Source organism: Adiantum capillus-veneris, chromosome 18 (assembly GCF_014529385.1).
Source record: "Adiantum capillus-veneris isolate H3 chromosome 18, ASM1452938v2, whole genome shotgun sequence".
NCBI lineage: Eukaryota > Viridiplantae > Streptophyta > Polypodiopsida > Polypodiales > Pteridaceae > Adiantum > Adiantum capillus-veneris.
In genome coordinates this window covers 41,356,884-41,428,972 of record NC_140948.1, presented here as the reverse complement: position 1 = coordinate 41,428,972, position 72,089 = coordinate 41,356,884, and the positions used below count along the sequence as shown (strand labels likewise).

At 41.9% G+C, this 72,089-nt stretch overlaps 1 pseudogene; it reads left to right on the top strand.

Moving 5' to 3' along the window:
• The first annotated feature begins 25,625 nt into the window (after positions 1-25,625).
• On the top strand, positions 25,626-26,503 carry LOC147435543 (uncharacterized; annotated as a pseudogene).
• Positions 26,504-72,089: the final 45,586 nt, after the last annotated feature.

The following is a 72,089-nucleotide window of genomic DNA, read 5'->3' as shown; positions in this document are numbered from 1 at the left end:
GCACCTAGGGACTCTGTCACAACACATCATTAGAAAACAGGAGCCAATGTCAATCCCAGAGACTCATATTCTCCACTGTAGAATATGTCTCAAAAAACAATGTTAGCAAAAGTGACCTCTAGCAAGCACGAGATGTACTTGTGTGTGGAGGTAATTGCAAACACTCAACGACATGAGCGAGCGTGACCCTCATATACTTTGCTCCACATTGACTAAACCGAACTACAGTAGTTCCTGGACCATGTTGCACACCTTGTGACTAACAACATGTGCCAAATAGAACCCTATGATGTAGGTATATAATTGTTTCAATAGGGAACGAACTTGTTATGATATCTTGATGAACAAGCAAGAGAGAAAGTGACACAACTTTTCCAAAATGCTATGCTCTTAAATGACCTTGTCATGTGACTAAAGAGGAAATTGGATGAAAGTATACTTGCAAATACATCCCACATGTAGACTGTAACCAAACCTATTTGGAAATAAAATGGAACCAAATTAGATGCTTATGATGAGGTTGAAAATACCTCACACTTACCCGAATGGCCAGTTTCCACCTGAAAAAGTACATCACCAAAATTCCTTTGACCTATTAAACACTAAAAATAAAAATTAGTGAAGATAAAGAAATTCTCTATCCGCTAAAAAACATAGACTAAAGACGAAGGCTTTATCTTCTCTACCTCATAGTCAAGGACGACTATGATTTCAAGAGAAAGGTAATGTCATAAAATCTAATATCTAACTAACCGAAACGATTTTCTCATATTAAAGTGATCATTTAATGTGGGAGAATCAATGGGAACAAGAGCTAGAATATAGACATGTTCTTATGGAGCTATCTCAACACGGGACCAAAGTTAATGGGTCCAAATGAGAGATGGTATGTCAAAGAGCAATGCTAGCTAATGGAGCTTGAAAGACCTTAGGGTTAGCTTTATTAAATACCTCCAAAGGTTAGTGTTAAAAGTCCTTAGACCTAGGACCTTAGGGTATTTTAGACCTTAGACAAGCTAAGCACGTGCTTGAGGTGCTTGTTGTGCTTGAGCTGACTAAGGTGCTTGAGGTGCTTGTCATGCTTGATGACTAAGGTGCTTGAGGTTCTTGTCATGCTTCATGACTAAGGTGCTTGAGGGGCTTGTGGTGTTCCACAACATGATCCCTACAAAGGAGGGGGCGAGCCCTAAACTTAGCTAGGGGCATCAAAGAGAGCACACACACACATGTATGAAAGTCATGTATGAAAGTCATGTATGAATCCCTCGCTCCTCCCTATGCGGGGCATAGAGGGATTCAACCTACTCTTCGAGGAGTAGAGACGTATTTTTATTGGACCACCATGAAAGTGGACATACAAGAGTATGTTTCAAAATGTGTGGTATGCCAAAAGACCAAGTGTGATAGAGGGAAGCAACCTGGATTACTCTAGCCATTACCAATCCGTAATTCGCCATGGGAGAGTATATTTATGGATTTTATCTTTGGATTACCCAAGTCTATCCATGGGAATACGCGAATATGGACAATAGGCGACATGTTTAGCAAGCAAGCACACTTTATTCATGTCAAAAAAACTATTAAGTCACACCAAATCGCAACCCTCTTCATATCTCAGATTTTCAAGCACCACGGATTGCCAACATCCATCGTGTCACATAGAGATCCTAGAATGACCAGTAATTTTTGGAAAGGTCTCTTTGAAAATCTAGGTACAAGGTTGAATTTCTCTTCGGCCTATCACCCACAAATGGATGGCCAAAGTGAGATAGCTAACCTTACGATTCTCGATCTACTAAAGACTTATGTTACAGAAGTAGATCAACACTCACAATGGGAGAAGTATATATCACTTGTAGAGTATGCGTATGATAACACTGTCCATACTACTACAGGAAAGGCACCTTTTGAAATCATTGAGGGAAGACCTAAAAGTCCCTTGCTGCTTAAGGTACAGGGGAAGATCTTCGCTGCCGATGAGTATAGCTGAGACCTACAAGAATCTTTCCAAAAGATTTAAGAGGGTATGTCCATCTCCCAACAAAGGCAAAAAGCTGCTGCTAACAAGCATAGAAGGGCCTTAACATTCAAAGAAAATGATTGGGTATTCCTTAAGTTTCCCAAGGCTCGAGGCAAATACGAGCAAAAATCCTACGGGCCACCAAAAGTATTATGCTAAATTAGCAAAAAGATACTATGGTCCTTTTCAAATATTAAGACCAATCAATGAGATGGCCTATCAACTCAAGTTACCCAACCATTGACTCATACACAATGCTTCTCATGTGAGCGTACTCAAGCCTTACAAAGGAGAGCCACCGGCAAACCCAATTATTGAAGACCCCCCAGAGATCGAAGATCAAGAAGAGGTGCTGTTATGGAATTGATATTTTACTATTTTTGCAGCTGACAGGTGGAAAAGTCTTGACCGAGTTAGGCTATTGCAAATGGATATTATATTTTATGTACATTTTATTATTCAAGTGATCTTTTATGAGCTTTGGCCATTTATGACCGGCCGGTCAGTTTGTACTCACTTTGACCATTCAAGAAATCTAAATCAAATACGTGCAAGAGGGAATTGGTCACTCTTGCACGGGGGGAGATTGTACCTAGTGCTTGTGTGTTTCTTCTCTCCCCTCCTCTCTACTCTCTTGCCATGCCAGTGTGGAATTCCGCTCTAGGAGGTGCATATGCACGTGCTCTTCCACTCTCTCTCGCTCTATGTCTCTCTATGTTGTGTATAGCGTGGAATATGTGCAAGGATGGTTGTCAGGTATTCAATTTTGTCAATTTATGGCTTGCAATATGCTATTTTCTCTTTTTTGCAGGGCCGCCGCGTTCTTCGTCTGTAGCAGTGGTATCAGAGCATAGGCTACACTCCAAGACTACATATTTTGACAAGCTGCAGCTAAGTATTTTGCTTTCTTATGTTTGTAGATTCTGTTAATCACTTCAATTTGCAGTAATCATTGTTGTTGCATGATATAATTAGTGATTTTTGGAAATAAAGAGAGTCCCTTCTTTGTTTTCATGATATAGCAATTGTTAGTATAATCATGTTGATTAAACATAATAATATAGTGGATTAAACTAAATTATAAGGAGATACTCAAAATGGGAAAAAAACCTTTAGTTGTCTTTGATGATATGGGAACACGCATACTGATCTCTTTCTTGGTAGAGAGCGGAAAAAAAACACCGATTAATTTCTTTATATTAGACAGAGAAGATGACTAAAATTGTTAGAAGAAGGAGAAGAAGAGTCACCCAAGAATTTTGGCATCATAGGAGCCTCAAAGAGATCTTGTAGAATCTCGATCATGTCCTTATGACATAGGGAAAATCAAGGGATTGTATAGGGAGCTTGAATATGAGACTAAACTTGAAAGAAGAGTAGCTCATCGTGGGAACCAACCCTGACAAACTTTCACAAGTTGGAAAACGAGTGTGATTTTTGAATGCTCAGGGGCAACACAGACCAGCTGTTGAGGGTCCTCCTCCACTTGACAAGCGCACTGGAAAACGTCACCAACGACATGCTTCATTGAGGACATGAGCGCAAGGCAAAGCGATAGCTCCCACGATAACCGCTTCAACCTTGGCCTTACAACACTGGTAATGGCGGCTTGTCGTCTGACAACGACAACCATCTGCAGGTGTACCGCATGCAGGGATGACTTCCCACTCTCACTTGCACTGCAGCGCTTGCCAACCCTTTGTCATGCAACACCCACTAGTCCTTTACATGCAGTACTTCCACCCTAGATTTTTGATCGCCAACCTTAGACACACTACGGTCCACATTGCCAAATGGTGGCACTACACACTGCCTGGCTTGCCGTGTTTCTATCTCTCTCGGTTCTCACCTGCCATGCAACCCCACAGCCCAACCCTCCCTCCACCGGTGGCGTCACACTCAACTAGCGCATCCAATAACCTATTAAAAGTGGTGGTCTACCCACCACCTCTGCATGCACATACTGAACCCAAAAGGCATCCGTTTAGATCACCCACTCAACTCTCTCTCTGTATCTCATGCAAGTTCAACTCTTTCTCTCCACAGCCGCCACAAGTTGCCCTCTGCCGCCTTTGACATCCAACCAATCTTGGTGGCACTCCACTGCATGGCGGCTCCTGCTTACAAGGCATGCCAACTGCCCCTCACATTACTCAACCGTGACTCGCCACAAGCTTTGACGTTCATAATCCACCAAGTTCCCTCACCCAACCTATAGGCACTCTCTGCATAGGCAAGCATACCCACTCATATCCTACACAGCTATCAATAACCTGTGCTCAAGAAACCCCGTTCTTTTTAGTTGGTCCTCATCCCCCTTTCAAATATAGTCCCCTACTTTTTACTCTCCTTTAAATCACGCACATCATCTGCAACCTATACCAGTCTTCAAGTTGTATTCACCCTGATTCATCCTCTTGCTCGCGCCTGTTTGATCAGCAAGCTTTCGGGAGTAACACTCTCAGCTCAACAAGGAAGCGCCTGAGAGAGGAGTGGATTGTCCTTATCATGAGTAGCCTTTGACAACACTCTTTAGCAACGACCATTGGCGTATCTCAATAGCGATTGCGTAATACTTTCTTAGAAGATGCCCGCTTTCGGGCATCCTAGGGCATTGACGTATCTTACACTGGTTACTTATCGGAAAGTTCTACCAGCCCCATCAACCACCTCTCCAACGTTCCAAGAATTCTCAATCTTACACCGCCAACTATGGCTTTGTCTTTGCCCAACGAACCACCCAACATCCTTGACACCCTCCAGTCGTTGCAGGATGAGCTCACACAACTTTGACGAGACTACGACCGCTTGGAAAACCGCTTCCAAAAGCTTTGCCTTCGACTTTTGGATGTGCAAGACTTTTTCCACTCCTTAAATAAACTCTATTTTTAATGAGCCTCAAGAACACCTCTTTGGACGCACACCCCTCCATTGACACCAAGACAACCTCGCCTCGACCGTCCTAGCACTACTTTCCCCGACCCTAAACATCAATTATCCCCGGTCTCAGACCCAAGACCTCACACACCTTCGAAGATGGTGAGAGCTAGCAGGGCATGAGAGTAGATTGAGAGGAAGAAGGAGTATCTTACGAGAAAGATGTACATCTCCTCACATAATCACTCATATTAGCATAGCTTAGCTTAGTAATTAGAAGGTTATGCTTGTGAAAACCAACCATAAGGAGAAGCCATGCATTGTGTACAAGAATGAGACACTTGAAGTTTTTGAGAGCTTTAAGTACCTTGCCTTGAGGTTCTATCCAATCACAAGTGTCATAAATGTGCTATGTGTTGAAAGTGGGAAAGAGAGCATATTATGCATTTGAGAACATGTGTAATGTGGGAAACATCAAGTGTTGGATTCTCAAGAAGTACCTTTTTGATGCATTGGTGACATTGGTTCTTCTTTATGGAGTTAAAGTGTGGGGCGGGAACATCTCAAAGTCTACTTGGAAAGAGTTTGAGAATGTCCAAAAGCGTTTTCTTACAAACTTTCTCCAAGTTAGGACACAAACACCATATATTCTCCTACTTCTTGAGTCAAGATCTTTTCCAATTGAGGTTATGGGCATGGAAAGGGTTGTGGAGTACATGATAAAGGTGCGTCAAAACCCCTCAAATCAACTTCCTACAATTGCATGGGAAGCAAGAAAAAAAGTTCAAAAGATGCATAAAAGCAAGATCTTGAGCACAGGATGGATGCAAGACATAAAGAAGTGGTTTGCGAGATGGGATGCATTACACTTGCTACATGATGCTTCATTTGACTCCCAAGTGAATATAGCTTTTCTACAATGCCAATGTATTATGGCTTGGGAGAAATCCGGTGGGTCATGCTTCATACATTACACCACCCATATTGCTCCCAACTACAAAACCACGTTCTTTGTTGAAAGAGAAAAGCGTACACACACTTACATGCTTGAGCCTATCCCCTTGTCCGTGATATGTACTATCACAACCATTCGATGCGAGATAGGGCGTTGGGGCAATGGAGAAGAGTCAAATCAATTGTGCACATTATGCTCATTGCAAGTTCAAGAGTCTGAGTACCACACACTACTAGAGTGCTCAGATTTTAGTCACATCCGAACTTGCTTCTCTCACATTTCCTGCCATGACTTAGACCTACACACTTTCCTCTCTCAGCCACAATGTGGGCTCTCCATTGTGACTCTCATCACCACAATTTTAAAACATTGAGTCACTCATCATCCATACTTATACTGCATCACATATAACTTTGGTCCCATAGGTCATATTTGACCTCCAAGGATGATAATAAAATCTCTCTCTGCCTCTCTCTCTCTCTCTCTCTCTCTCTCTCTCTCTCTCTCTCTCAACAAAGAAGGTGGTCATGGCCTCTACACAAAGGAGGCTACTACAAGAGTTCTCTCTCTCTAAGTGTAAGGACTTGCCACTTGTAAATCCTCCTACATGTGTGCATCTAGGGTAAAGGTGATTTTCATTGAAAGCAATGCGAGCATGTGGAAAAGTGTCTGGTTACTCTCTTTCTCTCTCTCTCTCTCTCTCTCTAGGTGTAAAGCATGATGGAGAAGCAGTTCGTTAAAGTTCAAATTTGTGGTGTACTAGGGTAGAATCCCTATCGAGTGGGGTGCCTTTGCAAGTGCATGTGCTCACCTTGAGAGAGAGAGAGAGAGAGAGAGAGAGAGAGAGAGAGAGAGAGAGAGAGAGAGAGAGAGAGAGAGAGAGAGAGAGAGAGAGAGAGAGAGAGAGAGAGAGAGAGAGAGAGAGAGAGAGAGAGGCTATAGTAGGCCCAACAACGTCGTGAACTCCCTACAATCCCCTCTTGTGTGTGTCTAAGGGTCTAGATAGTGTGAGCACTGAGAATTGTTAGTAATATTCACAACATTAATCACATAGTGTGGATCCCTGCTTCCATTAATTCTTGGGTAGCAGAGTTGTTGAGTCTAGGTGCACAGGAAATCAATAATTTTCAAAATTCCACCTTGGGCACTGTCATGGTGTGTGTGTGTGTGTGTGTGTGTGTGTGTGTGTGTGTGTGAGAGAGAGAGAGAGAGAGAGAGAGAGAGAGAGAGAGAGAGAGAGAGAGAGAGAGAGAGAGAGAGAGAGGCTACAGTAGGCCCAACAGGGCCACAAATTCCCTACAATACCCTCTTGTGTGTGTTTAAGGGTCTAGACAGTGTGAGCAACGAGCATTGTTAGCAATGTTCAACTAGTGCTATCTGGCTACGTCTAGATTGACATTGCCTAAGCTAACGTCTCATCATGCCCAAGTGACGTAACGTATCTGTCAGATTTTGTAGAGAAAAACAATAAGACTTTCTGTAAGTATAAACATATAACGACAAAACAATCTATTTTTTAGCTTATCATTAAAATACAACAAATGTAAGAGAGTAAAGATAAATACTAATCATGTCGAAGCGAGAACTAAGAATGTCCCTAGGAGCGTTTATGCCCTTCTTCCCGCATACTCACGCTCGTATGGTGTGGGGTCACGTCCGGTCATCAACCACTGTTCAAAACATACAATGAATAAGTTATGTTAGTATTGAAAAGTACAATTACCCATAACTACCAAACCTAAAGGGCAATGCAGAAACACTTACAAAGTTGGCCTTAAATGATGCCCACCTGCCGCTCCCCAAGTGGTGCGAGCTCCCTTCCTCTACTCGTGCTTTGGCTGCCTCATTTTTTTGCTTGCACTTCTCAGGATTCTTGTGCATTGCTCACTTTGCATCCTTTCAATATTCTTTGGCCAGCTAATTTAGCAAGTTCCATCCATACTTTATTCCTTTTTGCACATCAGAATGCTTGTGCTTGTAGTATTCGCGCTATTGGGAAACAAGCAAATTGAAACACCTCTATAATGATGTCACCCAAGAGCGTTGAAAGAGCACTAAAAAAACACCAAAAGCTCTAGAAAATCCGTTTGAAACACCACAAGTACAACAAGAGTAGTCCCCTTGGGAATTTACTGGCCGTCACCCACCCAAGAGACTATGTCACATAGGAGCAAAACCCTGCCAAAGCATGGATTTACAGCACACGCCGATCAATGCATATGAAGAAAAGTGCCTCCCCTTTCACCATTGAACACCAGAAACCCACAACTTCAACATCAATTCCACAATTCCTAGATACATGCCCTCCCTATCTGCCTGCACACAATTTGCCACTAGACTGCCATAGCCATAACCCTGCAGAGAACTAGTCGTAACCTAAAGAGGACAACTCCAATTTGGACACTTTAAATCTTGAGAGAAAGATTGAAAATGACTGGTGAGAAAGATGAAGATGACCAAATTTGAATCTACACACCGCTACATGCAAAATTGATGTGAACAGGGAGCTGTCCCAACACAACTACGCGTAGAGTAGGCAAGGCGGGGGCAAAAACTGCAACAGAAACCATCAAGGAGGCACAATGAGCTCAAACCTGAAATATTCTGGAGTTTTTTTGAACTTGTTTCATTTTGTACATGAGTTTAAGTTATATACAAGTCTCAGTTCAAAAAAGTCACTCACGGGCACTTACAACAGCCTGACAGCTGTCATTAGACTAGCGACTTGTAGTGCATGTACACGTGCTTGCTAAAGCAAGCTAAAGACCCCACAAAAAGAAATCTCATACACCCTTTTGACATTGGGCTTCATCTCCGTATGTACAAATTTACAAAAAACGGGGTGTCAGAAATGTGCCCAACATAGTTTGCCACACCCTAGCCTGCTAGCATTCATGATCAGTAGCACAAAAGAGATCCTGTAAACCACATGAGGGATTTTTCACTTTAGCTTCATCATTAGGAACATGATCAGAAAATTTGTCAAAAGAAGGCTCATCCTCAATCACAGTCATCAACCTTGCAATATACTTCTTCAACCTGTAGCCATTCACATGTGCTTTATGTGGGGTACCATCCAAGTTAGCAAGCTGATATGTGCCATTTGGAAACCTGTTTAAGAAAAAGAAAGGACCTTGCCACTTGATTTGAAATTTCTTCTCAGTAAGAAGTAAAGCCTCTTTGCCAAAAACTAGATGGAAGGGAGAGAAACCAATACCTGATTTGATAGCAGTCCTGTAAGCCCATAGAGCACAAGGTAGCTCTAAATCCCAAATCTTCACATTGGTTCTTGTCATCTTTTTAAGCATCCTTATGAGCTCTCCATTAAACCTTTCATTCATGCCAATGCAATGGGGATAATATGGAGTAGTAAACCTGCGATGCACATGAAGCTTCTCACATAGATAATCCACCAACTCTCCCCTCAAACCTGGACCCTTGTCAGAAAGTAACTCCAATGGCATTCCAAATTTGAAGCAAATATCTTTATATATAAACAAGGAAATATCTTTACTCGTGATGTGCTTAACAGCCTTGGCTTTAGCCCACCTGGATAGATAGTCAACAACTGTAAGTATGTAACATTTGCCTCTAGATGTCATAGCTAGAGGACCTATTGCATCAATACCCCACTTCTCAAACACATCATAAGCCACAATGGTGCCTCTAATTTTTGATTTGAGAACCCTATTTTCCATGCTTTGACACTCTTTACAATACTTGCACCAATGATGTACATCACGTTGAACGCTTGGCCACACATAACCTTCCTGCAAGACTTTATGCAAAGTGACCACCACAAGAACCCTCATGATTATCCTCTAAAATTTTGTAAATTTCCTCTTTCCAAGGAACTTTTCTCATCACAAGATCAGCCCCCTTCATATATAAGGCATCACCAAGTAGCACATACATTTTGGCACAACGTAGGACGGCATACTTTTTTGACTTCTCCAACTCTAATGGAAGCATACCTATTTGTAGAAAATATTCCTCCCTCTCTAAAGCTTTCCTTCTCAAATAAATAGGAGTTTTAGCCCTTATCACATACAGTTTCCCAATTGAAGCTTGCACTGCGCCATGTGCTTCTTCATTTTGAGATCTTTCCACATGCCTTAAACTCCAAGCTTCAAAATGCTTAAGCAGATTCTTCACATGAAAACAAATATTTTTCAGCCTTGGATTCTTACTTTGCCACACCCTAAGTACTTGCTTAACTAGCAAAAGAGCATCCCCTCTTACCCTCACACGACGGATGCCAAGCTCAAGGCAAAGGTTGAGACCTTTCTCCGAAGTAGCATACTCACCTTCATTGTTGCTTTGTGCTGTAAGCTTCAAACTCCTTTTAGTTACCAAAGAACCTTGAGGATCATAAATTACCACATCTCCTGAAGCTTCACCATGCACTTTCCTGTAAGAGCCATCAAAAAACAATAGATAGGCATTGTCTATGTCAGGATCTTCCATGTGTTGCTTGTTCACTGCATCCTCCTTAAGAAGAAGAGGGCTTTCCTTATAAGTAAGAAAATTAGCCAATGTAGCCCTTGTACTCTACTCAATAAGAAAAGAGAATTGGAATTCCTGTAGCTCCACAATCCACTTCATTAGCCTCTTTGACAAAGTAGGGCTATTCACCAATTGAGGTAGAAAAGTGTAGCTAGTGAGGAATGTGAATGGTTTAGGGATAAGGTAGTGCCTAAACCTTCTACATGAATAAATCACACTCACCATGATGAGATGCACCTCGGTATAGCCTCTTTCCACCTCTAGCTTCACCCTGCTAGCACAATAGATAGGCTTCATGTAGTGGGACTTGTTACCTCGTTGAAGAAGCATAGTTCCAATAGCATCCTCACCTACTGATGGATTCACATAAAACTCCTTATCTCAATTAGGAGCTTGCACAGCAGGAAGAAAACCAAGAACCTCTTTGATACCTTTAAAAACCTCTTCACATTTATTTGTCCATTGTAGAGGATCCAACCTTGCTACTTGTTGTAGAGGATAAAGAAGTTGAGAGGAAAAAGGAATGAACCTTGCCATATACTTCACCTTTTGAATGAAAGTAGAAAGTTTCTTTGTATCTAGGTGATAGGAGGAGCACCAAATCCTTCACTTTGTTAGGATCCGCTTCAATCCCATTCTCTGAGATCATATGCCCCAAAAACTTCACTCTTGGTTGAGCAAGAAGACATTTCTTTGGGTTGAGTTGACCTCCACTTTCATCATATTGCTCCAATGCCATCCCAAGCTTTACACAATGATCCTTTCTAGAGCTATAAACACAAAGGTTATCAATAAGATCCTTCACAAACTTGCCAAGAAAGGGAGAGAACACCTTATTGACGCGCTTTTGATACCACGCACAACCATTCATAAGACCAAAATGAAGCACACAATAACAAAAGAATCCCCATGGTGTAATAAATGTGGTCTTTTTTTTATCTTCTAAAGCCAAGGTGAGCTGAGATTCCATCACATACACTATACCTCTCATGCCTTGCAATAGAATCAAGTATGTCATCTATGAAAGGAAGGGGGTATGGATCCCTCCTCATGGCTGCGTTTAGAGGCTTAAAATCAACACATATCCTCCACTTTACATGCTTCTTGGGTGTAACAACAACAGGACTCACCCATTCTACAGTACTCACAGGACATATGAAACTTGCTTCAAGAAGCTTGTCTACTTCTTCCTTTAAAGCATTAAGTTGTACCTGTCCCATTCTCCTTAGCTTTTGGCGTACGGGCTGAGCTCCTTCCTTGATTGGAATGTGGATTTTCTCTCCCTTAAAGCCTATAATTTCCTCATAAGAAGTGATGAATAAATGGGGAAATTGTTGTATCATATGTAGGTACTCACCCTTCTCATGACTAGTCAAGTCGGGAGACAACATACCTTGTATTAGCTCCTGTTTGACATTAGGTTGAACTTTGGGTTGCATAAGCTCTTCAATTTGCTCATAAGGACCAGAGATATTCTCATTCTCCATAAGGCCAAGAAATCTTTGTTTCTCATCATACTCTTGGAAACATCTAGATCGCTATCACTACTATCTTCCACTTCACTGCCATTATCCCCATTGTCTTCTTCTTCACTTGAGTACTCTTCTTCATCACTTTTCTCATCAAAATAAGCATCCAAATATTGCTTGCTAGCCATGTCAAACCTCTTCTTATCACCCCTTCTATTGTAGAGAATGATGGCACCATGTCCCCAATCCTGTACAGCTTTGCTTGCCTGTAACCATGGTCTTCCAAGGATGAGACGGAAAGCACCAATACCCGCGGGCATAACATGGCAATTGACCATCACTTTAACATCAAACAAATCCATCTCCAAGTACTTTACAACTCCCAAGCACCTCACCCTTGATTGGTTGGCAAGCTTTATGCGAAAACCTGAATTCTTCACCATGTTGAGTCCAAACTTTGATACACAAGCTTGAGTAATAACACATACCTGTGCACCTCCATCAATATAATCCTCTCCAATGCACTTCCTCTTATGCCATGTATGCATAGTAGGGCATATATCAAGTAGCTCATTGAAAAAAAGGACTCTCATTGACCCCCTTGCAGGCTCCTTCTTCATGGGGTTGACTACATGCTTCCATTGACTCTTTAACTTAGGACACATCTCCATGAGTTTCCCAAAGGTAACATCAGCCTTTCTACTCACCAAATCAGCCCGTAAACTATAATTTGGTTTCCCTTCTCCCAAAGGAAAGAAAGATGCATTGTAATGTTTCCTGGGTTTTCTCTTCTTCTTCTCTTTACCTGTACCTGTTTCCCTCTTTTATGGCTGGGACTTGCATCACCGATGTCATGATATCTTGTAACCCTCTTACCTACATGCATAACTATAGCTCCCAAATCATCCTCTTTCTTCTCCAAACGGATTATTCTTACCACTTTTGTTTTGCCCTTCTCTTCAACTGTTGTCAAACCACTTGGCCCTGCTTCCCCTTTGATCTCAATACCATAATCTTGAGCTCGAGAAGGAATTTTTGGAGGAAGAGGAAACATATCACCACCCATTCTCTTTGGCTTGTCATATTGAGGGATTTTATGACCCCATTCACCACAATTGTAACACTGAAACATATCCCCTCTTCCAGCCATGCCTCTTCCTCTACCACCTGTAAAACCCTCATTGCTTCCATAACCACATCCATATCCATAGCTTTGACCTCTTCCACCTCCCATCTTATGCACACTAAGATTCTTCATAAGACCTACTACCTCTTGCATCTCCTTGCGAAAAGCATTCACATCATGAGAAGCTTGTTGATCATAACCTAGCTCCCTAATGAGGACCCTTGGTTGCTCTACCGCTTTTACTTCAATCTTTGGCTCGACATTGATTCCAAGTTGATGAAGATGCTCTGCTTTCCACTCTTTCTTCTTTTCAATTTCGAATGCCTCCTCAAAGGTCCTTGGCTGCTTAAGCTCTACCTTCAAGCGTAGGTTACTCTTCAAACTTGCAAGAAACCTATCCTTCTTTAACATGGCTGGAGGAATTTCAGCCCCCAAAGATGTACACCACCTTGTCCATAACGCATTGAATGCCTTCAAAAAGTCTTCTATGGTCTGGCCTTCACCTTGTACCAAGCCTTGAATAGATTGCCATACCTTTTGTGGGTCTTCCACCTGCTGAAAGTGCGTAAGAAAAGCATGCCTTACCATTTCATAAGTCATAACTTGAGGAGGTTGGGTTGATTGTAGCTCCTTTTCATAGCCTTCCAACCATTCCCTAGCATCTCCCTTCAAACAGAAGTAGAAGATTCGTAGCACCAACGCTGGATCTTGCTTGTCAGCAAAAAGGCAAGAAGGCAAGCAAACTCCATTCTTGCTTGTCAGCAAGAAGGCAACCAAACTCCATTCTCTCAATGAACCTTTGGAACTTTCATTTGATTTCCCACTAAACTCCGGAAAATTAAACACCATGTCTTCTAAAACCTGTAAATTGAAGGTAACTTGACGCGATTCCTCGGTGGCGGGCACCAAAATACTGTTGGAAAACAAGCAAACTGAAACATCTCTATAGCGATGTCACCCAAGAGCATTGAAAGAGCACTACAACAACACCAAAAGATTTGGAAAATCCTTTTGAAACACCACAAATCCAACAAGAGTAGTCCCCTAGGAAATTTACTGGCCGTCGCACACCCAAGAGACTATGTCACATAGGAGCAAAACCATGCCAAGGCATGGATTTACAGCACATGACGAATGCATATGAAGATAAGGGCCTCCCCTTTCACCATTGAGCACCACAAACTCACAACTTCAACGTCAGTTCCACAATTCCTAGATAAATGCCCTCCCAATCTGCTTGCACACAATTTGCCACTAGGCTGCCATAGCCATAACCCTGCAGAGAACTAGTCATAACCTGAAGAGGACAACTCGGGGTCCAAGAAGGAAGAAATAAACTGATCATCATCCATACCTGCATTAAATACACGAACATTAAATCTCAAGAATAAATGGAGAAGAAAATTTGAACAAGTTATAATTTGATTAATCAAAATTTAATTTCCACAAGTATAGCATAGAGACAAAACGGGCAAAACTCCACATGAATGCAATATATATAATAAAAAGGAGCAAAATTTCTCAGATAAAATGTTTATGGCTTTAAGAGGTCTCTCTCTCATCCTCGCATAACTCAACGTAAATTTTTATGTCTATATAGAGCTCTCCGTTTAGGCAGATGTCCTCCATTTCATTTTGTAGGTCCTCCGCATGCATCCCATAGAGAGTAGCAGCACCAGGCTCGTCTGGAACCACCTCAGCAGCTTTCGAATCAATATCCTCTCCGATTTCCTCCATTGATGCCACTGTGATTGTCACATTGTAGCCCTCACATTTTGTGCACTATGAGGGGCTACCTCTATGACATACCACCAGTTTGGTGCAAACTTTGTAAATTGAAATATCACCTACAAGAGACGCATAACTTACATGAGTGCTTCTAGACCAACAATCTTCTAAAGCTGGATGTTAAATATTTACAGACTTACTTGTTCACAATGCTCGGGAAGTACCAAAGTATCTCAAAGGTTGGTCCATTTTTTTTGTTGAGTCCACCTCAAGGAAACCTGACTCTCCTCTGTCCACAGTAGCGTTGCGACCATCCATGTTTATCTTGAACCATTGCACGCTGAACAAATCCACAAAAATTCTTCTATAATCGATCCTCAAAATCTCTTGTAGCGTGCTGAAGTAAGTGAGTTCCACCACCACAGGATCTCCATTAGAGGATCTTCGTCGACTAGATTTTTTGAATTTTGCTATGATTCACAATCTTGTGTAAAATGTTTTTTCTCAATCCGTTCCACCCTAAAATGTTGACCTTTACACCATGCTGCCATGTATGACTTATACTACAATCAACAAAGATTATGAGGGGTTGTCAAAACATCTAGAAAGCCGTGAGTCATACATTGCAAAATTACCTTGTTCATGTAACCCAAGAGTACTCCAACTCCTCCTTAGTCATTTGTTCACCGCACTGTTGTGCGCTTTTCAATTGGTTGTGCAACCATCTTAAGCTCATGAATATTGGTAGGATCTCAAGACCCGTCGAATAATGCATCGATGGTCGTCTTTCCCGTCTCCACTCGATTGATGCCCTTTGTCGCTCTTGCTTTGCATCCTCGTATTGTGAAATCCACTTTTGCCTCACTGGATTGTGAAGCATGCAAAATCGATTGATCTTAGCCTCTAGATCTTCCATCGTTTTCTTTTCAACACTGAGATTGCACATGATAATCCCAGATATGTGCTCATCATCTATGGCTCGCCATAGTGTGTCTTGGGCACGATCAAATCCGTATAGCCACTCTCCAATGTAAACTAAGGACTCTGATACTAGACAACCCTCTGCCATGCTACCCTCCAGACGTGCCTTCTGACGCATATATCCCTTGAGCATTTTTATGAAACGTTCCAAAAATAACATCCATCTGGAATGCACTGTGCCTGCTATTTTCACATCATCAACTATGTGAACAAGAAGATGCACTTGAATGGTTAGCATGGTAGTAGGAAAGTGTTTCTCAAACATACATACAACCTCTATAACGTTTAGTTGATGGATGGTATGGAACCTACATGGATCTCCTTTTGGGAGATCCATTACACCAACTTTGTCAGTTTGTAGATTGTGGTATGGATGTCAGGAGACAAACAACCCTCAATGGCCACCTGTAGAATAAGCTGCAAAAAACATGTCTAGCAACGGTATTCAAGTGCACACACAGATATGCTACACAATTCGCACTATAATATATTCCACTTCAAACATACTTGACACATTTTATGCCAGTTGTGGGACTTCAAGCCAGTAAGCTTACCTTCTTTAGTGAAACATGTTCAGAGCGAGTGCATTACACCAGTGGGTGTCTGCATGAATCAAATGATCTCTTTTACTTTGCTTCTTGACCTCCTGTCAAAATCCATGGTGCTTTAGGGAGTTTTATCAATCCATTGGGTGATGTCTGTGGTTAGTATTGCTCCATTCGATCCTCATTCTTAGGGTCAATTCTGGCTCCCATAGTATCTTTCTTGTTGATGAGATGGTCCCACAACAGATTACGCACATTCTTGAATATGTGCATTGGATCGAGCAAGTGATTGATCATGAATCTAGGACAATATAGTAACTCGTACCATAGATAGAGTCTATTCATCCCTAGGGAAAAACCATCATCACAAATATTCTTTTTCTCTAATCATGCTCGGGAAGACATCCTCGATAGATCTCTTCTTAAAAGCCATCGCATAACTCGTGATTCTCTGGAAGATGCGCTTGATGACCTTTGTAGATTTTCTTCTTCAGTGAGGGTGCCCGACGTGCATTCAGTCTAGGTCCACATGTGAGACATGGTCTCTATCCGCTTGTTTGAAGCCCTGTATGTATACACATGACAATAGATGAGCTTGAGAAAATTACAGGTTTATAGTGTTTGAGTTTGAGTATATATCACTTGAGCATTTTGTTAGTCCGGGATAGTCATGCATGGTCCACATTAGAATGCCTCTGATCAAAGCATTGTTTCAACCTATGTGTCAGCTTATATTTACCACTTCTATGCCAATACACAATTTTTATAGCTCTTTCAATAGTGGACAAAGATACACATCCATATTTCTTCACTTTACACCACCCTGGCACAATCAAGCTTAGAAATAAGTGTCCCTTTTTGGTAGTCAACCACAAGGGAATGTTGTAGTTGGCAATGACATCTGGCCATACACTATAAGATGTTGACCTCTGACCAATTGGATTTAAGCTATCCATAGCCAGGCCGAGGTGCAAATTTTGAGCTTCCCTGGAAAAATTCAGGCACATGTCATATATATGCTTCCAGGCCGCGTAATCTGCAGGAATCCGTAGCACACCATCCGAAGATCTATTCTCCTCCTGCCATGATGCTAGGGCGGCCATCGAATTATATCTGAAGAAATGCTTGATGTGAGGCAATAGAGGAAAGTGTCACAAAACCTTCTGTGGAATTTTTTGTCCATAGAGATCTACTCGATATCTCTTGGAATCACATTTCGTACACTTCTCCATGTTTATGTATTCCCCTCTAAAAAAACATATAGTCATTAGAACAAGCGTGAATAGAATTGTAATCCATCCCTAAATTTTGCAAGACCTTTCTTGCTTCCTCTCTAGAATCTAGCATCACATTATCAGCTGGTAGTATGTGCTATTTGAGCAATCTACACAACGAAAAAAATGCGGTACACTTGCGTAAGTAATTTGGTACATTAGACATTTAGAGTTTTTTATTGAAGTAAACACATTGTAATAGATCACTTGAAAAGTGACGTAACGCTAGTGTCACTCCATCCAAACGTTTCCTACATGTTGAGAAGAACCAAGAGTGCCTTCAATCTAGACACACGTGCTCCACCATACAATGGCATATCGGCTTCACTTTTCATGTCATCATAGATAAGCCTTTCTCAATCCATGAGTGTCTTGATCATTTCATTGATCTTGGGCTCAAACATAGCCTTGTTGGGAATGTCGTCTGCATGATCACCCTCTGAGCTGTTAGAGACTGCATCTTGTGGCCTCACGTATGTTGCCTGACCGAAGTGCCTGCAAACACGTCTATTGGGTTGCAAGATTGCTGCCTATTGGCCAGTGTCAGAGTCCAATGAGTTGTGATTTGCAACAGCTTGACCTATAATACATTGGTCAAACTCGCCAAATTTGCGAGCGTGCTGCAAAGAAATGCGTCTTGTCCGTCGCACAGCATGTTTACATTGATTACAAGGACATAAGATCCTTGTTGAGAGATATGCATTTCAGTTGGACGTCCCCACATCGTCGTCACTACTCATAATGAATGTAAAAACATCATAACTCGAACATGAACATAATTTTTCTATTGGCATCCAACGTCTCTTATCTCTCTCTCTCTCTCTCTCTCTCTTAATCTCCCTCACAATCAAGAAACCATAGATCACACTATAAACTACCTCAAATCCTTTAGCCATGTCCGATTCTCGCACACCTTGGTCTAGAGGTGCACGGAGATCAGAACCATCGGGTTATAATCTCGTCTTTATTGGTCAATTCCTATATTTGTGGGTACGAGAAATCTACACACGCACGTCTACATGACAATGCATGTAGTGGACAAAGCCCCTTCACAACAACTTAACATCTCTTCACAGCACTTGTGAGCTTGCATACAACATCCGGAGCGTTTATTTTGGAGAGAAAGAGAGAGAGATGTTTGCACTTGTGAGCTTGCAAACAACTATATACCTAAACTCATGTGAGTTATATGCAAACTACTGCAAACATAACCATAAACCTAACTCTAAATTTAAACCGTAATTTAGAAGCTTAACTTTAATATAAAAACTAAATTCAAAATCTAATCTTAAATCTTACCTAATCTCTCTCTCTCTCTCTCTCTCTCTCTCTCTCTCTCTCTCAAACATTCATGCACATACACAAAACAAAAATGCAGATTTTTAAATAGAAACTGCTCCTGCTACGTTGTCCGCTTCAGCTGCTCTAATTCCTACTTAGCACCGTGAGTGCTCTCTCTCTCTCTCTCTCTCTCTCTCTCTCTCTCTCTCTCTCTCTCTCTCTCTCTCTCTCTCGCTCGCTCTCGCTCTCTTGCACACAGACACACACACACACACACACACAAGCCAACTTGATACGTTGTGAAAGTCCTGAGTTATCCACTTTCCTCTTCCATCACTCAAGCTCAACATAAGGAGAACGCTTTCAGAAGCTAGTGTTGCTACCTACCCTTTGAATATTCCAAAGCTAACTAGCTAGCTTCAAACACCTTTAAGCTCTACAAAAAAGAGAGAGATGGTTGGGTCTCTTCTTTAGCTCTAAACCTTAAATCTTGAATTAAATTCTAAACCTAACCCCAAAGCTCTAATACTAAATCTAAACCTAAACTCTAACTTAAATATAAAAACTAAATCCTAAACCTATGTAGACTCTCTATCTCTATCTCTCTTTCCCTCTCTCTTTATCTATATATATCATAGTACGTCTATTTACAAAGACAGACATTGATGAAGTTTTGCACCGATTGATGCACTATTTTCTTGGACAACGTAGACATTATTTTAGATCCACAAGGAGTTTATCGGATTGGTCTCATAGACCATTTTGAGATTTTGAAGACGTTTAATATAACATTTTATTTCATATTCTCTCTCTTTCTGTATTTATCTCTCTCTCTCTCTCTCTCTTTGTTCTCTTTCTCCCTCTCTCTGCCTCTCACTCTCTTTCTCTTTGTTTTCTCCCCTTATCTCTCTCTCTCTCTCTCTCTCTCAATGTATGTGTGTCTCTGTTCTTTGTTTATGTATGTGTATACACTCTCTCTCTCTCTCACACACACACACACACACACACACACACACACACACACACAATGTGTGTGTGTGTGGGAGAGAGGGAGAGAGAGAAAGAGGGGAAGGGAACATGAGAGGGAGGAGAGGGAAGGAGTATACTTGGCTCTCCTTCCTCTCCTCGCGCGCGTATGTGTGTGTGTGTGTGTGTGTGTGTGTGTGAGAGAGAGAGAGAGAGAGAGAGAGAGAGAGAGAGAGAGGCGAGCATAAACTTGTTTTGCTAGAGGGTTGAAACTTAGATCTGAGATTTGAGTTTTTGACGCTCGTAGATTTTTTTTTTAACCCTCTCGACGTTGCTATGAGTGTTGCTATGCAACAAATAACATAGCGATGATCATAGGGACGCTGTGAATTTTTCATTAGGAAGAGAATGGGGTGTAGGAGGGCCTCTTTATTTTTCATGAGCTTATAGAGGTGATTAACATTTTGACAAACAGGTATACGCCATGTGTGCAAGAATGGTGAGTATGTAAGAGATGTGTAAGAGTGGTCAAAGGATTCCCCAAAAAGGAGTTAGACAATTTTATGGTTTTTGGCCTTCCATAACTCCCACATATGATCTTCAATTTGAGTGGAAATCATAGATCTACAATCTACACATCGAGCTCTTTCCATCATGATATGGTTTTACGTGCTAGATTCTAAATTCCATTTTGGGAGGAAACTTTGAATATAAATAAACTAGCAGTTTTTCTTGTTTGAATTCAAAAGCTATCCTTTGATTACTTTCTCAATACAAAAGGTTTGACTTTCTTAAACTGCCAAATAAAGAGGCCCTCCTAAACCCCATTCTCTTCCTAATGCACATTTGAGCATCACAGTGCTAGCATCGCTAATATGAAGAACCTCTTGTAGTGTTCAGGATTTGAGGAGTTTAATGCCAAAGATGAAGTCATTTGGAGTACATTGATTGCACCATTATGACCAACAAGGGAGGTTGTTGAGCTTTGTAGTGTATTGACCTATACTTATATAGAGCATATTGTACTTACCAAAGCAATGGTCAATGTGTTCGACAATGTTTGGTTGTTATGGAAGTTAAATTCTTGGAGAGCGTTCATTGTGAAATAAGCCTACTATTCGCCATGGCAAGGAAGATTTTCTCCAATGAATTCATCTAAGTTTACACCTTGATGATTGTGTTTAGAAATGCTTTGGCCGACATGCGAGAGGAAGCTTTGATCATCTCCTTTTGTTTTTTATGGTTGTGGGAGGAAAGTGAGGTACATGGCAATGCTTTGGTTACCATAGAAGTGCTCAGAATTGTCTTAGACAAGATGAAAGTCAAATTTGGTGGGAGTTTGAGGATTAAGAGCAATGACCGCCACCAAGGCGATGTGAATGGTAGCTTAAAATATTGGGGAGTCAGTTATTTTAAGGGGCAGTTGATAGCTTTAAAAAGAAAACAAAGTTCTTTCAACTCGGTGAGTCTGCTCATGCTTCTGTAGACGAATGTCATCGGATGGCTCCTCCTCGAATCTACACTACAGACAATAGCTAGCGGAGTTGACAACGAGAACGAGCCAAGGTAGAGTTTGAGGTTTATTAAAAACCAACTTGATTATTTTCAAGATAACAAGAGCTCTTTCTCATGCGAAATCCACATGAGAAATCCTTGAGTGACTGAGGGTTCTTATTGGAAGGCAAGCAAATCTGAAGGGGTGCAATAGTTTGGAAGTCGAAGGAGAGTAGCAACGAGGGTTTTCCAAGGGTGGCAAATGAGCATCAAGATCGACAACAAGCATCTGGCTTAGTAGAGTTAAAGTTTCTACGAGATTTCTTTCAAAATGAAAAGAGCAGCAAAAGTCAACAAAACGGATAGTGCCACATTAGAAGAAGAGCAAGGCGAGATACAACTATTATTGTGCTCTATTGACAAAGGGAAGCATTTCCTGTACTTATTGCTCGTGTTTAAGCAGATAGTTAGATTCCTTGGTTTTTTGTTGTAGATCGATTCTGACCGAACTTTGACAATAATAAAAAAAATGAAAATTATGGTTTGTATTATTTTGTGTCATTTTTCTCAACGATTTCCACAGCCAATAGCCGGGTGCTAATGTGGCTCACTAATCGCACAAAAATACCTTGACAACAAAATAAGCTTGAAAAGTCTAGCTTGCTCGAGGCCGTGACGGTTGAGGAAACTCAAATGCAAGACATCATTGTTGTTGCCACTCAAGGGCCTAAGCTCGATATCCTTAACCGTCTTAAAGGAGTCGCTTGCTCACCCACGAGAACTAATTTGGTGGCTATCCTTTTGATCTGCTCACTTTTTGATCGTATGGATTGTTGGCTTTCTGTCTCAATGGGGTATGCGTAGTTCTTGAGTACCCATGGCTAGGCCATTTGGTATGGGCATGTTGTATCTTTCTTGTTTTTCTTTAATACAAATATCCCACATAATGTGGGCATTGCAAAAAAAAGCAAGCACCAGGTTTCATTTTTAAAGATGTTACACTTCTACACTAAACTTTAGCTAGGCCTACATGAGAAGGAAGTTTAAACGTTTGAGTTACATACATGAAATGCAATGATGAGAGCACATCAATAGCTTGGTCACCCCAATGAGAGCTTGAGGGGTAGTGAGCGCGGGCTAATAAAGCATTGATGTTGGTGTGTTTGCAAGGTAGCCACGATAGCTGGTGGGATAAGAGACTTGAACCCTTCCCTCTACACTCAACATACTCGGGTACCAATAATTGTGGTGTTGCTCATAATATGCCATGCTGCCATGATAGTCTAAGTATGCCACACTCAGATATTGCATTGGCAAGTGCCAATTGGATCCAAGACCAAGAAAGGACCTTGTTGTTCTCTTTATTAATGTTGGTCGGAACCCTTGCCACTTCCACCCAGCGCTGAAATTTGTAACCCTGCCAGCCCTTCCTTTGGATGTAGCCCTGCCTGTGCATGGCAATTCAATTGGAGGCCTTCCCATGGAAGGTCAAGTGGGCTAGGGAGCCCTTCCCAAGGGAAGGGTGGCCCTCTTCAAAGCCTTCCTAAGGAAGGGCAACTCTCTGAAGTGCCCTTCCTAGAGTAATTTTGCCTGCCAAAGATATTTGAGGGCCAAGGCCGGACATATTTGAAGCTGGACATATTCAAGGCTGGACATATTTGAAGTTGGAGTCAGGAGAGTCTTTGAGGCTGGCCGCTGGACATATTTGAAGCTGGAGAGACTCGAGAGTATTGAACTCAAGACCTCTCGAAAATTTTAATGAGGGTAAAAATTAACCAAGCGAGGCTGGGACTCAGGAGCCAAATTCCAGAGAGGAAAAGAAGCGCGCAAGCTGGCCCCTATTCGACATTCGAAATTCAAATTTTGCACGCAGATGACGTCTTGATCCTTGACTCGTTTTCTACATCTCTGCAGGTTTTCCCCCATTCCTAGACGGTGATGTATGTTTCACTCGACAACGTAGAAATGTGGAACTTACAGTCACAATTGCTGCCGAATTGGTATCTTGGGCGGGAGATATATATACGAGTATACAGCCTTGACAACACTAACAACACAGAAGCCCTGGTGCTAGACAATGCTATCTACTGTGGCAGATCGACAAATATGCAAAAAACGTGAGTGTCAGTTTGTGAATATTGTTTTTAAACTAGTATTTCTGGTTATGTCTATGATGCTTAGGTTCCCCATTAACTCACTGCTTGCATACACATGGCTTGTGGTTGTAAGTTGTTGGAGTGATTAGAGCACTTTATCACGGTCTTAAAGAACACTTTAATAGACAACTTTTTACATAGCTAACAATTGATTGACATTTTAGCTACTCACTTTTAAGAGTTTAGTTTGATCAAGCATATGATGATTCACTTCAGGATATACTTCTCTAGATTGAGTGGATTTTGAATGAACAAAAGCCAATCCAAACCAAGGTTGAAATGTTTTGATTATTAGAACACACTGTCTTACTTTTCGCTATGATTCTTGGAAGGGTCAAAAAACATTTCCTCTTCACGGTGAAGGTCGACCTGTACGATAGCTCTTCCTACAGGACGGGCACTCTTCAAAATTTCCCTTCCCTAGGATAGGCAAGGCAGCCTTGCCAATTTCAGGCCTGCCTCTTCCAATGTAGCAAACTATCTGAGATCAAGCGCAAGCCAAGAGAGAGAGAAGCATCATACAATATCCCAAAAGTAGGAGCAAATGTGTTGTGTGAGTAAGCGGTCTAAAGCAAGAGAAAAAGTAGGATAATCAAGGGGCTTAATCACGAGAAGAGGGTTGGAGCTAGAGCTGTAGGGTGATGTGGGAGGAGAGCAAAAACATTTTGGCTAGGGTTGTTTTCAATAGGCAAGGCTAGAGCATGAGCCTATGGGTCATGGGGAATATAATCCCATAGGCCAAGGTGGACCACAGATCAAGACTGGGGGAATATGCTAGTAGGTGCATATAGCATTGAAGCCCCAGTCGCTCCACAACTCAAATTTCAAGAGCCCATAGCTCTTAGGTCGAGGAATGGCAGTAGGAATCAGCTGGGCGGTGAGGTAGAGGGGCCAAGAGGGTGCCACATTGCAGCCTTCCTCTCACCCCCTTGGTTGTGTGCCATGCACATGTCCACAATTCAATTACTTTGCAATTCAATTACAAAGTAGACGTGGGATCTTTGAAGATATCTAGGTGATGTAGATGAATATCATTTTTTGTAAGGTCGGCTGCAAGAATCTTGAAATCAATTTTGTATTTCATGAGAACTAAAACTGAGGATTGGGTTGCAGGCTTAACAACTATGGAGGAGCCCATCTCCCAACATACTTTCCTACTTCGTGTGTGTCTTGGTATAGACATTGCATAGCCTCCTTTCTAAATGACATGCCATAAATATTGAGGGGATCAAGGGTGGAGATGTATCTAGTGGCCACGAGTGGAATTGGGTTTTGGATCTTGGAATTTTGGGGTTGGGGTTTTTTTTTTTGTGGGGGGTGGGGGGGGGGGGGGGGGGGGGGGGGGGGGGGGGTTTACCATTTTGTCTCGAATTACACTTGTCAACCGAATTTATAACACGCACATTTGATAACCCAATTTCACGCACGGCTTCCACATGCATCCCCACTCTTAATCCCTTCAATACTTGTGGCGTGTCATTTAGAGAGGAGAATTGTAGAGGCCATCTCTCTAGTGTAATTTTCTCAAAAGTATTTGCAAGGTTTATCCCCTCCCATGTGGAGGGTGCCTTAGGAAGAGGATAAAAAGGGGAAATGGAATCGTGAGCAATGTTTAAAAAAACAAAACAGTACTCACTCAATTGAGTGAAATAGGGTGCTACGCACGTCCGGTTTGGGGGAATCTACGAAGATCCTCCCACAGGAGTGGAAAAAGCGAAGCCCAACTATTGACAGGTGGCGCACAGGCAGACAGGATGGTCGAGCTGGCAACAAAAGGGTGTGGCAGAAGGATTTTTAACGTTCTCACCAGTCGCATGCAACGACATTGACGTCTGACAGAGAACTTGCGAAGCTAGCAGGTAAATTTGAGACCTTTGTGTGTGTGTCTATCTGCACTGTCAACTTCTTCCTGCTGGTATGTTGAAAGCGTCCTTCTCTTACACTCGGAGTGTCTGAGAGCCTAGACTGGCAGTATCTGAGAGCCTGGAAGCGTTCTTTTGAGTTCAGGTTGGTTTGTGCTGGTATGAGTGTGACTGGTTGCTGTACTTTTGTTCTGAGACTCTGAGATTAGCACATTGGATCTGTTTTTTTTCTTGACTGTGCCGCTGCAGTTGTGTGTCTTGTTGGTACCTTAGGGTTCTCGTGATTCCTTGCAGGCAAATGGTGAGATTGAAAGCAAAAGCTCGTCTAAAGGGAGATGCGGCTGAGGGAAGCCATGCAGGGAAGAAGGAGAGACAGGTTAGAATGATGGAGATCAGTGTCACCATTTCCGTTGGGGGCGATGACATAGATGTCTTGCTGTTGTCTGCCATGCAATCGTTCCTTGAGAACGAGACTATAGCTGAGCTATGTGCTGTTGAGAGGGGTGGGGATCTGTTGCACTTGCACTTTCAAATGATTGTCCGGCTATGGACGAGCTCGTTGATCTCTACAAACAAGAAAATCAAGCAATACCTACGTTGGGATAAGCATTCACCAGTTGGAGCCGTTGTGCTTTGCCGCGGTTTGAAACAACGCAACATGCATACGTTCGAGGGTATGCTTGGCTACTATCTAAATGATCACGGGCAAGAGCACTTTCAAATGGCTATCCACAATGTCGATCCAGATCAGATAAATAGGGGGTTGAGCTCTATAGCTTGTATGGCGGTGATGAGTTGAAAAAGAAGGTTTGTCTGACTCCGGTCAATATTTTTGACAGAGCATTCATGTTCTAGAAGTATAAGTTGAAGCATCCACTAGGTAGCGACTTTCTGTCAACATTGCATAAGATGTTAAAAATGGGGAGATACTACTGGTCATCATCTTGGGTGACGCCGTATCAAGGCCGGGGCATGGAGCTAGGGAAGACGAAAGCACTTTGGAGATGTATGGTCCATCCATCGACGACAACATACCAAGACGTTGTTAGTCTATTTATAAATACTCAAATGTACACAAGTACTCATCCTCGTGCTGATTGGTTCTTGTCTCGATGGCAAGGCGTCGAAAGGTATGTCATGAGATACATGTACAAGCAATCCGACTTGCATCCTTGTTCTCTTACAAAGATCTTGCACCCAGCCCGCCAAGTGCCGTTCGCGATGATGATGAGCATGAGAATGAAGAAACCGAGGATGACATAGAAAATGCGGACTATATGCCACTGGCTCACAAAACTGGAGTCACGACTGTTGCATGATAGTATATTCGTTGAGTTTATGGTTCTACTCTCTTGTTGTGCTTTCTTTTAACATACCTACCTCAAGATCAACATAAATGATTTTGTTGCGTTGTTAGGAGTTTTTTGGAGCAAGGGATTGCGCATATGTACATACACATGCATGGTGCATCAAATAAAGAATTGCCCATTTTCCAGAGCCAGGTGGTTACGTGGGGCCCACATGTGTACAGGTAGGACAGCATGTACATAATGCATCGATTTTCACTATCACCAGTACCAATATGTTTTTTCTACAATAATGAGGAGTTTATAGCGCGTAAAACTTCTCGAGGAAGCTATCCGCGGGCCGACGACATGAGGTAAGCAAGTGCGTCAGATGGCATCTAGTGGCGTCAGGAGGGCGAACAGGGTCAATATTTGCACGCGGATGAGGACGGACATAACGTGGGTGTTTTCTTGTGAGAGTTATGCAGAAAGGTCATCATTAGGACCACTTTTTGGGGCTACTTCACGTGGTTGCGAAACGCATTATTGAAAAGAAATGAGTGCCAGGTGTGCGGATGATGCAAAAAGGTGACAACTATGCACTGCGAGGTCAGTTTTTGGCCTGTTCGGGGTCTGTTTTAGGTCATCTAAAAGGCCAAGGGTGCCCAACTAATAAAGCTAAGTGTGGGAACTGAAAAAACTGAGAGAAGACCAGAAAAAACGTGGAGAAGAGAGGAGGAATAGCCGCAGGTGTGTTTTTGGGGTTTTTGGAGCCTGTTTTGGCCGTAAACTGCTCATCCGAGGTCGGATTTGAGCACTTTGACATTGTAGACTGGGGTTTTGGGCCGTTCCAGAAGCGATGGCGCTATCCATTTTTCCAAATTCCTCACCGTTTTTCTACTGTTTTTGCTGTGTAAGTTTCTCCTATGAGCGAAGCTTCTGCTCCAATTTGTGATTGTATCTGGTATCTTTTACCCATATTGTGTGAGCTGTGTGCCCCATTGGTGTTGGACCAAGCTCATTTGTATCTAAACATCAGAAATTCTCCTCTTTTGAGCTGAATTTTTGGGTGTGTGTGTGTATGTGTGTGTCTCTGTGTGCAGTGGGTAAACAGACAGTCTCTCTCCTCTCACTCCATAGGTGTGTTCCCTGTCTCGGCCAGGTGTGTTGTGTAAGCCGAGTGGTGTCCCCTAGTGTGTGTGTGTGTGTATCACTCCAAGAGTGTGTGTCGGGTCGTTATAGAGGCGCTGTGTGTGTTTTCATCCCGCTCACAGCGTCTTTGCAGGACAACAATGGAGAACAATCAAGAAAGTCACTTTTTGATGGCAACAGGCGAATTACGATGAATTACGGGCGGATGACCTATTGGACCAGATTGAAGACCCATGCCTTGACAAAATAGAGGAACTCACAACACAAATTTTGCATGAACTATCTGGCGATGGCCTGGGCGATGAGATATCTCTGCGCATGGAGCTAATAACAGCGAATCATAGTCTAAAAGAAGAAATCGAAACATACAAACGCGACCTTGCCGATGTTCAAATTTGCAGCCTCGAGGAGCAAATTTTTGCACTGCGCAAGGAGGTGTCATCCTTGAAGACACATCTAGATAAATTAAATGCACTTATAATCAAAATGACAGTCATGCTCGGCAAGAATGCCAGCCACTAGTGTCCAAACATCACAATGATGTACTTATTGCGAGCTGTAACATTTTGGCTGCCTATGGAATTTGTACTCCTGCTCATAACTACTTGTTGGTAACTGCAAACAATTTTGTATGAATAAGTGCTATTGTTTCTCTCTCTGGCTCTCTCCCTATCTGTCTGTCAAAAGTGGTCCTGGATGTAATAGATGCAGCCAATGAATACTGTCTCTCTCTGAATAAGTACTTTTGTTTCTCTCTCTGGCTCTCTCCCTGTCTGTCTGTCAAAACTACTCCTCGATATAATAGATGCATGTTACAAACACTGTACTATCCCTCGTTTTGGCAGATATGTTCAGCCACGCAATTCCCTGTGGCAGGTCCGTTTAGGCCTCATGGATCATCTTCGCGCTTCCTGGACTTTGTGCCATCTACGAGAGTTGGCTGGGGTATCTCACCATATTCTGCTTATGGGAGGTTAGTAGGCCCAGACAATATTATCTTAACTTTAAAAGCATAACTTTAAAAAAAAAAACATAAAGCAACCCCAAACTACATAGAAAGACTAAATTTGAATTTATCAGTCCATAGAGTTGGGGTTTTTACAAAGAAAACCATAACCTCTACAAATTTAGCATAACTTTAAAAAAAACCATAAAGCAACCCCAAACTACATACAAAGACTAAATTTGAATTTATCAGTCCATAGAGTTGGAATTTTTACAAGGAAACCCATAACCTCTACAAATTTAGACCAGAGAAAATTCCAAAACATACAAAAAATGTGTCATGAGAGCCACACTTTGGGTGGTCTATGACCCCACCCCAAGGTGCACATAACACACAGGAAATGCCAAAGCATACTGAGAAAGTTTAGGTGAAATTGGATTTCCAGGTCGACCTTCCCAGAGTTGATGAAGAAGCCACACGAACAAACAATCTATTTGAAGGGATCCATGCCCTATTAAGAATTTCCATTCAGTGCCACATCAAGTTCCTCTTCTAGCCGAAGAATGGAAAATGTTGCAGCCCGATCACCCACTTGCCCTCCCCACAAGGAAGCAAAAGGGGACCTCACTCGTGTTCCCAAAAATAAGATTTCATGCAAGGGAGTGGTGTTGGCAAGGAAGCAGGCTAGCATGATAGCTCAACCTAGAGTAGCCGTTGCCCGCAAACTCCACACAATGCCCTCTCTAGTAGAGACTTACCTATGCCCCACCCTGTTGCTTACTCTATATTTACTTTCAAAGCCTTTTATACCTCTGTAGTGAGGCTATCTATTGGCACTGCCTCTAACTCAAGCACTATTGGTGCTATATTTTGGAGTGTAGTGGTGGCTTTGGTATCCTCCATGCGTTGTAAGAATTGTAGGGCCTTGGCTTCTTTAGTGAGAGGCTCAGCGGTGTTTTCTTTCGTGACTATCTATTTGCCCTTGAGTTGATTGTACCACGTTTAGGTCCTTGAAGCTTGGAAATTTGAGTCTAATATTCTTCTTCTTTATTCATGAAGCTAAGGATAGTTCCCTTCTCTAACTTTAATGAAGCTTCCCTTTAGTTTCCATCCTTACCGCACTTTTATGATGGTTTGTTATCCAATATCAAATCTTGGAGAGTCAAGAAAGTAGGATTTTTCATTAGTTTGTCCAATAGCAACTCCTTTTGTTCCTTCAATCAAACGTCGACTTGTGCCACCTAGATGTTGGCAACATCCAGCTACATCTAAAGACACTGTGCATGAGGATTTCTGTCCAATACTATAGCACTGAGGTCTTTGAACTTCTTTGCTTGACCTCACTTACTGATGTTATCTTTTTCACCAATGTGGTCAATTCAGTGAGCTTGGTCATCTTCTTCATGTTGGCTTCTTGCAGACTCTTGATCTATTTCTCACAAAGTGCAACAAAGTCTTTGAAGAAGGCATCTACTACTTCTAGCCTCAAAGTCAGCTGCTGGTTTAAGATCTCCATTTTGTTGATCTTGTTTTCTCTAGAGTACGCCTTGATCTTTATCTTGTCAATGATATGGTGGGAAAATTGTGTATATTCTTCTATTTTATGTCACTAGTCCAAGATGTGCTTGCCTGTATAACCTATGTCTTTTCTTCCTCTTTTTTATCATTTTTTTGGGAAATTCTTCATCTCCTTTCTTTTTTGTGTGTCTATCTCTTCAGTCTTCTACTCTAGAGCTTGGTCTTCCTTATCAACTTCCATCTCTAGGTTCTTGTTCCTCTTTCTTTTTTTCAGCTGTAGAGTCTAGCACATCCATGTCCATGGCTAGAATCTCTTGTGTAGCTTCTTCTTACATGATCTCTTGGGTTTCTTCTTGGATGGGAAACAAAGATTTTGTCGAGGCTTGTAGGGAAGTTGTATCTATAGAGATGTCGTCAACCTTAAGTCTACTAGTGCAAACAAATAATATACACATACTTTACCAAAGACTGAATCATATTGAGGATAAATTATATATATATATATATATATATATATATATATATATATATATATATATATATATATATATATATATATATATATATGTGTGTGTGTGTGTGTGTGTGTGTGTGTGTGTGTGTGTGTGTGTGTGATAGAGAGAGAGAGAGAGAGACCAAGCTAGGTAGATTGAGCCATATATAGCTCCAATAACAAGTTTGTGAGGAAATTTATCTCATGCATCCTATAACATAGCCTAGCACATTGCACTTTAATCTTGGCCAAAAGGAATTTTTCCTTGCAGTAGCATAAGTTTTGATGTAACTTGAATGTCTTGCAATAGGTATATCTTGAGCTTCTTGCAATATTTAAAGCTTCATCCCATCGTCATTTGGGATACAAAGATAATTTTTGAAGTAGAGATCATTGTCTTCAATATAGAAGCTTTTGATTTGCCTCTCTTGCTTCTCCTTGAGATTAGACAGGTTCAACAAATACTAAATCTTTTGATAAAATGTATCCTCGGTTTTACCTTCATGAATAAGGTCAATCAAAGAGGTAGTACAAGTTGTAATAGACGATGTTAGCATGCAAACAAGAAAGAAAGTGAATGCCTCTATAGCCTTGCATGAGCCACACCGTCAGAAGGAAGAACTATTGCACGGCCGAAAACACGTGTGGTAAACACCGGTAGAGATTTATGAAAAACCCTTCAAGCATAAAACACACTTGAAATTAGAAGAAACAAGGGAAATCATGACAAATCTCGTCTTGTCAAGATGTCCGTAGAGTATCCATAAACAAAAAACAGATGAAGGATGAAAGAGTTATGGCCGCTTGAAGTCAGGGGTGCACTCTTTCTTGCTCAAAAATGAGCTCTCTAGAAGTTGTGCAGGTGTTGCATCTATTAGAATGGGGACCTTCTTATATTTTATCCCCAAGATTTTTCTCTTTTTTTTTAGCCGATAAGGCTCTCTTTGACCTTTTTTGGGTGAAAAATGAGTTGTCGGTGACCCTTTGACCAAGGAATGGGGTGGGGGCAAGTGGCTGGTAGACCAAAAAGGATGCCCAGGAACCTGACCAGCTCGGTGCGGACTGAAAAATGCACCATTTCCCTCCCCATGAGCCCACAAGCCCTCATAGCCAAGCCTCAAGAGAGATCCTCTCACCTTTGAAACCCTATAGTGGGCACCCAATGTGCCCTATATACCCCCCACTTTCCCTTTCCTCTTCTCATTTGGGATAATCCCCATGGAACATGGCAATCTCCTCAAGCTTCCGAACTACCCCATTAGTTCTTAGCTTCTCCCCTAAGTAGGAGGACTTCTCAGACAGCTCTCCTGGAGGCATAACTTGCTGCTCCAATCAGTGAATGACGCACCGTAACACACGGCTCAAAGCCCATCACCTTGGCTATCTCCAGAAATATGAATCTTTAGCATTTCTAATCTTAGACCCCCAAGTTGGCCCAGTTGCCCTTGTCACCCGCTTTGGATGCTCATAACTCATGATGTACAAGTCCAATTCACAAGCTATAAAGAACAGCTAAAAATACTTATTAAAAGCCATGTTTTGGGGAATCAAGCAACCCAAAACATCAGCACCCAAGCTTGGAAAAATCACACCTTTGTACATGAATTTTTATAGGGACATGTCCAAAACTTGCAGGGCTATGTACACATATATACATGAGGCTAGTGGGAAAGATTTTTGGCATGACTTAGTGACTTTATGCTCATCCAAAAAATGCATGACATAGCTTGCAAGCCCCCCCTTGCCTGCTTGATCATTCATGACAAGCAAAGGTTCCTAAGGGGAACAATTGTTGCATCTCGTCCCTAGAAACCTCATCTACGTCCTCATATGTTTCCTGATTGTCTTCCTCTATCAATAGCATCTCATCTATCACAATCGTCATCAAATGTTCCAAGTATTTCTTCAACCTATAACCATTAACACAATATTTATGTTGTGCACCACTCAAATCAACCAACTGATATGTGTCATTATCAAAGCAATAAAAGGACCTTCCCATTTGATTTGAAACTTCTGCTGAAAGGTATTGTCCAACTTATTGCTGTATCGTAACACCAGATCAGCCTTTTCAATTCCCTTCTCCTGTACGCATTTCATTAGCCTTTAGCCGAGTCTTCTTCGTCACTACTTCATAATAGTTCAAAGCTAAAACTCTGTCCAATTGAAAACACTGTAAATCCAACAACCTTTTCTTCGAAGCATTTGTTTGCTCTTCATCTCCCACTGACAATAACTTGAGTGTAGTAATCTCCACTTCAATTGGCAAGAAAGCCTCTTTGCCATAAACCAAGTGGTGAGGAGAAAATCATGTGCTCAGTTTGATAGCAGTTTTCTAGGCCCATAATGCACAAGGCAACTCCGAATCCCAAGTCTTCCCATGTGTTTGGGTCATCTTTGTCAAAATTTTCACTAACTCTCCATTGAATCTCTCATTGATACCATCGCATTGTGGATAATAAGGAGAAATGTACCTATGTTGTATATTAAGCTTCTCGCATAAGAAATCAATCAACTCTCCTCTAAATGCCGGTCCTCTATCAGAAAGTAGCTCTAGGGGCACACCAAATTTGCAGCATATATGCTCATAAACACATTTCCCCATCTCCTTCCTGGTAATCTATTTGATAGCCTTGTCTTCTGCCCATAATGATAAATAATCAACTGCTGTCAAAATGTAAGCATTTCTTTTGCTAGTCATAGGTAAGGGTCCAATAGCATCAAGACCCCATTTTTCAAATACATCAAAAGCTAGAGCTGTTTGTTGCAATTGAGGCTTCAAAATTCTCTTTTCCATCTTTTGGGAAGGCAAACATGACTTGCACCAATGGTTAACATCCCGCTGAATGCTTGTCCATACATAGCCTTCTTGCAAAATTTTATGCAACATGATCTTCATGGCAAAATGGCCTCCACAAGACCCCTCATGATTTTCTTCCAAGATCTTGTATATTTCCTCTTAGGGCACATGACACAAAACCAAATTGCTTCCTTTCATGTAAAGCACATCATCAAGCATTTTATATTGCTTGGCTTTTCTTATAGATGCATACTTTTTGGAGGATGGTCAACCTTCAGGTAGGACACTTGTCAACAAAAAATCCATCTCATTTGATAACACTTCCCTCCCATGATATAAAGGGGCATTTGCCTTCAACACAAACACACAAGTTCATTAGGAAGAGGATGGGGTGTAGGAGGGCCTCTTTATTTGCCATGAGCTTATGGAGGTGATTAACAATTTGACAAATAGGTGCACGCCATGTGTGCAAGAATGGTGGGTGTGTAAGAGGTGTGTAATAGTGGTCAAAGGATGCACTTTCTCCCCAAAAAAAGGAGGTGGACAAATTTTATGATTTTTGGCCTTCCATAACTCCCACATATGATCTCTGATTTGAGTGGAGATCATGTACCTGCAGTCTATGTGTCGAGCTCTTTCTATAGATATGGTACATGATATGGTTTTACCTGCTAGATTTTCAATTCCATTTTGGGGGGAAACTTTGGATTCAAATAAACTAGCCATTTTGCGTGTTTGAATTCAAAAACCGTCCTTTGATTACTTTCGTAATACTAAAGGGTTCACTTCCTTAAACTACCAAATAAAGAGGCCCTCGTAGACCCAATCTCTTCCTAATGGATCATTTCTTGGCCAGCATCATGAGCTTCTTCATTTTGAGACCTCTTAATATGCTGCAAACTCCATGCTTCAAAATTTTTGAGCAATGATTTCACCTTGAAGCATAAATTCTTTAGTTTATGATTCTTATTCTTCCATACTCCCAATATTTGCTTCACGACCAACAAGCTGCAAGCGTCTAATTTCCAACTGTAAGCAAATGTGCAAACCACTTTCAAGAGCCGTGTACTCTGCTTCATTGTTACTCTTTGCATCAAATTTCAGCCCTTGTTTCCTTACAAGCTTCCCTTGTGCATCATATATGACAATGCCTCCTGAAGCAGCAGCATCATGACTTCTTCGATAAGAACTATCAAAGTATAACAGTGAAGCATCAGAGATGGCAAGAGTATCGACTTTCTTCTTCGGAAACACTTCTTCTTTAACCAAAACAGGAGTGTTTTTATAAGTGAGTAAATCTACCAGGGTAGCTCGAGTACTCTCTTCCACCAAAAAAGTGAACTGAAACTCCTGAAGTTCAATAACCCATCTCATCACTGTTTTTGATATATTTGAATTATTCAACAGTTGGGGAAGCAATGAATAACTAGTGGGAAAGGTGAATGATTTTTACAGTAAGTAGTGTCTGAATCATCTGTAGAGGCATACACCATACTAGTCATCACCAATTCAATTTCAAAGAAATCTCTTTCATGGGGAGTCTTTACTCTACTAGCATAATGAATGAGCTTCATATACTGAGATTCCTTCCCCTTTCGCAACAACATGGTCCCAATGGCATCGTCTCCCACTACTAGGTTAACATAGAACTCCTTTTCCCAATCAGGAGCTTGCATAATGGGTAGTGTACTCAAAACCTCTTTGACTCTATCAAAAACATCATCACATTCACGAGACCACTCCAAAAGATCATTCTTAACTGCTTGCAACAATGGATACAATCGTTGTGATGCCAAAGGTATGAAACGAGACATATATTTAACCTTCTTTATGAAAGTGGCCAACTATTTGGTATCTTTTGGAGATTAAAATAACAACAAAGCCTCCACTTTCTCTGGATCTGCTTCAATCCCATTTTCTAAAATCACATGCCCAAGAAGCTTCACCCTTGGCTGCGCCAAATGACATTTTTTAGGGTTCAAATGACCCCTGCATTCATCATACCTTGCAAAAGTCATTTCAAGCTTCTGAACATGCTCTTTCCTTCTTGAACTATATACACAGAAAGCATCTATGAATCTTTTGACAAACTTCCCAAGGAACGGGGTAAGGACCCAATCCACTTTTGTTTCAAAATCTCTAGGCCCATTTGTCAACCCAAAAGGAAGGTAGAAAAAGCAGAAACAACCCCATGGCGTGATAAAGGTGGTTTTTCCTAGTCTTCAGGAGCAAGGATAAAGTAAAAATATCATGAATAACCACCACAGACACTGTATCTTTCATAACCAGCCACTGCATCTAAAATGAAAGGCAAAGGGTAAGGATCTTTCTTGGTCACTGCATGTAATGGCTTGTAATCAACACAAACTCTCCAACGCCCATCTTTCTTTGGAGTGACTACTAGAGGGCTCACCCATTTAGCATTATCCATTGGCACAATGGACCGTGCCTCCAAAAACTTATCCACTTCTTCCTTTAAAGCATTTATTTTCTCCCTACCCATCCTTCTTAATTTTTGTTGTATTGGCTTTGCCCCTTCAACTAGCTTGATCATCACAGGATCCCCAACAAAACCCCTTATTTCTTGGTATAAAGTGACGAAAATATTTGGAAATCTTTCCAACATTGCTAAGTATTCCCTTCTTTCTCCTTGTGTCAAATCAATACTTAGCATATTTTGAATCAACTCTTTCTTCTTTGGCAATTCATGTTTAGGTTGCATCAACTCTTCAAGTTTCTCTAAACGGCTTGAAGCATTTATATTCCCTAATATTTGCAACATTTCACTAACTTCTCTCTTTTCATCATCCAACAATAAGAACGACACTTCACCCTCATCACTAGAACTCAAAGTAGAGCTACTTTATGAATCTTTAGAACTATCTTCACTGGTAACCTCGGATTCATCATTCTCACTCACATCTTCTAGTGCCATATGTTGCTTGGTAGTCATATCAAACACCCTTTTTTCACCCTTCCTTCCATACACACAGATTGTGCCCTTGACCCAATCTTTCACAACACTAGTAACTCTCAACCAAGGTCGTCCCAAAATGAGAGGAAGAGCTTCCAGGTGGAGCTGGCATAACATGAAAGTTTAGTATAACCTTCACGATAAAGACTTCAACTTCAAAATTCTTAATCATCCCCAAACACTTCACTTTGGCATGGTTTTCTAGTTGAATCTGAAACCCAGAGCTTTTGCATGTAATGAGACCTAGTCTTTTGACATAGGACTATGTGATCACACAAACTTGAGCACCTCCATCTCCCATGCCCACACCTTTGTGCCAAGCATTCACCACAGGACAAATGTCGGGTAACTCTGGGTAACTCTCCCACAGCCAACACTCTGACTTGTCCATGCTTCGGCTCTTTCTCTAGATTCACTAATGACTTCCACTGCCTCTTGAGTTTGGGCACCATATTCTTCAACTATCCAAAAGTACAATCTACTTTCGTCCCAATCAGGTCTTCCTTTAAACGGTAAGTTTTTTGGCCTTCTCCCAAAGGTAAATCTACCACTTCAAACCGTTGGAGAGGGGGAATGGGGGAAAACACCCAACACAAACACGAGGGCCTCTCTATAGCTGAGGGTATCCACAACACCCGTATACTCTCAGAAAACACCTTCAAACCGTTGGAGAGGGGGAATGGGGGAAAACACCCAACACAAACACAAGGGCCTCTCTATAGCTGAGGGTATCCACAGCACCCCTATCCTCTCAGAAAACACCTTCAAAAAATACACTAGAAGATCACTGCCTGCTCAATTTTTACAGCTCACACACTCCACAAATCCACCACACAATGCCATTAGGCAAAATTTGGACTCACAAAGGGGCCCTTTAAGGAGTTTTACTTTACCTCTCTCTACCAAAATAGGTGCATGGATAAATTTTTGCAAACAAACTCCAAAGTTGGCGGAGGTTTGACAGTTAGAATGTCCTCTTCAAGCTCTATCTACTGATATATAGCACGCCATGAGATTCATCGTATTTTAGAAGATTATTTTTTTGATTCACCTATGATGTGACAACTCTCTCACACAAAACACCACCGGTCCGGGGGGGCACACACTTCCACAGAGTCGGCACCGAGGGGAAACATGAAAGTAGGAAAAAGAGAAGGGGGGAAGGGGAAACAACAACAAGAAGGGGCAACAGTGGCTTGATTGCACTTCAAAAGGCATGTACACAGGCTTGCAATGCCATCACCATGGCCATTTCAAGAAAAAAGTACAAAGAGGTTGATCTATTAGAGAACTCCACTTTGCAGGCTACTTCAAACGACACAAAAAAGCCCCTAATTTGATTAAAATCTTACTTTTATAGGGGGGGGGGGGGGACTTCAACTTTGAAAATTATCCTTTCATTGGCCCATCTGGCATCTTTGGAGAGGGGGGAACCGCCTTGCTTCATTTGCTCTCTCTTGATTTTCTTGCACTTGAGGGGGGGCATTAGTGATGTCGCTATTGCCCCCTATGCCTTTTTATCTTTTTATTTTTTTCCTCCTTTTTTATCCCTTTAGAAGGCTTATTTTGCACTGCTTCTTTGGCCTAACTTTGACCCTCTTTGTTCGACTCCCTCCTATCCTCTTCTCTCTCTATTTCTCTCTCCTCCTCTTTCCTTCGGATGCCGGCCTCTCTCCTTTGATTTTTGCCCTTGATCAATCAGCTTTGAAACTGTCCCTTTGGTCTCTCCTTTTGATCCCTTCGATTGGGCGCCCGTCCACCTCCCCCTCTCTTTCACCTCTGTTTGGCCGGCCTTGAAATGGGCCCTTTGCCCCTTGCACTTGGTCCAGATGGCTACCCTCGGGCTTTCTCTCTCTCTCTTTCTCTGGCTCATTCTACTGTCGCGGGAAACCCTCCCTTTGCTAAGCATTAGTGATGTCTCTATTGGGCGGGTTGACTCATCTCCTAAAAATGAGGGGCCCCTTGAGGTGCGGGCACAAGGCCTTACAGAACTGCCATGTCACCCCCATGAACAATAACTGCCACCGCCGACAACCGGCTCCCCATGCAGGCGCGCCACAGCGCAAGCCCGCCAACACCGGTTAAAACCGCCTTGTACGCCCAACGCACTGCATGCGCAGCGCCGCGTTCACACCATTGCTGAGCTGCACAGTTGGATGCCTATGTAGGAGTCCCGCCCTGCCCCATATACCCTTCCCTGCTCTGCACACACCCTGTATGTGGGATAACCCACAGGGCCACGTGGCGTCTCTTGGATCCACCAAGCCTCTAAAGGCTTTGCACTTTTTCCAAAAAATCTTCACGTATAGCTTTCTTTCCTTTTTTTTTGGGGCACTCCTCCTCCATGCTCCCTCTTACTGCTCCCATGTTCGATGGTCGAGCCGTAAAGCTGTATCGGATCTCCACCATGCCGATCCTAGGCCATGCAAACCTTACCGCCTTCTGGACCATTTGAGCTCGTTATCCAAGGTCATAAAAAACAGAGAAAATCAACTGCAAACTTTTCACCGCCCATTTTGATCCTGTCGTATCTTGCTGACCAAGTATCCAATTGACGTGCCGTCGATTTGTATTAACTCCACATGATGCATACTATCTCTGAGAATCTTGGAAAGACTAAAAAGATGCTAGATAGTGCATCCTTTAACGTGGGCAAGTAAGCTCAAACCTGGCCCCCGAAAAATTTTCAACTGATCATAACTTGCTATCCAGAGCTCCGATTACCAATCCGAGAAGACATGCATGCTCCATAATCCAGACTCTATGCATGTTGGTCCACTAAAATCAGCCTAGGACACCTGTCCCCAATTGCCCTACCCGTGGGGGATCTGCTTCACACTCTATATTTGAATGCACTGAGGCTCTGTTTGACGAGCCGTCTGGACCAACATGGAAAACGCATTGGAGAGCACATTCTAGCACATAAAATCCACATCTCGGGCACAAAAGTCCATCAACCTGCTTAGCTCTTTTTAGCACATCTTTGGCCTAAAAAAACATATTAGGCATACATTTCCATAGCCACTGGGTTGGACAGGGGAACTCCATACCTACCCTAACCTTCTGCACTACACTTGATTGCTGCCTTTGCTTGGCATAGACCACTTCCTAGTGAAGCGGTCCGGGGCGGGCAACAAGAAGAGCAGCCTGCAAAAGTCTTTTAGTGGCCCCTTCCTTTGTTGAATTTGTACAGTGCATCCAAGAGTGAGCCCCTCCTTTTTCATATCAGAATAAAAAGTATCCAACTTGTCCTTTACACATGCATAGAGGAGGATTATTGGTGAATAAAGTAATATATACATGGTGGGACTAGTGTATGGACTATTCATGGATTTTAGCTCAATGAGCACATGGTGTTAGAATAATGAGTAAAAATACTAATAAAAAATATAGAGAAATTATGGATATGAAAAGATATTGGAATGATATGGTCCCTCTTTGTATTATTTTGGGTGAAAGAGGAAAAGGTATGCAAGTAAATGAAAATAATATAATAAACGTGACTAAGGGAGTAGAAATCATTTTTTTGTTTTCACGAGGGTGAGGGTGAAACTGTGGGGGTGATTTGTATAAAAGAAAAATATGAGCTTAGAGTATGTACACATTGGCAAAATACTTATGGTGTAAGAGAATGAAAGAAGGCATACACAGGTTTAATAAAACACACACCTAAGTATAAATATTTAAATAAAATACCAAAATAATTATAAAAAATCCCTATATTTAGGCCATATATACAATGAAATATTTACACACAAAGAGGCCATAATATACTTTTTTTATTTTTTATTTTTGGCTCAACTAGCCCAGTGACTAGCTAGCTGAAGGTTTTAAGAAAATATGGGGAAAGTCCCCTAACTCACACACGCTGTGAGCGGGATGAAAACACACACAGCGCCTCTATAATGATCCGACACACACTCTTGGGAAGATACACACACAATAGGGGGCACCACTCGGCTTACACAACACACTGACGAAGGAAATTTGGAATGGCGGCCTCTACAACAAAACAAACTCCATTGCGCCACAAGGGAAATGAGATGAGGGCACCACCTAGTCTTGGAAGCATGGACTAGGACCGCTACACAAAGAGAGAGAGAGAGAGAGAGAGAGAGAGAGAGAGAGAGAGAGAGAGAGAGAGAGAGAGATCACTATGAATGAAGCATTAACCGTAGTGAGTGTACAAGGAATGGATGACTTCAAACACTCCCCACACAAATAGCATATAGATTACCAAACAATCACTCAAGGATTAGCCAAGATCACATCAAGCACTCTCACACGCATATAAAACATTTCTCTTAATTAACATAAGTAAGAGGAGGAGAGGTTACTAGCATGAAACAATTTGCACTCTAGGATGTGCAAGAATAGAGTGAATGAATGAGCTTATGGGCTCATGGTGAGTGATACAAAGGCTCAATGGGGCTGAGGGAGGCTTGAATTTACAAAGGGGAAGGCCTCTTTATATAGGAAAGAGAGTGATTAGGAGTGAGGTTAAGATCCAAGTGTAATTTGTACAAATGAAGCTTGATTAGGGACATTCAACCAATGAAGAAGCTCCTTCCAAGTGATTTGTTGACCAATTAGCTCCATCATCACTTGTGTTGTCTTCACTCCTTCCTCCATAGCTTGAGTCCAAGAGCTTCCTTATTTTAAAATGTAAAGAATCTACATAAAATCAATACATATCTAGTAATAATAGAAAGGGGTTGAATGAGGACTTATGAATTACAACAAGATTAAGCATGACTTGAGAGGTGATTAGAAGAGGAATTTTGATGGGTTTTTGAGCTTGAGAAAGAGGAGGAAGGAGAGGAGGGTGAGAAGACTAATGGCTGATTTTTAGAGAAGGTCTCAATGTGGAAAAGGAAGGATGTGTGTGTGTAAAGGTAGAGGGGGTGGTCTCCACCACAGTTGAAAAAAATGGCATCCACCATTTTGGCCATATCTCCTAGACCGTAGATGCAAAAATTATAAAAAAAATATGGCCAGAATCTCCAGCTCATCAGCTACAACTTTGATGAGAACAACTTTTCTTGGATCGGAGTGGAAGTATTTTTTAAAAATTCAGCAAAATCATGTGTCTGGTTTCTTCCTTTACCAAGTCTTCCACTTGGGTCCCATTTGTTTGCATCATCATATGGCTCCAAAGCCATGATGATATGAGCCACTCATGACCCTTGAATCATGGGTACATGGCTCCACAACCACATCATATCTTTTCTTTTCACATTTACATATTTTCCCTTCCCCTTACCACTAGGTTCTCCCTCCACCTTTCACCTCCGGTGAACTAGCCAAGAAAAAATTCCTATCAAATCCTTTTTTTAAAATTTTTCCAAGAGGTTGTTCTCACTCTTTCTTTTATTGTAAACCTCTAGAAGCAAGGAAAACCAACAAAATATAATAAACAAAAATTTGTGATAGGCTCGGATCATAGCCCCCCCAAACCTGGCTAGGGGTGTTTATGCCTCTAGTCTAGTTTCTTTGATCTTGAGCTGACCTTATCCTGATGTGATAAGGCTTTAGACGCCATCCATTTGTCCTGGTCTTGTGCACTTTACCATCAATGTCTTGAAGTCTGTAAGAGCCATTTTTGAACTTTTTGGTGACCAAGAACGGGCCTTCCCATCGGAAAAGAAACTTTCCATCCTTACGAGTGTCGAAGCGATTGTCATATCGAAGCACCAGAGATCCCTTTTTGATGTGTTTGGATGCTAGCTTTTTGTTGAACTTCTCTCTGCGCTTCTCTGCTTCTTGAGAATAGTGGTTGATGGCTTCTTCACGATCCAATTGCAGCCTCTCTAAATCCATGATCCTTTGATGTACTTTCTCCTTTTGAGAGCCTACCTGGCTACCCAATATTCGAAGACATGTTAACTTCACTTCAATGGGCAAAAGCGCCTCCTTTCCATAAACCAAATGAAAGGGTGTGTACCCTAATGTGGTTTTGAAGGAGGTTCTATAGGCCCATAGAGCTCCATTCAGGTGTTTGTCCCAATCTTGGCGCCTAGCATGTACCTGTTTGGTGAGAATTTTGCAAATGATTCCATTTACCTTTTCCACCAAACCATTGCACTGAGGGTAGTAAGGAGTAGAGTGTTGATGCTGAATATTTAGCTTCTTCATGAGTTCTCCTACCAAGTCTGCTCTAAACCCTGGTCCTCTATCAGATAGTATTTCAAGAGGGGTGCCAAACCGACAACAGATGTGGTCAAAGATGAACTGACTCACATCCTTAGCAGTAATTCTATTGGTCGGCATAGCCTCAGCCCATCTAGTCATGTAGTCTACTCCCATGATGATGTACTCTTTACCTGACTGAGTGCGTGGTAGAGGTCGTATGGCATCAATTTCCCACTTCTCAAAGGGCCCATATACCTTTATTGGGTTTTGAGGTTTAGCTATGAGCCGTCGTGGTCCTGCTTTCTGACATTCATCACATGTTTGACACCAGTATTTGACATCACGATGAATACTTGGCCAAGTAAACCCAGCTTATAGAACCTTTCTACTAGTGACGTCGTGTGCAAAGTGTCCTCCGCACATATCATCGTGACAAGCTTTTAAAATCTCTTCAATTTTACTCTTCAAAGGCACTCTCCTAAGCACACCATCCTTACCAAGACAATACAAGTCATCATTTACTATGCGATACCTGGTAGCCTTCCTAGCTAACCATCGCCTCTCCCCTGCATTCAAGTGTTTAGGAGCCTCTCCTTGCTCCAGAATGTGCATAATATCTTCCAAGTCCTCCTTGCCTTGCTGAAGTGGAAGTTTGATGGCCACTGCTCCCACTATTGACTCATTTAACTTTGATGATGCTAGGTGGTCTGCATCCTTGTTCTGGTCTCTTGGCACATGATGTACTTGTGCCTCCCTAAATCTCCTCATAAGAGCTTTGGCTTCTCTCATTTTAGTAGAGAGACGGGCATTTTTGCAAGCCCATGTACCTTGCATTTGCCTTACCAAAAGCATGGAGTCACCAAAAGCGTTTAATCTCTTAATTGAATTATCAAGGCACCAACAAAGGCCATGAATTAGAGCATGATATTCTGCTTCATTGTTGGAGTGGACATCTTCTAGAGTGATCCCTTCACCATGGATCCTCTCTCCCAATGGAGATAAGACCACGATGCCTGCAGCTGCCTTATCCTTGGTTCTCTTGTATGCTCCATCAAAGTAGAGGCTATAAGCATTGACCAAAGCCTCTGGAGCTGGAGGTGGTGGAAGTTCCTTTCTCTTCAAATGGAAAACTTTTTCATAGAACTTGTTTGTTAAAATGTCGGCTAAGCATGCTCGAGTTGTTCTTTCAACCTGTATTGTATAATCAAACTCTTGAAGTCGCACCACCCACTTTGCTATTTTGTCAGAGATTTCCATATGTTGTAGTGCATAGGGAAACATATCCTCCACAGTGATAATTACAAACCTCTTCGGCAACAAGTATGGCCGAAATTTGGTTACCGCAAACATGAGAGCTAACACTAGCTGTTCCATCAGGGTGTAGGCCTTCTCTGTGTTTTCCATGAGGCGGCTAGCAAAATACACAGGCCTCATAAAGGATGTTTTTGGATCTTTTTGTAGGAGGGCAGCACAAATGGCTTCTTCTCCCACACTAGGGTTTACAAAGAATGTTTCTTCCCAACAAGGTTGGAGGATTACAGGGAGTGACCCTAACATTTTTTTAATCTCTCTAAAATGCCCATCACTTTCTTCACTCCAAACAAGCGTCTCTTGACGAGTCAGCTGTTGTAGAGGAAATATCACTTGGGAGAGTAAGTGTATGAATCTACTCAAATATCTTAGCTTTTGCAAGAAAGAGATTAATTGTTTGATGGAAGTTGGGGAAGGTAGATTTAGCAATGTTTCTATCTTTTCAGGATCTACCTCGATTCCATCAATGGACACTACATGCCCTAATAGTGTAACCTTGCTTTCCCCAATGTGACATTTGTCCTTGTTTAGTTGTCCACCCAGCTTAGCTAAACGAGTAAATCCTTCATCAATCTTGCCGAGATGCATACTTTTGGAGCTGTAAATACAAAAGTCATCTATGAAAACCCTTATGGACTTACCAAAGTAAGGTTGGAAGACCATGTTCATGAATCGTTGAAAGGTGGCTGGAGCGTTGGTGAGACCAAAAGGCATGACTCGAAATGCAAAACATCCCCATGGTGTGATGAAAGTAGTCTTTTTCTGGTCCTCCTCTGCAATGCGTATTTGAAAGTAGCCAGAGTAGCCATCACACACTGTGTATCTCTCATGGCCTGCTACTTCATTTAGAATCTCATCTTGAAATGGGAGAGGGAAGTGGTCCCTCTTTGTTGCAGCATTTAGTGGCTTGTAATCCACGCACACTCGCCATTTACCATTCTTCTTTGGCCTCACCACTACTGGGGAGACCCATTCTGAATCTTCTACTGGGTATAGGAATCCTGCTTCTAAGAGTCTCTTCACCTCAGACAACAGTGCATTTTGTTGCACAACTCCTAATCTTCTTAGTTTTTGCACTACTGGCTTGCTCCCTTCTTTTAGATGGATATGATGCTTCACTGCAGTGACACCTGTAATGTGAGTGTAATCAGAAATAAACAATGATGCATGCTTCTTGAGAACATTTACATAACCCTCCTTTTCTTCTTTCTTTATATCCTTGGATAACATCTCCTCTAGGCTGGCATCCCACACATTCTCCATTTGGATCCTTGGGTTGTCTTCTGATGAGGTAGTTTCCTTTATGGTGACGCCCATGACTTCGAGAGTGCTATCACTCTCTTCACTTGAACTCTCTTCCTCGTCCATAGATGAGGAGCATCCACTTGAGCTCCACTCATCAGCTGACATCTCTAGTTCAAGGTTCTCTTGTCGCCCATTCTTTAGGTTATAAACCACCTTCCGACTATGGCCACCCATGCGAGGCCTCAACTCCAAGTCTCCTGTTGCCCAATCTTGCCTAGCTCCTATACCCATGAGCCAAGGTCATCCTAAAATAAGGGGGTATCCTTCTCCCTTTACTGGCATCACATAAGCATCAACCTCTGTAGTGATTCCAAAAACAGAAACTCTCAAAGCTTTCACTACACCCACACAAGTGACATTGACATTATTGGCCATTTTTGCCCTAAAGTTTGATGATTCCATTACCTCTAAACCCAATTGATGCATTAGCTTTTCTGTCATGACACAAACCTCTGCTCCACTATCAATGTAAGTTTTTGGAATCCGTTGTCCCTTGATTTGAGCCTCCACCAAAGGCACTATATCTTTGAGACCATATGCTTTGATTACACTTACTAGCTTACTTCGCTTTGTCCTCGTGCTCACCATTTTTGACCATTGTCGTCGAAGCTTTGGGGAGATATGAAGTAGTTGTGGCCAAGTAATCTTTGGTCCTTGAGAACTCACATCAGCTGTCAAGTCATAAGGTTGTGTCCGAGATCCCATAGGGAAATCAGAAATGTCAATTTGAGACCTAGTACGGGTCTTTCTCTTCTTGGCTTCATCTTTAGTTGCCGGAGATGTACTTGCTTCATTGCTTGCATCCTTGCTTGTTTCTTTACCTACTTCTTCTTGGACACGCACACGTTTGATAGGCATTGTAGCCACTTCATCTATCTTCATCTTCCCTTTAGCTATTTCTTCCTGGTTGCTTCTGCCCTTGAGGACCTCCTCCATCCTTATGATGCTCACATTTGGTTGAGTAGCAGGGGCTTGAGCTTGAGCACGAGGTGGCTGCAAAATTTGAGGTTGCGGTTGCTCTTGTGCTTGAGCTCTAGCACGGGGTGGACTTACTTGTTGTCGAGGACCTCTGACAGGGTAGTCATATCTTCTGGGATGAGGGCAATTATACATGCCGTGGCCATTTTCCCCACAATTGTAACACAACATTTCCCTTGCTTGACGTCGCATTGGTGGCCGATTCCCACCATTTCCCTCAATAGGCCTTCTTGCACCCTGCACAAGATTTACTCTCAACCCCTCTAGCTGGTTTGTGAGATTGTTTATTTGTTGGAGCATATCTTCTTGTTGACCTCTATTGAGGTCTGGTGCATTAGGTACATTTGGAAGGATGTGAGAAGCTTCCATAGTTGTGATATTGCCTTCCAAAGCTAGTTGGCCAGCTTGGGCTTGATAGAGAATCTTTCTATTCTTTTCCCTAGCAATTCTTAAGGCATCTTCAAAAGCATTTGGAAATTTGCTCTTTACCTTCTCCCTTAGCAAGGGGTACAAACCTGAGATAAATCGATCCTTTTGGAGGTAATTGGGAGCTCGCTCACCAGGGTTTAGTGAGTCTGACCATTGCCCCCAAAGTTTCAAAAAACCTTCCTCATAGGTTGCATAACCATGAGGGTCAACTTGATGAAGGGACAGAAGCCGTTGCCATAGTTCTTTTGCCGAATTGGCTCGTTGAAATCTTCGTAGGAAAGCCACCTTCAATCCCTCCCAATCAATTCTTTGGGTTGGATCTAGAGCCTGGAACCATACCCTATCTTCTTCTTTGAGCACCAAAGGAAAAGCTCTCAATTTCAATGCTTCGTCATCCCTCCCAGAGACAAAGAAAGCCATCTCCAAGTTATCCAAAAAATCCCCAGCATTTTCCCCACTACGCCCAAAAAAATTTGGGAAAGCCATCATAAAAGTGGGTTGCCTTCCTCTCAATACAGCACAAAGATGAAAACGTCTAGGCCCAAATCATATCTTATTAAGGGTAGAATAAATGGATTGATAGATGCATTAATCTCAGCTAGACGACGAGGGCCTAGTAAGTCCCTTATGATGTTTTGGAACCTAAGCTTTGTGCTAGCTATTATATGCACAGTTTGTCTAGCAAGAGGTTGGAAAGGTCCATATAAATCCCTATGATTCGTGGAGTATGCTTAAAGCAAGATGAAGATGTGAACATCAAAAGATACATTATACTCCAAAATAGGAAATATTATAGGGTCAGGGGACAACAATATCTCTCTCAACCTCTCAGCTCCAAAATAGAAGACCAATCTTTGTTGGAAAAAAATCTTTCTATCAATGCGCACATTCACCCTAATATTCTGAACTGATTGAAAGTTGTAGAAAATGGGATTATTCATTGGTGCATTAAATACAAACTTCCATGAAGCACTTCATTGAAGTTGAGCTCTCTTGGATCCCACCATTTGAGAGATGCGAAGAATTTGCTCACCAGTGATTAGCCTAGCTTTGGTGTGACCATCTTCAGCTTTGTAGAGTTCATAGGGTTCGATGGCTACCCTCTCAACCACCTTGAGCCTTCTTGCTAGTAGTAGTTGGAGTGCATCACCATATGTAGCCTCTTGCCAATACCGCACCCCATTGATGTGTAGCTCCCCCTCCAAAAACTTGTTAATTCCCGAGTTTGAGAGTGCTTTCACCACCTAAAGTCGAGGCTTCAAAGGAAGTGCCTTCACACTAGCCACAAAGCACTCAACACAATTTTTTGACCTAGGGACTTGATGACTACAAGATTTTCCTTGAAGCAAAAAAGGGTGTGTGTAGTTAACTCTCTTTACCCGCATACGTGCCGTTTGTCGATAAAGACGCTTCTTTTCTCGAGCTTCTTGGGGAGAACATAGTGGAAGTCTCGGAGAATTTGATGCATCTTCCTTCATAGGATTGATAGAGCGCTGCTTGAGAACTCCTCAGTGGGGGCACCAATTTATGACGAAGGAAATTTGGAATGGCGGCCTCTACACCAAAACAAACTCCATTGCGCCACAAGGGAAATGAGATGAGGGCACCACCTAGTCTTGGAAGCGTGGACTAGGACCGCTACACACACACACACACACACACAGAGAGAGAGAGAGAGAGAGAGAGAGAGAGAGAGAGAGAGAGAGAGAGAGAGAGAGAGAGAGAGAGAGAGAGAGAGAGAGAGAGAGAGATCACTATGAATGAAGCATTAACCGTAGTGTGTGTACAAGGAATGGATGACTTCAAACACTCCCCACACAAATAGCATATAGATTACCAAACAATCACTCAAGGATTAGCTAAGATCACATCAAGCACTCTCACACGCATATAAAACATTTCTCTTAATTAACATAAGTAAGAGGAGGAGAGGTTACTAGCATGAAACAATTTGCACTCTAGGATGTGCAAGAATAGAGTGAATGAATGAGCTTATGGGCTCATGGTGAGTGATACAAAGGCTCAATGGGGCTGAGGGAGGCTTGAATTTACAAAGGGGAAGGCCTCTTTATATAGGAAAGAGAGTGATTAGGAGTGAGGTTAAGATCCAAGTGTAATTTGTACAAATGAAGCTTGATTAGGGACATTCAACCAATGAAGAAGCTCCTTCCAAGTGATTTGTTGACCAATTAGCTCCATCATCACTTGTGTTGTCTTCACTCCTTCCTCCATAGCTTGAGTCCAAGAGCTTCCTTATTTTAAAATGTAAAGAATCTACATAAAATCAATACATATCTAGTAATAATAGAAAGGGGTTGAATGAGGACTTATGAATTACAACAAGATTAAGCATGACTTGAGAGGTGATTAGAAGAGGAATTTTGATGGGTTTTTGAGCTTGAGAAAGAGGAGGAAGGAGAGGAGGGTGAGAAGACTAATGGCTGATTTTTAGAGAAGGTCTCAATGTGGAAAAGGAAGGGTGTGTGTGTGTAAAGGTAGAGGGGGTGGTCTCCACCACAGTTGAAAAAAATGGCGTCCACCATTTTGGCCATATCTCCTAGACCGTAGATGCAAAAATTATAAAAAAAATATGGCCAGAATCTCCAGCTCATCAGCTACAACTTTGATGAGAACAACTTTTCTTGGATCGGAGTGGAAGTATTTTTTAAAAATTCAGCAAAATCATGTGTCTGGTTTCTTCCTTTACCAAGTCTTCCACTTGGGTCCCATTTGTTTGCATCATCATATGGCTCCAAAGCCATGATGATATGAGCCACTCATGACCCTTGAATCATGGGTACAAAGCTCCACAACCACATCATATCTTTTCTTTTCACATTTACATATTTTCCCTTCCCCTTACCACTAGGTTCTCCCTCCACCTTTCACCTCCGGTGAACTAGCCAAGAAAAAATTCCTATCAAATCTTTTTTTTAAAATTTTTCCAAGAGGTTGTTCTCACTCTTTCTTTTATTGTAAACCTCTAGAAGCAAGGAAAACCAACAAAATATAATAAATAAAAATTTGTGATAGGCTCGGATCAACACCTGGCCGAGACAGGAAACACACCTATGGAGTGAGAGGAGAGAGATTATCCACTTGCCCACTCCACACAGAGACACACACACACACACACACCAAAAAAACTCAGCTCAAAAGAGGAGAATTTTTGATGTTTAGATACAATTGAGCTTGGGCCAACCTCAATGGGGCAAATAGCTCACACAATATAGGTAAAATAAGCCAGATACAATCACAAACTAGAGCATAAACTTCGTTCGTAGGAGAAACTTACACATAAAAACAGCAGGAAAAGAGTGAGGAATTTGGCAAAATGGACAGCGCCATCACGTCTGGAACGGCCCAAAACCCCAGTCTACAATGTCAAAGTGCTCAAATCCGACCTCGGATGAGCAGTTTAGGGCCAAAACAGGCTCCAAAAACACCAAAAACACACCTGCGGCTGTTCCTCCTCTCTTCTCCACGTTTTTTCTGGTCTTCTCTCTTGTTTTTCAGTTCCCACACTTAGCTTTATTACTTGGGCACCCTTGGCCTTTTAGATGACCTCAAACGGACCCCGAACAGGCCATAAACTGACCTCGCAATGCATAGTTGTCAGCTTTTTGCATCATTTGCACACCTGGCACTCAGCTTTTTTCAAATAATGCATCTCGCCACCACGTGAAGTGGCCCCAAAAAGTGGTCCTAATGATGACCTTTCTGCGTAACTCTCACAAGAAAACACCCACGTTGTGTCCGTCCTCATCTGCGTGCAAATATTGACCTCGTTCGCCCTCCTGACGCAACTAGATGCCATCTGACGCACCTGCTAACCTCATGTCGTCGGCCCACAGATAGCTTCCTCGAGAAGTTTTACACGCTACAAACTCCTCATTATTGTAGAAAAACACAGTGGTACTGGTAATAGTGAAAATCGATGCATTGTGTACACCCTGTCCTACCTGTACACATGTGGGCCCCACATAACCACCTGGCTAAGGAAAATGGGCTATCCTTTATTTGATGCACCATGCATGTATATGTACATATGCGCAATAACTTGCTCCAAAAAACTCCTGACATAATTTTCCCATCCCCTAGCCTGCTAGATCATTCATGGTCAGCAGCAGCAAAGAGAGATATGAGACTCGCCGCATCACAAGTCTCCTCATCCCTCACCAACACTCCTTGATCCACATACAGCTCATCCTGCTCAACCATCATCAACCTGGCATGATACAATTTAAGACGCAATCCATTTACCCTTGACTTATGTAGAAACCCATCCAGGTTAGCCAACTGATATGTACCATTCGGGAAACACTCCACTACCTTGAAAGGGCCTTCCCACTTAATTTGAAACTTCTTTTGGAAGGTGTTATCCAGCTTACTGTTGTAGCGCAAAACCAAGTCATGTTTCTTGATACCCTTACTTTTGACCTTTTCATTTATCTTTGCCAAAGCCTTATCCTGCATCTGCCCATAATGCTCCAATGCGCTCATCCTATCCAACTGGACCTCTTGTAACTGCAAGAGCCTCTCTTTGAATGCATCACTAGGCGGCCCAAGAAACTTCTCTAACATCTTGACCGCAGGCAACTCTACCTCCACCGGCAATAGTGCTTCCTTTCCATACACCAAATGAAATGGAGTAAACCCTGTACCTGTCTTCACCGAAGTACGGTAAGCCCATAATGCACGAGGGAATTCCAAATCCCAATTCTTTCCTTGGTGCTCTGTCACTTTAGAAAGAATTTGTACCAACTCACCATTGAATCTTTCATTTAAGCCATTACACTGCGGGTAATAAGGAGTGGTATGCTGGTGCCTAATCTTCATCTTTGTGCATAAGAAGTCTAGCAGTTTAGCTCTAAATCCTGGCCCCTTATCTGAAAGTAGCTCTAATGGCACCCCAAACTTGCAACATATTTCATCATACACAAATTTTGCCACATCCTTTGCAGTGATCTGTTTTACTGCTATAGCCTCTGCCCATCTAGAAAGATAGTCCACTGCCGTCAAAATATAGCTTTTGCCCCTGCTTGTGATAGGTAACGGGCCTATTGCATCAATCCCCCACTTTTCAAACACATCAAACTCCATAATGGTTTTTCATAGCTCTGGCTTCAACACTCTCTTCCCAAATGCTTGACACCTATTGCAAGACCTACACCAATGGTGAACATCCTTATGCAAACTAGGCCATACATACCCCTCTTGCAAAATCTTATGCAAGGTGATCTTTAGAGCAAAATGGCCACCACATGCGCCTTCATGATTCTCTTCCAACACTCTGTAAAGCTCCTCCCGCCAAGGTACACGTCTCAACACGAGATCAGCCCCTTTCATGTATAAGACATCACCAATCAATTTGTACCTGTATGCTCTACGCACAAAGCCATACTTCTTAGACTTTTGAATCTCCTTTGGAATGATTCCTGTTAGCAAAAACTCCTCTTCTTGAGCCAAACTTTCCCGGCCATGATAAAGAGGTAAATTGGTCCTCAACACGAATAGCTCCCCAATCATGCCTTGAGCTGCTTCATGTGCCTCTCCATTTAGAGCACGTTCAATGTGTCTGATGATCCATGCTTTGAACTTTTTTAACAGGCCTTTAATTCTGAAGCACATTTCCTTCAATGAGGTGTTCTTGCTCTTCCACACACCCAGCACTTGCTTCACCACTAACAAGGCATCACCTTTTATGCTCAACCTTTGAACCCCATGCTTCAAACAAATGTGTAATCCGGCTTCCAATGTAGCATATTCAGCCTCATTGTTACTATGCGCATCCAATTTGAACCCTCTCTTGCATACTAGCTTCCCCTCTGGATCATAAAGTGATATACCCCCTGAAGCTGCATCGTGGCTCTTTCTGTATGAACCATCAAAGAACAACACATGTGCATTGCTGATCTGTGGCACTTCTTCAACTACCTTTCTCACCACCTCTTCCTTAACAATAAGGGGATTCTCCTTGTAGGTCAACAAATCAGCTAGGGTAGCCCTTGTACTATCTTCCACTAGAAAAGAGAACTCAAACTCTTGCAGCTCAATTACCCATTTCTTCACCACATTTGACATGTTAATACCATTAATTAACTGTGGCAAAAAGGCATAACTCGTCAAGAAAACAAAAGGCCGTGGTAGCAAGTAATTACGAAATCGTCGACAAGCAAATATTACACTGGCCATCACTAGCTCTACTTCCGATAACTTTCTCTCCGCTACCAACTTCACTAAGCTTGCACAATACACTGGCCTCATATAATGGCTGCCCTTCCCCTTTTGCAATAGCATGGCTCCAATGGCATCATCCCCTACTGATGGATTTACATAAAAAACTTTCTCCCAATCAGGAGCCTGTATGGCTGACAACCCCCCTAACACCTCTTTCACCTCTTGAAACACTTCTTCACACTTGTCATCCCATTGCAATGGATCATGCTTTGCCACTTGCTGTAATGGATAAAGAAGCTGCGAAGACAATGGAATAAACCGTGCCATGTACTTCACTTTGTGTATAAAGGTTGCCAATCGCTTCGTACTCGTAGGTGATGGAAGAAGAATAATAGACTTAACCTTGTCTGGATCAGCCTCAATGCCATTTTCTGACACCATGTGGCCCAATAACTTCACCCTTGGCTGTGCTAGATGACATTTCTTTGGATTTAGTTGTCCTCCACATTCATCATATCGAGACAATACCATCTGCAGCTTCTCATGGTGATCAGCCCTACTGCTATAGACACAGAAGGCATCCATAAAAGCTTTAACACAACTACCAATGAATGGTTCCAACACCCAATTTGCTCTCTCTTGATAGAAGGAAGGTCCATTTGACAACCCAAATGGAAATACTGTGTAGCAATAGCAGCCCCACGGCGTAATAAAAGTTGTCTTTCTGCGGTCTTTAAGAGCAATCTTCAATTGAAAATAGCCTGAAAAACCATCACACACACTGTACCTCTCATAACCTGCCACTGAATCCAAGATCTGATCGATGAATGGAAGAGGATATGGGTTCTTCTTAGTGGCTACATTTAAGGGTTTAAAATCCACACAAATTCTCCACTTCCCATCCTTCTTTGGACTTACTACAACTGGACTCACCCATTCTGTGGTCTCCACTGGAACTATGAACCCTGCCTTCAATAACTTGTCCACTTCTACCCGCAAGGCTTCCATTTGCTCTTGACCCATCCTTCTTAGCCTTTGCCGCACTAGCTTAGCACCTTCTTTCAGCTCTATATGCATCTCTCCACCCTTGAACCCTCTGATCTCTTCATATGAAGTAATGAACAAATTAGGAAAACTAGCCAGCATATGCAAAAATATATCCTTCTCCATAGCTGAGAGGTCTCCACTAATCATTTGCGTCATTAATTCCTGCTTCTTTGAAAACTCAACCTTGGTTTGCATCAGCCCTTAAATCACTTCATAAGACCCTTCACTTTCATCTTCAACCTCATTCGCAAATGCAACTAAACCAATCTCCTGGATTTCTTTGTCCATCAAAAGAAATGCAACCTCAGCATCCTCATCACTTCTGGTGGTGCCATCACTATCCTCATCTGTCACCGTGGAAGAGTCTTCATCACTAGACTCATCCTCATCTTCATAAAGCTCCTCTAATCATTTCCTTGTGTCCATATTATAAAGCTTCTTGGTACCTGTCTTTCCATAGAGGCTAATCGTACCATGTCGCCAATCTTGAACAGCTCCCACTGCACGTAACCATGGTCTGCCCAGTATAATAGGATATGCTCCCAACCCTGCTGGCATCACATGAAAATCAACCACTGCCTTTGCATCATATGCCTCCACTTCTAAGCTCTTTACAAGACCCAAGCATTTTACTTTTTGATGGTTTGCCAATCTGATCCAAAAACCTGACACCCCAGCCACTGTGAGACCCATCTTCTCAACGCATGAGTGTGTTATGATGCATATTTGGGCTCCGCCATCCACATAACCTTGTCCCAAATTTTTCCTTTTATGCCACACATCTACTATTGGACAAATGTCTGGTAGCTCGTCCATTGCCAACACCTTCACTGAACCTCTCCCTGGCTCTTTCTCCATTGGGTTAACCATCCTCTTCCACTGTCGCTTTAGCTTAGGCACCATCTCTATAAGCTGCCCAAAAGTAACATCTGCCTTCCTGCTCGCCAGATCCTCCTTCAAGTCATAGCTTAATTGCCCATCCCCTAGTGGAAAATCTGAAACATGAAACTTTCGACGAGCTCTCCTTTTCCTCTTGGCCTTGACATCCTCGCCTTCGTGGCTCTTTCCTTTCTTCTTACTAGGACCTGGGGCACTTCTTCCTTCCTTATCCTCTGTGGTCCTCTTCCCAATAGGCATCACTAATGTATCCTCTAGCTTTGATGCCTTCTCCAAGGTGACTACATTTAGCACTTTTGTCTTTCCCTTTTTCTCCTAGGTCAGTCCACTGGTTCCTTCCTCTCCCTTAATTTCGATGCCATAATCATTTGACCTAGTTAGCACCTGTCTTGGCAATGGATACATGTCTCCCCCCATCCTTGGTGGCTTATCACATTGCGGGCTGATGTGACCCAACTCTCCACAATTATAACATGTGGGCGTATGCCTCCAAAACCTACCATTGCTTTGTCCAACACCATTCCTAGCCCTTTCTTCACCTCCTGGCTGATTTGCAAACCTCCCTCGACCTTGATTATTTCCCACTTGACCTAGCATGTTTAGGCTGAGATTCTTCATCAAATCTACCATTTGCCTCATGTCTTGCCTTAGCCCATCATCTTGCACTGCTGTAGTGACCACTGCTGGCATAACCTGAGTAGTAACAGGAACTAATGGTTCATGATGAACCCCTGACATGCGCCCTTGTAAAGACTCTATAGGCTGAAATTCAGACCTCATTGGCAAAGACTCCATCCCTAACTGGCTCATTTTACTCAGCTTCCACTCTTTGTTCCTTGCTACCTCTAGTGCATCTTCATATGTCCTAGGCTTCTTTAGCTCCACTCTCCAACGTATATTCTCCCAAAGACCAGATAAGAACCTATCCTTCTTCATCATGTCAGGCGGGGGTACCTGTGGTGCTAAAGCCTTGCACATTCGCTCCCATGCCAATGAAAACTTACGTATGTACGCATCTACTGGCTCACCTTCCTTCTGCACCAAACCTTGTACTTCTTGCCACACTTTGTCAGGATCTTCTATCTTCACAAACTCCACTTCCAATCCATGCCTTAGATTGTCCCAACTCAATCTTATAGGTGGATCTGCTGCACGCAACTCCTCTTCAAATGCTTTAGACCAAACTCGTGCATCACTCTTCAAACAAATTTGGAGAAGACGTAACATCTGTGCAGGGTCATGAATCTGGTTGCTAATGCAGGCAACCTCCATCTTTTCCAGAAAGTCCTCCACATCTTCATCACTTCTTCCATGAAACTCCGGATAAGAGAAAGCCATGGCTAGAGAACCCCTTCAAACACACGTGCAAGAACCCAAAACTTTTCACTACCCAATCCCCATAAACTTCAATGGAGCTTAGCTTTAGATGAGAACAAACACATGCACATCAAATGAGTTTTCATAGTTGATCATCGGAATTACAACAGGCAAAGGACATTCCAGGATCTCTCTCAATCTTCTTGGCCCAAACATAAAGACTATGCGCTGCTGGAAAAAGATCTTCCTGGACACATGAACATTAATCTGAATTCTTTGAGTTAAATGAAAAGGAGTGAAATGAGGGCCATTTTGATCATCCATTAAAGCCAACCATGAAGCTCCCAAGAAGGCACACCTAACTTATCCTCTGATTTTGCCAAAAGTTCAGCAGCATAACAGCATAAATGGCTCAAAATACCAAAAAACCAGCCATCATAACTTGGGAAAATTTCGACAGAGTTTCCCCAGAAGTAGAGAAGTAGGAACCCAAAATATACACTGTCTATGTATGCATAAACTGTCAACAATAGAACCCGAGCATCAAATAGGACTCACTAGTACATAGCCTATGGCGAGGTCACAAAAAGGGTGCTCCAGCTACCTGTATCACCGAAAGGATCTCTACATTTGAGAATCCCCCAGCTCAATAAAAACCTCACGCTATCGACCCTCACACGAAGGCTAATGCAAATCGCGTATAGTCAAGTCTCAGAAATGACTATCTTCCAAACCAAGTCTCATAAATGGCTGGGACTGCCAAATACAACCAAGTATGGCTCCACAAATGCGTACAATGGCAGTTTCCACAAGTAACGTACAATCCAGCAGACAATGCGCTTAAATAGGCGCCAAGTGATGCATTCCCACAACAACTGCAAGTGACATCACTGCTAGTATATCACTGTACTCCAGCTACCTGTACCTGTGTGAATCACCTGTACCTGTACCTGTCCCTGTAACCTGTAACCTGTAACCTGTAATCTATAATCTACAACCTACAACCTGTAATCCTGAAGCTCGAAGCTCGAAGCTCGAAGCTCGAAGCAGAAGGTACTCGAAGAAGATCCTCCGTGGGGGCGCCAAAAGAATGTGAGCGGGATGAAAACACACACAACGCCTCTATAATGACCCGACACACACTCTTGGGAAGATACACACACACACACTAGGGGGCACCACTCGGCTTACACAACACACCTGGCCGAGACAGGAAACACACCTATGGAGTGAGAGGAGAGAGATTATCCACTTGCCCACTCCACACAGAGACACACACACACACACACACACCAAAAAAACTCAGCTCAAAAGAGGAGAATTTCTGATGTTTAGATACAATTGAGCTTGGGCTTGGGCCAACACCAATGGGGCAAATAGCTCACACAATATAGGTAAAATAAGCCAGATACAATCACAAACTAGATCATAAACTTCGCTCATAGGAGAAACTTACACAGAAAAATAGTAGGAAAAGAGTGAGGAATTTGGCAAAATGGACAGCTCCATCACATTTGGAACGGCCCAAAACCCCAGTCTACAATGTCAAAGTGCTCAAATCCGACCTCGGATGAGCAGTTTAGGGCCAAAACAGGCTCCAAAAACACCAAAAACACACTTGCAGCTGTTCCTCCTCTCTTCTCCACGTTTTTTCTGGTCTTCTCTCTTGTTTTTCAGTTCCCATACTTAGCTTTATTACTTGGGCACCCTTGGCCTTTTAGATGAACTCAAACGGACCCCGAACAGGCCATAAACTGACCTCGCAGTGCATAGTTGTCACCTTTTTGCATCATTTGCACACCTGGCACTCAGCTTTTTTCAAATAATGCATCTCGCCACCACATGAAGTGGCCCCAAAAAGTGGTCCTAATGATGACCTTTCTGTGTAACTCTCACAAGAAAACACCCACGTTGTGTCCGTCCTCATCTACGTGCAAATATTGCCCTCGTTCGCTCTCCTGACGCCACTAGATGCAATCTGACGCACCTGCTAACCTCATGTTGTCGGCCCGCGGATAGCTTCCTCGAGAAGTTTTACACGCTACAAACTCCTCATTATTGTAGAAAAACACAGTGGTACTGGTAATAGTGAAAATCGATGCATTGTGTACACCCTGTCCTACCTGTACACATGTGGGCCCCACATAACCACCTGGCTAAGGAAAATGGGCTATCCTTTATTTGATGCACCATGCATGTATATGTACATATGCACAATACCTTGCTCCAAAAAACTCCTGACAACGCCTATGTACAGTGAAATGGTAGGGAGAGCCACATTGTTTGGGTGATTTTGGTAGGGTGAGGTAGCTCACTATGACAATTATGGAAAGACGAAAAACGGCTATCATTAGCCCCCCCCTTAGATAATGGTACATTCATGTACCATTTATCCGATCATACAACATGTAGATTGTGTAACGTCTGTCTTTGTCTGCTCTCATCTTTGAAGAACCTTTGTTGTATGATTAAGAAACCTTGTGTGATATGAAAGGTTCTTGGAGCCAATAGCAGGATGTAATGAAGTGACTGAGTAAACCTCCTCCATTGATAAAGTTTCCATAAGCACCCCTCAGGATCAAAGATCTTGAAATATATTTCCCAAAGAGAGATGTATGGTATGGAATCACTTACTGATTTCGGTTGAAGAAACTTGTAGATTTTATTGTTGTCCATCATTGCATCTATCACTATGAATGTGATATAAAAGATTGGTTGCTCTTCCTCCTGTGTAAAGTTGATGTATCTGCTACGATCTTCAAGAGCTTGTATGAGCAAATTCCTGAACTGTAGCTCATAAAATTCATTCAACTGGGTAGGCTCATCAAGTCAAAAATTCTATGACCTTCATGATTTAGGAAAGCTTGATCCATGCTTCCAACTTCTATTGGAAGATATTGCAAATAGTTTACCACATAAGTAGATAATAGACGAAGGTTTCTATTGCTTCCAACGCATTGGAAGAGAATAGATTTTGGTACTGATTGATGAAATATCCACATGTAGCAATCAACAAGTTTTTCATCTATGATGAAGACTAGAAGAATCACAATGTGCGACCTCCACACCAAGTATTCATGTCCTCTTCCACTTAAGAAGGTATGGTGCCCCCGGTGAAAGGTATATGTGAAGAGAGGAGAAGTTGATTTCAAAGAGGTGAAACCCAATGTGAAGATGATTGGGGCTTCAAAAGCTTGGATTTTCTTGCTAATAGAGTCCCATGAATGAAGAGCCACCCACTAAAACACCATTGGAGAGAATGATACCCTTCTGATAGTTTTCTTTTATGATTTTATTTTTTACTACTCTCCCATGTTCTTCATCCCCTTCTAAGCCCCCCCTTTGGAAAGGTTGTAACTCCTCACATTGTACCACCTCAAAGGTTGATGGATTACTGTTTGATTTTGTGAAAACTTTGGCTTCTTGCATGATAGGTTCCTCCATGCTTAACATACATGGATCATACCAATGCTTTTCAACATCCTCAAACACTTCTTGAAGACTATCCTCACATGGATTGAACTCACACTCTTCTACTTTGTTTTGGAGTTGGAATTCCATGTATACAATCATCTCTTTATGATCAATGTGGTCTATGATCTCCCCAACTATGATTTCATCTTCTTCTTCACTCTCTTCTTTTAGACAAGATACACTCTCAGAACATTCCATAAGATCAAGGTTACCTTCAAGGTCTTCATTCTCCATAGAGTCATGTTGCACCAAAGCTTCGTCTGCTCGGACTAAAAATTGATCCTCCGCAAAAAGGTTCGATGTATCCATTATTGAATCATCAATGCCATTTGAGATATCTTGTGTCGATTTTTGCATGCTTGTGATAAAGGTAGAAGAAAGAGATTCCACATTTGAATCTTGGCCACACACTTTAGCACTTGAATAATCAGTTGGCATGTAAGTAATTTCTTCAACATTTGTCGGAGTAGAAGGAGACAAGTATGGCAAAGGACATGACTCCTTGATAGAAACACTTCCATGATGGTTGGTTCTTCCAGCATGATGGAAACCATTTTTGATGTAGAAGTACTTGTGAAAATTCCTTCGGGCAATAGTGACCGCTTCTTCAAAGGTAGAGGGTCCACTACAAGTAACCTTAGTCTTTAGGAAAGGAGACAAACCCAAAATAAATTGCTCCATGTTTACATAATCTGGAAATGTAGAACTAAACCCACATCCTCCCCATTGACGAGAAAAAATATCCTCATAAGCATAGTAGTCTTCACCATGTTGTTGAAGTCTCCCTAATGAAGCCCATGCTTTCTCCGTTGTTGGAAATTTAGAGAATCTGGTCTTCAAAGCTTTGTAAATTTGGGTATACCCATCTTCAATCTAAGAATACATACTCCAAAGCCATTGCTCAGTGTTGCCTCTAAGGCATAGCAATAGAAAATCCCCTTTTTCAATGTCATCCCTTTTACCAAGGATACGACAAACCATTCTAAAATCAGCAAGAAAATCATCAACATCTTCTTCTAGATTTCCGAAGAAGATTGGGATATCATCAAAGGTATAGCGTGTCATAGTCTCTCAATGCTAGAACCACACAAAGATTAGTTCCAAACAATCATTTTCTCTCATGACATCAACTAACTACACAAAGTTTTGAAAGGTCTTTCAACATGAATTCTAGATTCTTATGTGAAAATGTTTTTTTTCTTTCTTATGTTATACTAATACAAACCATACTAGATCAATTTTTGTTGCCTTGAAATTAAACTCGGTCATACAAGTTTTCATGATTCCTATAATCTACTTGATTATGCTAAAATTCAAGCATTCACGCACTACAACAACAATAAGCACAAAGTCAGTCCTCATTGGGGGCACCAAAATTGAAGCGGTCCGGGGCGGGCAACAAGAAGAGCAGCCTCTAAACACCCTTCGAGGCTCCCGTGCTTCTCAATTGGGGCTGGGGCAAGCACAATCAGAGACAATAACAACCCACAGCCAGAAACCAAACAAGAAAATGGGCGCCACCTAATTGTAGATGCGAACTAGGACGCACGTGATATCTCCTTGTACTCAAACGCACAAAGAGAGGGGAATGCAAGATAGCCACACACACCAAACACAAACATTCACCACGCCAGAGAGAGGTAAAGAACACAAATCAACTTGAGCAACTCAATCTTAGCCTTAACACTAGGTTGGTAATGGGACACTTTTATGTCCTGGGACACTTTTATGTCCTGGGCCATTTTTATGGCCTGTTAAGTGACCATTTTTCCTTGAATTATGTCAAATCCTGTTTTTTAGCCAATTTTAGCTCTTCTATGATTTTTTTGGTGGCTTTCATGATATCTAAATGCACTTTTGATTTTCTATGTCGCATATTGTAACATAAATCTAATATTCCTTGAGTTTTGGGGCACCTAATACCCTATTTTGCATAGTAGACAACGATGGTTGATTTTTTCAATTATAGAAGAAAACGAAACATTCTGGTATATCAAGTATAGCTTTTTCAATATTGTTAGTTTCTTGTGACAACTACATGCATTTTGTAGGTAGTAACCATACCTAGTCATAAGGATCAAATTTGGTTAGATATTGAATAGTTTCTATGGGATTCTACAACTCATAATGTTGAACCCAATTTTTTCATGTTTGCTGTATTTAGCACTTCATCTTTGTCCCCAAGATTCCCTTGGTAAGAGATATAATATTCTTTTTTTGACATGCTTCATGGCTCCTTATGAGCCTAAAGAACAATAGGGAACTAATAAAACATGCATATATTATTTGTATTGAGCGTCGCTATAGAAACATTGATGATAGGTTTGCAGAATGGTAAAAATTTAACTTTTTTGTACCTATTTCTTTTGGCAAAACAAAAAATAGTGAGTGAGAAGCAATCATATGTTCTGATCACCAACCCATTGAATTTAACTAGGGAATTTATCTCAAGTCCTACAAAAATCCCTAATCTTATTTTTATGCAACAAAACGTAAGAAATGACTGTTTTGATGAAAATGTACTGGTCCATCAACTTTGGAGGCTTGGTGTGACTAAAAGATGAGAAATTTTACAAGTTTCTTATTTTTTACATGTGTAGTAGGCCTTGAACTATAACCTCATGGAAGGATTTTACAAAATGAGTTGATCTACTATGGTTTTGGAGGTTTTTTTTCAAAACCCTGAAAGGACACTTTTATGTCCTGTTAGGTTACCAACCTAGTGTTAAAGACTAGATGCACACAAAGCTTGATGAGAAATAGAGAGAAAACACAAAACTTGACCTTGTTGCCAATACACAAATTGTCTTAGGGTCAAGGGAGCCCTCTCACCGAGCACCCTCTTACAATTGACCTTTTAGGCAAACAATTCAACAAGCCCTCAAACCACCAAGCATGAAATGGCACGACAAACTTCAAGGACAATATACGTTCAACCACCTGATGATCCAACTTATCAAGTCAATTTGGAGAGAAGAGTTGTAGTTGTAGCATACAATTGCACCCAAAACTATAAATCTTATTTATGCACAAGAGTAGGCTACAAGTGTGATGAAGAGTATGGCATCACTCCACTCCTCTAGATGGCATAACTAACTTCAAGCTTCTCCATGCATCTATGTGTAGTGATGGAATAGAGCACTCACAATGCACACACTCTACACAACTAGGCTTGAAGAGTGGTGTGTTATGTGTTGAGAATGGTGTGGTGTAGTGTGATCATGTGATGATTTACAAGGGAGAGAAGGGCTCTATTTATAGGTTTAAGAAGCCCCGATTAGGATTAGACCTAATCAAGTTTATTTGAAGAAATAAAAGATTATGCATATTTTTATTTTTTTTAATTAAGGGTGGGTCTCTCTTGTCCTTTGAGTCACATGGATGTGGGATCAAAGGGAGAGAATTATTGAGGTGAAATAGAGAAGATTCTAGAGAGATGAGTGATTTTTTGTATGAGGTTGCCTACTCCACGGTAGAGTAGAGTGGGTGCAATTTACAAAAAAAGGGTTAGCACTTAGTGTTAGTAGTTTGAAGTTAGTAGGATGGGGTAAAACTACATGGCATGTGCACTCAAGGTGCATATACAATGATAGAAAGTAAGAGAAGGATGGGAATATACACAATTTGGTGGAAACCACAATATATAAATCAAATTTTCCACCTTCTCCTCCAGTGAATGAAGCGGTTGTGGAACTTTGTCGGTGCAGTTCTTGTGACCATGGGGAAGTTGAATTCTCCATGGTCAAAATACTCCTTATGCAGGGCTTGAGCTTGGTTATTTGCTGATTTTTTCTCTTTTTATGAAAGGATGAAGAGGTTATGGTAATATGAATTTGATTCTAGAGAGAGAAATTGAGCTATATGTGTGTAGAGATGATAATCTTTTGAGCTATGGAGTAAGGAGAGATGGAAATGGTGAAGAAGATGAAGTAACCATGAAAGGTGCAGGTTTTTGTGAGGGATTGAGAGGAATGTGTGTGTGTGTGTGTGTGTGTGTGTGTGTAGAAGTGTGGAAAGAGGTGAGAGAAGACTATGGACTACTTGTGAGAACAGTGGGGAGACTGGGGTCCACTCAAAAAATCATAGCTCACTGGTGATTGCTCCAAAAATCACCAAAATGTTTTAGGTGATTATTCAGCTTTTGGTCCACCTTTTCTCTTTTGACCACTGCTCCAAATTCGGAGTGGAGATGGGTGCCAAAAATCTCACCAAAAAGCCTGTCTTTTATGCCTGCAAAAGTCTTTTAGTGGACCCTTCCTTTGTTGAATTTGTACAATGCATCCAAGAGTGAGCCCCTTCTTTGTCATATCATAATACAAAGTATCCAAGTTGTCCTTTACACATGCATGGAGGAGGATTATTGGTGAATAAAGTAATATATACATGGTGGGACTAGTGTATGGACTATTCATGGATTTTAGCTCAATGAGCACATGGTGTTAGAATAACGAGTAAAAATAATAATAATAAATATAGAGAAATTATGGATATGAAAAGATATTGGAATGATATGGTCCCTCTTTGTATTATTTTGGGTGAAAGAGGAAAAGGTATGCAAGTAAATGAAAATAATATAATAAACGTGACTAAGGGAGTAGAAATCATTTTTTTGTTTTCACGAGGGTGAGGGTGAAACTGTGGGGGTGATTTGTATAAAAGAAAAATATGAGCTTAGAGTATGTACACATTGGCAAAATACTTATGGTGTAAGAGAATGAAAGAAGGCATACACAGGTTTAATAAAACACACACCTAAGTATAAATATTTAAATAAAATACCAAATTAATTATAAAAAATCCCTATATTTAGGCCATATATACAATGAAATATTTACACATAAAGAGGCCATAATATACTTTTTATATTTTTTATTTTTGGCTCAACTAGCCCAGTGACTAGCTAGCTGAAGGTTTTAAGAAAATATGGGGAAAGTCCCCTAACTCACACACGCCTATGTACAGTGAAATGGTAGGGAGAGCCACATTGTTTGGGTGATTTTGGTAGGGTGAGGTAGCTCACTATGATAATTATGGAAAGTCGAAAAACGGCTATCACTAGCATTGACCAACTTTGGGTGCACCATCATTGCCTACTCCCCTTGTTGAACATTTATGGTCGACCGAAAGCATATGTACAGAACTTTAAAACTCGCACACCATACTGACAATTGAAAGCACTCATAAAACCATAATTGTATGTACAAGCTATGTACAAAAACTTTGTTTTTTTTTTCTCCCTTGCCCACTGCATGCTTTAGGTGGGTTCCCCACCCCGCTTGACTACAATTTGATGCACCTCGAGTACTAAATCCCTCTCGAAATAAAACTTGAGGCGCACACCATTTACCTTGTTCCTAAGAAGCTTGCCATTTGCTCTTACTAGCTGATAGGTCCCACTCGGAAAGGCCTTTTGCACTTTATACGGACTTGTCCACTTCTTCTTAGATTTTAAATTCTCATACTTCATTACCCAACTCTCCTTTTGCATCTCCCTACCCGAAAAACTTAGTTTGGCCTTCTCCACTTGCTCCTCCTGTTGCTTTATATCATGACCCTGTGCTACCTTTCCACTTAACTGGAAAAAGTGCATATGTATTTTCACCTCATCCATAGACCATGGAATGAGCCTCTCATGAAGCCCTCCATAGCATGCTTCTTCATTAACTATATTTGAACCGCCAGGTAGAGAAGACTATGTAGCATGATCCACACTAGGAAGGCCTTGCAGTCGATGTAAAGATATCTCCAAAGCAACCTTCAACAACATACTTACCAATAGTACAACATCAAGCTCCTACACTTGATCATTCTGCTTTTTAGCTTCAAGAACCTACTCTGCCAAGTCTTCAACCTGTTCACCATAGACTGGGCCAAGCTAATCATCTTCCAGCTTTGGAATTGCCACCTCACTTTCACAACTTAACTCCATTTTCCCTTCTAACACCGGCTCTATCGTCACATCATCGCGCAAGCAAGACAAAAATTCACTCCACACTTCTTCTTCATCAAGGTCACCATTGCTTTCCTCATCTGCACCAAGATCCTCTATAGTGACTCCAAACAGATTTGTAATAATGTTTAGAAAATCCTCCTCGCTTTCCTCTTCCTTTGTGCTAGTGTAGCCTTCTTCATAGCCCGTTTCTGTCTCGTACTCATAGCTCGTCGTGTCGCCCTCATCTTTGACTGCCATAGGACAAGAACTAATCTCCTTGGTCTTCAGATCAGGCACAATCTGCCTTCCCTTCTCTTTGTCAAACAAGGTGAATACCTTGCTCTCCCAATCTTGCTTAGCTCCTATCGCCAAAAGCCATGGCCTACCCAAAATGATCGGATAAGCATTATCTCCTGCCTTCATCACAAAAAAATCTATCAGGCACTCTATGCCCATCACCTTGACCTTCACATCTCGAGCCACACCGAGACATCTGGCCTTAGTATGATTAGCCATCCGCATACGCACATTTGACTTGACTATTGCCTTGACCCCTGTCTCTTTCATGGCTGCTTCTGTCATAACACAAACCTACTCTCCATTGTCTATGCAGGCTTCGACCTGCATCCTCTTTTCTATAATAGCATCCACTAGTGGAAGAACATAAGTGGGGTTACCTACCCTCAAAGCCATGGTTTCCATCGCTTGCACATTTCCCTTAGCTCTTGGTAGCCTGGTGCTAACACTGTTGTGGACCATTGTCTCTTTAACTTTGGATTTAAAGCTAACAGCTGATCAAAAGTAATTTTTGCTTTTTTATTTTGAACATTACTTATCAGATTGTACTCAAGATAGCCACATCCTAATTGGAAATCCGCTTGCTTGATTTTGCGGCGTCTTCTTCTTTTGCTAGGCTCGGGCTGCTCTCTACCTTCATACACCTTCTCTTTGCCTTTGCGAGCTCTATCTCTCTCTCTCTCTCTCTCTCTCTCTCTCTACTGTTTTTCTCTTATTGGCCAAAATCGCAACATCCTCCTTATCCACCCCGATAATATTCACTCTTGGGACTTTGCTTCCGTTTGGCAGAGCTGGCTTCACATGATTTTCAATTGCTTGCTCTCTTGGACCATTGATCTGTCCTTGGCCTCGACCTCTACCAAACAGCGGGTAGATACATCCTCTCTCTCTCTCTCTCTCTCTGTGGCTGAGGAAAATCGGGTGCATAGTGCCCTTCTTTTCCACAATTGTTACCTACCTGGTAGCAGCCTTGCCCTGCACCTTGCTCCTCTTGGCTGTCCTCTATCAATCACACTGAGCTGCAACTCTTGCATTTGCTTGGACAAATCTTGCACCGTGTGTACCCAATTTTGTGGCACAATAACTACACTTCGATTTCCATAATTTTCTTCATGCATAGCTTCCCTCAAACTTTGCGGTTGAACAGGGGCCATCGTCTTGTAGCTTGACACACCCTGCTCTATCTTTTTCTTTATCTTTGTGCTCTTTGACCGTGCAATTACTACCGCACCATTGTAATTCTCTGGGCTCTCAAAATCAACCTTTTCTCTCACCTTAGGATGCAGACACGCCATGAACTTCTCTAGCTTGAAGTAGTCTCCATTAGCCAATTGCATGGCTGTCGCTAGTTTTGCCCAACACTCTTCAAAATGACCCAAAAATAGATTAAATTCTTCACTTGCATCTTGCTTAAGCACCTTCAGATTCACATCGATCTCGACTCGGGACGCCTCCTTGCAAAATTCGTGAAGAAACCTTGCCCGTAGAGCCGGCCATGCTTGCCTTGGCTTGTCTTCCAACGCTTCATACCATACTTTAGCTTTACCACACATCACCAAAGGAAAATTCTGCATCTTGCTATCCTCATTTAGCATACGCAATGATAGCTTATACAGCTAGAAATCCGACATCCACTCATCACGGCTCTCTTCGCCTATCAAAATCGGTCCGTTGCTTCTTGCCGCCATGACTTCCAATGCCAAAAATTGCTTCTTTTTTATCAATTGGGAGCAATCGGTGTGCTCCTCGGTGGGGGCACTAGAAGATGGAGAGGGGGAATGGGGGAACACACCCGACACAAACATAAGGGCCTCTCTATAGCTCACGGTATCCACAGCACCCCTATCCTCTTAGAAAACACATTCAAAAAATACATATAAAGAGGTGAGGGTGATTCTCTGCCCTTCACTTAGCTTTGTTTGTTATTCTGCTTAAAAAGAATTGTGTTTTGTTTTACATTGAAGTATGAAGCTCGCTACAACAGTCACTCAGGTTGGCTACTCTACCCATGCATATTTCTTTGTAGGTTTTTTAAAAAAAGGGGGCAATTTCACTTTGTTAATACTGCTGTAGCTAGTGTTTTGTGGGTCTGCATGAGGTTTTCGCTCTAAACCTGGTTATGGTCCTCCATGGACGGTGAGTATGTATGATAATGATATTGTGGCATGGCTTTTTACCCTTCCACTGGGTCTCAGGTTACTATTACGCTTCATGGTTACTGAGAAAGGAAAAGGTTTTTCGGGTACTAATAGCTGGAGGGCTAATATCATTTAACGAGCGAGGAATGAGCGGTTGAAAACGAGCGAGGGTAAGAACTCAACTGGAATATCAAATTTTAATAGCTATCAAACTAAACGAGCGGTTGAAAATGAGCGAGGGTAAGAACTCAACTGGAATATCAAATTTTAACAGCTATTATAAGCATAAAATGGGTATATAAAAAAAATTGAACCACTCATTGAAAGGCATACACAAAATGACAAACCAATATAGTAGAAAGTTCTCATTTATGCTTTCATAATGTTGACAAAATAGGACTAACGTGAAGGTAGGGCTTAGTGCTTTGTACAAGAAAAAAATATCAATAAGAAATGCCATGAATTAAAATCAAAACCTAGGAAAAAGTTCTAGGTATTAGTACCAAGTGTTATACTTTCTCTCCTTTGTGCTTTCATTAATTAAAGTCGAATATTCACCCCTTGCTCCTGTTTCTCAGAGCAAAACACAAGTGCATTGTTGCCTTCCCCTTTGCTCGACACATCAGCACTACCTACAGAGCTACCTTCTCAATCTTGCATGTGCAAGAGACAAGAACATGAGACTCAAAAGAGGCCTGCTACATACATGCATGGACATAGCTACCACGCACTAAGTCCCCACTAGAGAACAAGGCTGCCACTACCTGCAAATATATAACAAGCTATGCAAGCTTGCTCTTTTTTACCAGGACAATCCTACGTCTTACCGCAATCAACACACACACACACACACCCAGAGAGAGAGAGAGAGAGAGAGAGAGAGAGAGAGAGAGAGAGAGAGAGAGAGAGAGAGAGAGAGAGAGAGAGAGAGGCCAACAAAATATATCCCGCCTTCCCCTTTTCCACCTCACTGCTCAAAGGCATCTATCAACATTTGATAAACAAATCTGTCCATCTGTTCGTTTCACATCCTCATCTCAAAATGAAAGCCTTTGTTCATTCCCTTTTTCTTTTCAACCACTAACATCTTTATTACTTGCAAGCCCCCCTTTAGGTTCTATGATTTTTTGTTTGCATTAAATATACTTTATTTGTGTGGTAACTCACACTGGTAACCCCAATAGATGAGACATCATGCCATTTGCTCCCATATAGTGCTATTTTTGTTTGATTTTTTGTTCTAGGATCTACATTGTGCTTGGCAATTATATAGTGCTATAGACTATGATTGTCCGCTTCATTATGTAAGCCGAGTGTTGCTACCAATAGTATTGCATCTCATTTGTATAAAGGACCTTGAAGCTGCCTATCATCTCTGACTTCTCACTTATCTGTCCACTGTACAACTTTATTCCTACTATAGACAAATGATGATGTCCTTCTTGTTATCGAATATCGTACACGCATCATACTACCATGGTCTTCCAAACTTCCAAAGATTAAGAGCAGATTGGAAATTGTCATTGTTGCTCATTTTCAACTTCTAAATGTCGTACATTATTGATGTGTAAAACTTGTACAATTCCCAAATCTAATTCCTTATGTGCCGTTATCCACATCTGTGAACATAATTTACGATGATGAAGCCCGACCCTATAAAGTTCAAATTCCTTTGGTAAACTACAACACAATGGCCCCATATTCTTACTTGGCTAGTATAGTTAAAAGGAACAAAGCATGCTGGCACTCTTCCTTCACCTACAATGGCTAGTATAGTTAAACGGAACAAAGCATGTTGGCACTCTTCCTTCACCTACACGAATGATCTTTCACCCTCCTTGCTGCTCCAAAAGACCTCTGTTTTGTTTTGCAGTCAATGCATTCAAAGACATCGCATCAATAGTGAGTAAAAGTTTGTTAGTGGTGGTAGGTAGTTAGTTGAAATCAACCCTGGAGAGAACATGCGTGCTCTGATTGTAGAGAAATTATATAAAAAATAAGACAACATAATTTTGGCCTCTTCTTCACCAGCCTCGTTTGGGTTGCGTTTGAAAACGCAATCTGAAATGGCCTAGTGAACGCCTGTGTGCCCAATGCCCATCGCTAAGTTCATTATAACCCTCGTATCTACATGCTGCACCAATGATCCGCTACCTCTGTCTGACGCGCCGGGTAGCCCCATACCCAGCTCCTACAACACACGCCTTCATGGGCCCTCTGCTGGTACAGCCCAGCACGTCACGTGTGACTTATAGAGGCCACCGTAGCTCATCCTGCCTGTGCATTTTTGCCCCCTCAGCTGACGTCCATTCCTCCAGCTGTTCCGCCTTTTGTCCTCCAACTATTCCCCTCATGAAACCCAGAGATCTTTCCTCGTTTTTCCTTGTGCCAATTTGAACTTCCTACCTGCAACACCTAGTGCTAATCTATCATGTTTGATGTCCTTGCTTCCCCATCGACAGTTTGCAGCACTCCCCTATTTTCTCTCCAACTGCTCGCAATTAATGGGCATCAGATCGCTCACCACCCATGATACAAATGCCGCTCAACTAATTCAATTGTCCTCTGTAGCCCCGTTCTACAGCAACACAAGGTTGTCCCATTTGCTGTGTGTAGTCGCTACTGAGCGTCGAGAGTGCAGATTTCCGCTACATGATAGTACCGACCCGCTTTTCGCTTGCAGAGCTAGACATTTCTTCACCAATCCCTTTTAGCTTGCATTTCGAAACGCATTTTGAAAAGGCCTGGTGAGTGCAATCCTTGTAACGATCTATCCCCAACAACCAATTGCCAAGCAATATGAAAGTACGGACCCACTCGTGGACTTGCAAGTTGCCAAGCTATTGAGACGGTTCACCAAGGCTTTTCAATCCAATAGGCTTGGTGAATTTACGACCCCACTTGTGCCCTTGTCCAACCTTCTTTCCCTCTACCTTGTCAAACCTTCTTGCCCTCTACAACTGTACAGTGTTGTACCTTGTAGTTTCCAATAGGGCATCAGGTCTCTCACCACCCATGATACAAATGTTACTTGAATAATTCAATTGTGCTTTGCAACCCCATTCTCACCGGCCCCACTCGTCCCTTGACCCACCTTCTTGCCCTCTTGTTCCACATTGTCTACATCAGTTTTGGCGACTCAAAGCTGTCATGTTTTCTCTTGAGCACCAATAGTGGAGGTTGCTGTCGTATGATAGTACCGACCCACTTTTCAACTTGAGGAGCTACGAAGACATTTATTCACCAAGCCCTTTTGAGAATGCGTTTCGAAACGCATTCTAAAAAGGCCTAGTGAGTGCAATCTTGTACCGATCCATCCCCAACAGCCACCTGCCAAGCAATGAGAGTACTGACATGCTATTGGACTTGCCAAGCTACCCAAAAAATTTCACGACGCCTTTTCAGAATGTGTTTCAAAACCCATTCTCAAAAGGCTCGGTGAATTTTAGCAACCCATGCAAATGGCTCCCTGAACTGCCTCGTTTACACTATAGTTGCTACTTGCTAATTGTTGTTGTTGAACACCAAGAGTGAAGGTTGTTGATTGCCAAGTAGCTTGAGATTATCAACCCATTACCGAGACATTTCCTCACCCAGCCCTTTTAGCTTGCATTTCAAAATGCAAAATGCAAGTTGGAAATGGGTCGTTACAAATATTGGATTCACTAGGCCTTTTCAAAATGCATTTCAAAATTCAAGCCCATTTGGGTTGCATTTCGAGAATCAAGTTGACACGGGCCAGAGTTATTAGGGTGTATATCCTCTTGTCACACCTTAGTGGCTTTCTACAGTGTCACCTAATTAGATAAAAAATTATGTCCTCAACCTAGTGCTTGCAAGGAACAACTAAACCCGGTGCCTACAACAACCTCACAAGAGAAAAAGGGACTTGTGCTACCATCTTTGCCATAGTGTTAGTGACATCGTGTAACAAGAGATAATTTGAGATGGATTCGATCCCATGAGACCCTACCAAATTGTCAAGCCCATAGTTGTATAGTCCCTTGCAGACAACAATGAACACCAATGGATAGCGAGAAGATGAAGAAGAGAAGAGAGATTTTAATGTCATGGGTACAATCCCAAGAGAGGTGTGGTCCCTCACATATTCTAGGCTAGGAATAGTGGTATTGAGTCAATAGACATATATTCCAGGCTAAAGAATAGTGGTATTTCTAGAGAAAAATAATCTTTTGTGCATGGATGAGTTTTAAACCATTCATTGTAGTGTGTAAGGAAGAAA